This window comes from Oncorhynchus mykiss, chromosome 3 (assembly GCF_013265735.2).
Source record: "Oncorhynchus mykiss isolate Arlee chromosome 3, USDA_OmykA_1.1, whole genome shotgun sequence".
Classification (NCBI taxonomy): domain Eukaryota; kingdom Metazoa; phylum Chordata; class Actinopteri; order Salmoniformes; family Salmonidae; genus Oncorhynchus; species Oncorhynchus mykiss.
The window spans coordinates 77548821-77620909 of NC_048567.1; the positions used below are offsets into that span (position 1 = coordinate 77548821).

At 39.8% G+C, this 72089-nt stretch overlaps 2 protein-coding genes and 1 pseudogene across 2 annotated transcripts; 1 reads left to right on the forward strand and 2 right to left on the reverse strand.

Annotated features, from left to right (window-relative positions):
- The first annotated feature begins 1354 nt into the window (after positions 1-1354).
- LOC110504844 (endothelin receptor type B-like) lies at positions 1355-6653 on the forward strand. The gene is made up of 7 exons (XM_036965224.1): positions 1355-1741; positions 1858-1970; positions 3082-3286; positions 3486-3626; positions 3925-4058; positions 4140-4248; positions 4774-6653. The coding sequence occupies exons 1-7, from the start codon at positions 1355-1357 to the stop codon at positions 4906-4908; spliced, it is 1224 nt and encodes a 407-aa protein (XP_036821119.1). The 3' UTR covers positions 4909-6653.
- An 11882-nt stretch (positions 6654-18535) lies between these two features.
- Positions 18536-20372, reverse strand: LOC118944720 (annotated as a pseudogene).
- Positions 20373-24338: 3966 nt separating this feature from the next.
- Positions 24339-28184, reverse strand: LOC110520621 (protocadherin-8-like). Its single transcript, XM_021598023.2, has 3 exons — positions 25559-28184; positions 25270-25468; positions 24339-25040 (listed from the first exon to the last, which is right to left on the reverse strand). The coding sequence occupies exons 1-3, from the start codon at positions 27980-27982 to the stop codon at positions 24721-24723; spliced, it is 2943 nt and encodes a 980-aa protein (XP_021453698.1). The 5' UTR covers positions 27983-28184; the 3' UTR covers positions 24339-24720.
- Positions 28185-72089: the final 43905 nt, after the last annotated feature.

A 72089-nucleotide genomic window follows, 5' to 3' on the forward strand; every position in this document is an offset into this window, starting at 1 on the left:
CACCCCACTCATACTGACAGGGTTTTATGGGGTAAGTGGCACCCACACGAAAAGAAATAGCCCCTGATCAATGACAAATACTAATGAAATCATGTATAAATATTCGAGGCATCAATTGAATGACGTGGCATGGCAACAGCTTCCTGTGCATTTTATTATTACATCATATAAAATGTAGAACTCGGTGATGCCCTTTAGATCTAAGCATAGACATCCTGTTAAATTATTAGAGGGGCTATGTCATAAACCCTAAAAATTCCAGAATGGGGTGAAAATGTTAGTAGAGGCTTAATCCCGATTTTACTTTTGCAGGAAAATAAAAGTTGTCATATTGTCATATAATTATAAATGCCATTTTTCTGAATAAATAGACTCTAAAATATATGTACAAAGACCATAAATGTAAAACATTTTGTAGTGTATGGCTGTGGATTGACTGCATTATTTGAATGGAATGTTGGCAGTTAATTTGAACAATTAATGGAATCATCCTTCTAAAACAGGCTGGCTAGCTAGATAAAAGACAGTGCAGATAAATTCTCCTAATAAATTATTTTTCCTCAATATCTTATCACAGCACTGGTAAACCATGGTTGGCAACTCCCTGACCATAGCGGCTGCCTTTTATCCTATCATAAGAAGGTTCAGGTCCATATTATGTCTAGTATTAAAATTCATAATTACATAAGTCCCTATCCTCTCAAGATAGACACTTGTTTCAATGTCAAAGATCATAATAGGATTCACATTTGTCACAGATACAATTACTGGGTCGGAAGTGTCCCTGAAAGTCTTTTAATCATTGCTGTTTTTGTATTTATATGTACAATGGTAAGACAACCATTGGATTGAGAACAGAGCTCAGAGTCAGAACAGGTATAGAGTCATCTGCTGAGGACAAGACTTCAGTGAAGCCCTGTCATCCCAGAATGATGCACCAAGAGCAGTAATGTGGTGACAGATTGATGACTAACCATGCCAATAAAATCTCAGTCTATAAAAACCTTAATCTGCCTTAGCTAAGACACAGACTGTGTGTAGTAGACTACAATTGCAACTGCATTGTGGAGGAAAAAGTTGATGCTGGATCGATTGGCGTGTACAGTAGGTAAACTGACATTTTTCAACGTTATCTACAATTTCACAGACAATCATCAATGCTTCTTGTAATCAATAGACTTTATACCACCTTGATTCATTTTTTTTGGTATCACTCCAGGCTGTAATGTGTCCAGTAATGATTTCCATTCTCATTTGCAGACTACTTCCCGGGGGTAAATTGCAGGGCCTTTTGAGGAAATCATCTTCAATGGAAATTGTAGCTCTTGTTCTCTCTCTGCTGCTTACCAATGGAATGGTTTTAATCAGTGCAGCGACCAGTGATCAGACTCCACAACCAGCTCCTACTATTCAACTCTTTGCCACTGCCTCTTCAGATGCTGCAGAGTTTACAGAGGACCACAAATCCAATGGTTCTGTTCCCTTATTCAAAACAGCAGGACGAAGCCCCCGACCCCATCCCATGTGCTTAGTGTCGACTGGAATCAGAGACACTTTCAAATACATCAGTACTGTGGTGTCTACTCTTGTATTCATCGTTGGAATAGTTGGAAATTCAGTACTCTTGAGAATCATATATGAAAACAAATGTATGAGAAGTGGACCTAACATTCTCATTGCCAACCTTGCTTTGGGAGACCTGCTGCATATCGTGATAGATATTCCAGTCAATGCTTACAGGGTGAGTTATTAGCAATGTGGGGTGCAGTGATCTGTCTATCCTGATCTATCAAATCGGATTTGTATTTTTGAGTACAAATTTATTTGTAATATAATATTGACTTGTTATTTTTGCAGCTCATGGCTGAGGACTGGCCGTTTGGTTTGGCGCTCTGTAAACTAATCCCTTTCATCCAGAAAACCTCTGTTGGAATTACAGTGTTGAGTTTATGTGCCTTGAGCATTGACAGGTGAGAGGTATGACAGGTATGACAGGTGAGAGGTATGACAGGTGAGAGGTATGACAGGAATGACAGGTATGACAGATGAGAGGTATGACAGGTATGACAGGTGACAGGTATGACAGGTGAGAGGTATGACAGGTGAGAGGTATGACAGGAATGACAGGTATGACAGATGAGAGGTATGACAGGTATGACAGGTGACAGGTATGACAGGTGAGAGGTATGACAGGTATGACAGGTATGACAGGTGAGAGGTATGACAGGTGAGAGGTATGACAGGTATGACAGGTGAGAGGTATGACAGGTATGACAGGTGAGAGGTATGACAGGTATGGCAGGTGAGAGGTATGACAGGTGTGACAGGTGGGAGGTATGACAGGTGTGACAGGTGAGAGGTATGACAGGTGTGACAGGTGAGAGGTATGACAGGTATGACAGGTGAGAGGTATGACAGGTATGACAGGTGAGAGGTATGACAGGTATGACAGGTGAGAGGTATGACAGGTATGGCAGGTGAGAGGTATGACAGGTGTGACAGGTGGGAGGTATGACAGCTGTGACAGGTGAGAGGTATGACAGGTGTGACAGGTGAGAGGTATGACAGGTATGACAGGTGAGAGGTATGACAGGTATGACAGGTGAGAGGTATGACAGGTGACAGGTATGACAGGTGAGAGGTATGACAGGTGACAGGTATGACAGGTGAGAGGTATGACAGGTATGACAGGTGAGAGGTATGACAGGTGTGACAGGTGAGAGGTATGACAGGTGACAGGTATGACAGGTGAGAGGTATGACAGGTGAGAGGTATGACAGGTGAGAGGTATGACAGGTGAGAGGTATGACAGGTGAGAGGATTACACCTTCAGTTCACATTTCTGTTTCAAGATAGTTGGACATGACTGTATTACTTAGATTTTACAAGGCAAAACCAGAGAATAGAATACAAAAGGTTATAAGAAGGGTAACATGGTTAGAGTTGGCTGATGTCTCCATTTCAACAAATATATTTATTTGACGTAGGCCCTGAAATTCCCTTTCATTGCAATATGATTTTTGTTTTATTGTTATGAACAAAACGCTCCCCAGCCACATAATTTCCCTGTTGATTTTCTAGGTATCGAGCTGTTGCATCCTGGAATCGAATCAAAGGCATTGGGGTTTCAACGTGGACAGTAGTGGAAATAACTGTGATATGGGTGATATCAACACTCCTGGCTGTGCCTGAAGTTGTCGGCTTTGATATGATAACGATGGAGTATAAAGGGCAGCATCTGACAATATGTCTGCTTCACCCCATACAGACCAATCAGTTCATGCAGGTAATGTCAGTCCTGACAACATGCAGTAATATGGAAAAAATAAAAGGTCAATAATGTGTTTCATTTGGTTTTCTTTAGATAATAAATGAAAACGACAGATTGACGATATAATGCAGCCAGTGGGGTGTGCTTATCATCACATTCCAGTATGTATATAAAACCGGAAATCACAATACTAAACACTAGATTTTTCCATAAGTTTTATAAATCAGCAAAAGACTGGTGGCTCTTCGGTTTCTACTTCTGCGTGCCGCTGGCTTGCACGGCTGTCTTCTACACCCTGATGGCCCGGAAAATGTTGAGGAAGAATGAGAATACCCTGGGGAACTACACCGTTCAGGTGATTTCAGCTCTGGTACTAGAGAGGTATTACATGTACAGCCTTCTACTCCAGACCAGCAGTAAAACAGGCTGATTCAACTAATCATGCTCCAGCCCGAAGACAACGATATGTTGATTAATTTAAACAAATGGGTTAGTGCTGGGGTGGAATAAAAGCCTCCACATTCCAGTAGCTTTCCTGGACCGGACACGGAGGCCCATGGTGCAGTATAGACATTGTAGTTCTGTAATGCCGTTATTTTTTTATGCTGTCATTAAAATGTCTAAGATAAATCTCCTTATCTGTTTTCACCCAGAGACGAGAAGTGGCCAAGACGGTGTTTTGCTTAGTGCTTGTGTTTGCTCTCTGTTGGTTACCACTGTACCTGAGCAGAATCTTAAAACTCACCATTTATGATGAGAAGGATTCTAAAAGGTGTCAGCTACTGAGGTAAGAAAGGATAAATTAAACTGTCACTGCTGTTCTCAATTGTGGTATGTGTTACTGACCTGATCCTCTCATCCTTTTCAGTGTGTTTCTTGTCCTGGACTATATTGGCATTAATATGGCATCGCTGAACTCCTGCATCAACCCCATCGCTCTGTACATGGTCAGCAAACGATTCAAAACATGTTTCAAGGTAAGATTGAATATAATCTTCCTCATTGTTTATTATATCAGTTCTTACACACGCGAGAATCGAGGTGGGTAAAGGATGAAGTCTGACGATATGACACGTGCTGTATGGACTATATGTCATTTCTGACTCGTTGACTTTTAACAGTTAAACTTGTAAGGGCAATGACTTGAGGTGGGTAAAAAAAAAATGCAGTCCTTTGAAAACAGTAACCAGAGCTGAACTAGACACCAGACAGGTCATAGCTGAATCAGCAACACTCATAGCTAAGGTTTAATCTAAGGGCATTCACAGTGCTGCTAGTTTGCATTTTAATCTAAGAGCATTTACGGTGCTAGAATGCAACGTAAAACTTGGATATCTGAGCATATTGATAGTAATCTGACAGCCCAGAACCAAAATCTCTGGCCAACTATGTTACGCCTGTCCTCAACATATTCATTGATAGTTTTGTGTTTGACTGTATTTGAAAATGATGTATTGTCCTTTGGACTTCTCTAACTCATTGTCTTTTTGTCTGTCCCTTAGAAACGCCTATGTTGTTGGTGCATACATCCTGAACTATTGATGCTTGAAGAGGTACAGTCTATCTTGAAGTCAAATAAGCAGGACCAGGCCTCTATGCACAGTGACATTAGAGCTAATAAGCCCACCTCCACTTGAGTAAGAGGACACTTGACTGTTTAAACAATATATTACTATGACATATACATAGATGTATTTCTTTTTTTGCTCAGTTTTAGTGTGTCTATGGATGTTTCTCTGTAATGATTTCAAAGATGGCTTATTTAATGTTATGAATATTTAATTAATGTAATTTCAGTGTGAGGGTCTATACATAACCTCAAGTTTTGGGCTTTTCCTCAATGTCTTTATTGGTTCTGTAGACTCAGACAATGTAATGTACCGTCATTAGTGGTATAGAGTTGCTTAGCAACAAATCCTGTGGCATTGTCTGTTGTGAGCTTGTTATCAGTAGAACATCTGCTTATGATGTGACACACTCAGACAAAGAGAGTCAGACAGTTCTGACTCCGTTCCCTCGGGCCTTGACTCACTCATCTACGTGCGTCATGTTTCACCTATATCATACACACTGTAAGTTTATGTGCCCTGGCCGGTAACATGTTTACCTGGAAAACTCTGCCTCAAGGCACTTAGTCTTGACACATATCCAGCATTACACGCTCTTACCACCTGTAAAGAGATTACCCAATTACATAGAAATACTGCTTAGTTGTTGTTTTTTTAAGAAGAAATTTAATGAGAATTTTGAAAAAGCTTATAACCAAATTAGTTCTCCTATTCATTATCAAAACTGTGTCAGAGAGGGCATGACAAATTATTAGGACACAAATGTATATTTCCGTCTCTCTGAGAGAAAGCCGTCCTCTCACATCTTGCACCTTTAGTTCCTAAACCTATCGCTTCGGAGACACCAGTGGATTCTGCCTTCACCGCTGAACGACTGATTGATGGTGGCCTATTTGTAATGCATTGTTAGATGTGTAATGAACGGAGACACTTTTATAAAAGACCTGCGAGTGGAAAATAAGGAAACGGAGATGACAGAATGGGGTCAGAAGGAGGGGTGAGGGAAGAGCTGAGCACCTGATGGGTCCTGTCACAGGACAAGGCAAGCACAGATAGGAAGTATTTCTTCCATCCAATACCTTATCAATCTAGTGAACTATTTTAGGGAGGAATTATAATCCACCCTGTAACGTATAGAAGGAAGCCTTCTAGAGAGAGAAGCTGACTTTCAACCTGTTATGAAAATATCGTAATTCTTTGTCAGGGCCAGATCATTTTAATGGAATATAATAATGCTCTGTACGATAGTTTCTGTACTGTAACTCTACCTGACTGGATGTACAGTATGGGAATTATTTATAAGGATGTCAATTAATTGCATTTTCCTTTATTTTTTGGGCGATATGATGATTTATACCCAGACATATAAAACAGCATCCATGAATCAAATAATGGATAATACATTTGATTTATGTCAGAAACTGCTAGAAGTCACTCTTATGGTCCCATTCAGTTTCTTGTTTTTCGTTCTTTAGATCTTTAATGAATGTAAACGTCAAATACATTCCTATTTATACGTTACGTGCGGGTTTGTAATCACCGTTTTTTTCTTCTTCGTGAGTGTCAGAACACAACATAGTTTCCTCCTTTGCCTCTCGTCTCGTTTTCCACACATCAACCACTGACGGACTGAACTGAATCAATCTCAACGCAGGGACTTACAAAATCCCAGTTGAAATGGAAAACAGATCAATTCTCACCAAACATCAGTATGAGGCAAAGGAGGAAGGGTAGCCTAGTGGTTAGAGTGTTGGACTAGTAACCGGAAGGTCGCAAGTTCAAACCCCCGAGCTGACAAGGTACAAATCTGTCGTTCTGCCTCTGAACAGGCAGTTAACCCACTGTTCCTAGGCTGTCATTGAAAATAAGAATTTGTTCTTATCTGACTTGCCTAGTTAAATAAAGGTAAAATAAAAATTTTCAAAATCTCCTAAATGATATCATCATTATGCAATTACAGGCTCATTTGAACATCCTATTCAATCTATGCATTACATTCATGATTAGCATACTGTATGTTCCTAGTAGTGAATAAAGGGAAGAGGGGGGGGAAGCGTACCTTCCAAACCACACTGCTTTGATATCTGCTGTGTTAGACTCCTGCACTGCATCTTCTGTTGTCACGTTGGAGCTGCTGTAGTGCTTTGGCAGCCTGGAACACATGGTGATGCGGGTGCCCAGACACCGGGGTCATGGAAAACTCCTTTAGAACAGAACCAATGAGTGTTGTTTTGATCTCGGAGACGATCTGCAACTGATCTGATTTGAATATCACACAAAACATATAAAATAACCAGTTATACTTGGACATCTAAAATAATTGGCTATACTTGGACATCTGAAATAACTGGCTATACTTAGACATCTAAAATAATTGGCTATACTTGGACATTTGAAATAACTGGCTATACTTAGACATCTAAAATAACTGCCTATAATTAGACATCTAAAATAATTGGCTATACTTGGACATCTGAAATAACTGGCTATACTTAGACATCTAAAATAACTGCCTATAATTAGACATCTAAAATAATTGGCTATACTTGGACATTTGAAATAACTGGCTATACTTAGACATCTAAAATAACCAGTTATACTTAGACATCTAAAATAACCAGTTATACTTGGATATCTAAAATAACCAGTTATACTTAGACATCTAAAATAACCAGTTATACTTGGACATCTAAAATAACCAGTTATACTTAGACATCTAAAATAACCAGTTATACTTGGACATCTAAAATAACCAGTTATACTTAGACATCTAAAATAACCGGCTATACTTAGACATCTAAAATAACCAGTTATACTTGGACATCTAAAATAACCAGTTATACTTGGACATCTAAAATAACCAGTTATACTTAGACATCTAAAATAACCAGTTATACTTAGACATTTAAAATAACCAGTTATACTTAGACATCTAAAATAACTGGCTATACTTAGACATTTAAAATAACCGGCTATACTTAGACATCTAAAATAACTGGCTATACTTAGACATTTAAAATAACCGGCTATACTTAGACATCTAAAATAACTGGCTATAGTTATACATTTAAAATACCCGGCTATACTTAGACATCTAAAATAACCGGCTATACTTAGACATCTAAAATAATTGGCTATACTTGGACATCTGAAATAACTGGCTATACTTAGACATCTAAAATAACCGGCTATACTTAGACATCTAAAATAACCGGCTATACTTAGACATCTAAAATACCCCGCTATACTTGGACATCTAAAATAACTGCCTATAATTAGACATCTAAAATAATTGGATATACTTGGACATCTAAAATAACTGCCTATAATTAGACATCTAAAATAATTGGCTATACTTGGACATTTGAAATAACTGGCTATACTTAGACATCTAAAATAACCAGTTATACTTAGACATCTAAAATAACCAGTTATACTTGGATATCTAAAATAACCAGTTATACTTAGACATCTAAAATAACCAGTTATACTTGGACATCTAAAATAACCAGTTATACTTAGACATCTAAAATAACCAGTTATACTTGGACATCTAAAATAAACAGCTATACTTAGACATCTAAAATAACCAGTTATACTTGGACATCTAAAATAACCAGTTATACTTAGACATCTAAAATAACCAGTTATACTTAGACATCTAAAATAACCAGTTATACTTAGACATCTAAAATAACTGGCTATACTTAGACATTTAAAATAACCGGCTATACTTAGACATCTAAAATAACTGGCTATACTTAGACATTTAAAATAACCGGCTATACTTAGACATCTAAAATAACTGGCTATAGTTATACATTTAAAATACCCGGCTATACTTAGACATATAAAATAACCGGCTATACTTAGACATCTAAAATAATTGGCTATACTTGGACATCTGAAATAACTGTCTATACTTAGATATCTAAAATAATTGGCTATACTTGGACATCTGAAATAACTGGCTATACTTAGACATCTAAAATAATTGGCTATACTTAGACATCTAAAATAACCGGCTATACTTAGACATCTAAAATAATTGGCTATACTTGGACATCTGAAATAACTGGCTATACTTAGACATCTAAAATAACCGGCTATACTTAGACATCTAAAATAACCGGCTATACTTAGACATCTAAAATAACCGGCTATACTTGGACATCTAAAATAACCGGCTATACTTAGACATCTAAAATAAGTGGCCATACTTAGACATATAAAATAACCGGCTATACTTAGACATCTAAAATAATTGGCTATACTTAGACATCTAAAATAACCGGCTATACTTAGACATCTAAAATAACCGGCTATACTTGGACATCTAAAATAACCGGCTATACTTAGACATCTAAAATAAGTGGCCATACTTAGACATATAAAATAACCGGCTATACTTAGACATCTAAAATAATTGGCTATACTTAGACATCTAAAATAACTGGCTATACTTAGACATCTAAAATAACCGGCTATACTTAGACATCTAAAATAACTGGCTATACTTAGACATCTAAAATAACCGGCTATACTTAGACATCTAAAATACCCCGCTATACTTGGACATCTAAAATAACTGGCTATACTTAGACATCTAAAATAACCGGCTATACTTAGACATCTAAAATAACTGGCTATACTTAGACATCTAAAATACCCCGCTATACTTGGACATCTAAAATAACTGGCTATACTTAGACATCTAAAATAACCGGCTATACTTAGACATCTAAAATAACTGGCTATACTTAGACATCTAAAATAACCAGTTATACTTAGGCATTTAAAATAACCAGTTATACTTAGACATTTAAAATAACCGGCTATACTTAGACATCTAAAATAACTGGCTATACTTAGACATCTAAAATAACCAGTTATACTTAGGCATTTAAAATAACCAGTTATACTTAGACATCTAAAATAACTGGCTATACTTAGACATCTAAAATAACCGGCTATACTTAGACATCTAAAATAACTGGCTATACTTAGACATCTAAAATAACCAGTTATACTTAGGCATTTAAAATAACCAGTTATACTTAGACATCTAAAATAACCAGTTATACTTGGACATCTAAAATAACCAGTTATACTTAGACATTTAAAATAACCGGCTATACTTGGACAATGCACGGTGTGAAAGGGTTTTTCTTTCTATATACAGTATGTTTTATAATCATCTAGGGGTTATTTTGAAAATAAATTGGTTAATGTTGTATTTTGCATCAGATTCCCACTTTTCTCTCATATTCTCTTGTTGTCAATTATTGTTGGACCTTGTCCTGTCACAGTAAAATGGTGTGGTCCTGTCCTGTTCCCTGCAGTGTGTTGCCATGACTGGCAGATGACATTGAGACACATCATGGTCTTTCGTCCTCAGAGACGGTGACGTCAGTGTCAACTTCTGAGAGAGACAGAGAGAGCAGTTGTCTCAGACCTTCCCTAAGTAATATCTGTGCACACAAGACCCAGATATGGTTTCCCAGGGTGGCGCCGAGACTCCCCAGACTGTGGATTTAATTAACAGTGTGAAATTAATTAATCAGTTGGGTGGCAGGTAAAGGGGACATCTCCATGGAACTGCTTTCACAACCCAGACAAGCATTCTATGTGTGCTGACAGCTATTCATTTGCAGCATGTTTTATAATAGTGCTTGATTATATATAGAGATGCTGTGAAACGCAGAGGAGATTAAAAGCATCAAAATAACAGCTCCCCCCCAAAAAAATCAAAGTATGAACCTGTGTTTGATCTGTTCTATAAATTAATTACAAATTTCACTTCTGTATAATAATTTGGTGCAAATTAGATGGAAATTAGATAAAATATTCATTTTGTTATCTAGGGAATCTGACTGGAGGGCTTTTTAGTCTTCAGTCTGGCTCAAAATGCTGTCCATATGGTAATTATGTACAGTAGTGTTGCAGGAGTATTGGTCTGATGCCTACTGGCAGGCAGAGAGGAGTCTGTCTGTGACAAACTGCTGCTAGGACCTGATGTGAGTGGAAGGCGATAATGAGGCTGTTGTAAGACTTAAGTATAGCACCTGCCCCAGGGGTGGCATATCTAAGCACTCAGCCTCTCATTGTTGCACGTGCTGCACAGGATTAAAAACACATTCACTTTCTTCTTCATAAACTTTGTCAGTACTCCCAGCAACACTTTGGACAACTTGAGCTTTCATGTTGTAAGCCTCTTGATATTTGTGTGAATGAACTTCCTTCTAGCTTCACAGTTTGACATGTGAAGTCTTGATTTGTACCTTGAGATATCTATTGCTCTGCTAAAGTGTGTTTAGAACATGAGTACAAAACCAGTGGAAAGGTTTCTGCAAACACATTGGGAAAGCTTGAGAAACAACCCCATTGTATAATATCCACTGAGTGTACAAAACGTTAGACTGGCATAGACTGACCAGGTGAATCCAGGAGAAAGCTATGATCTGTTATTGATGTCACTTGTTAAAGTCACTTCAATTAGTGTAAATGAAGGGGATGAGACAGGTTAAAGAAGGATGTTTAAGCCCTGAGACAATTGAGACATGGATTGTGTATGTGTGCCATTCAGAGGGTGAATGGACAAGACAAAATATTTATTAAGTGTCTTTGAACAGGGTATGGTAGTAGATGCCAGGCGCACCGGTTTGTGTCAAGAACTGCAACGCTGCAGGATTTTTCACATTCAACAGTTTCTCGTGTGTATCAAGAATGGTCCACCACCCAAGGGACATCCAGCCAACTTGACACAACTGCGGAAAGAATTGGAGTCAACATGGGCCGGGGTTGGGGGGTGGTGTTTTTGTACTAACAAGGTACAAGTCCAGTAGGGGGACAGGAAGCAGGAAGTCCATTAGGGGAACAGGAAGCAGGAAGTGTCCGTCCTTAGGGGTGGTAAACCTTTCTCATATCAAGTCTATACAATCCCTCTGTCACACCCTGATCTGCTTCACCTGTATTGTGATTGTCTCCACCCCCCTCCAGGTGTCACCCATCTTCTCCATTATCCTCTGTGTATTTATACCTGTGTTCTCTGTTTTGTCTGTTGCCAGTTTGTTTTGTTTCATCAAGCCTACCAGTGGTTTTCCCTCTGTTCATGTCTCGTTATTGTTCCTGTTCTCTAGTTTTCCCGGTTTTGACCTTTTCAGCCTGCCCTGATCCTGAGCCTGCCGTCCTATACCTTTGCCCCACGTATCTGTATTATTGACCCCTGCCTACACTGACCCTGAGCCTGCCTGTCGTCCGGTACCTTTGCCCCACCTGTCTGGATTATTTACCCCTGCCTGTCCTTGACCTGTCTTTTGCCTGTCCCTGTTGGATGACTAAACTGTGGTTAATTCAACGTTGTCTGCATCTGGGTCTTACCTCAAACGTGATACCCTCACTCTCTGTAAAATAAAGAAAACACACCTCTGTAATCAGAAACTCTCACCAGACTTAACATCTCTCTTGTTGTCCCCAACAAAAAACAATCATACAGTCCTCTATAATAATCGGATTACACCAACACTCCACCTACACACAGGTGTAGACATTAAAGTAAAACAAGTACACTATAGATGCAACCTCATTCAATAAACATAGAGGTTGTTTATTATCTCCCTTTACCCCTACCTACATGTACATATTACCTCAATTACCTCAACTAACCTGTTTATTATCTATGCATAGTCACTTCACCCCTACCTACATGTACATATTACCTCAATTACCTCAACTAACCTGTTTATTATCTATGCATAGTCACTTTACCCCTACCTACATGTACATATTACCTCAATTACCTCAACTAACCTGTTTATTATCTATGCATAGTCACTTTACCCCTACCTACATGTACAAATTACCTCAATTACCTTGACTAACCTGTATCTCCGCACATACACTCGGTACTGTTACCCCCTGTATATAGCCTCAATTATTAACTTTTTTACTTTAGATTATTTAGTTTTAAATATTTTCTTAACTCTATTTCTTGAACTGCATTGTTGGTTAAAGGCTTGTAAGTAAGCATTTTACGGCAAGGGCTACACCTGTTGTATTTGGCACATGTGACAAATACAATTTGATTTGACAGAGAGAGGCTGGCACCTAGGAGCATGGCAAAATTGTCATTAAATTGTGTTTGTTTTTTGTTGGATGCGAGCAGATCTTGATAAGAAATATACAGTTTGAATGGACTGGAATTAACAAGGCAAGACTTCTTGTACAGAACCAGCAGGCATTTAATTAATAGGCATTTGGGCCTTGCATGCTAAAACAGTGAGAGGGAAGGCTGCCACTACAGCCTAATGCAGGAAAACTTCAGAGAGACCTGTAAACAGCAGGGAGAGCCAGATCACTAGGCAGAGCTGCTAGTGGTCACTCAACCGTGGGATTAAAAAGCTTTTAATCCATGTACCAAAACCAGGCTCATTCTCACCATACCAGACAAAATAAAAGTAACGTCTAGATGCTGATGTTGCCATGGCAAAAAAATTAAGTTGTGTTAGGGCACTTTTCTGAAAATGCCACTAACAATGAAAGCATTTCAGTGCTCTCTCGTGGGTAAACATAATGAGCAGATGTAAAAGGTTTTCTGTGTACTGGGTTAGGTGCAAAACGGACTGTCACTACCGTTTATTCTGTTCACGTCTGGATGTAATGGCAAGCATGCAATCAAATGCAGTGAATGCCTGCCAGAGTGGCTTGCGCTACTAATGTGTTAGACGCGACAACAACCCACTGGGCACAAACGTCAGTTCAACGTCTATTTCACGTTGGTTCAACGTAATTTCATCGAAACGTAGGAAGCCATGTCCAACAGATAAACCAAAATATATTCACTGATAATTCCCCGAAAGTGGAGAAGCTTGATAATTAAGACCACATGTATCAAATAAAATTGTTACTAGGCTAAAGTGTCTACATTATACTACATTGAGGTACAGTATATAGGTGTATGTGAATACCTGTGAACGAATGAAAAACAAAGAGACATTTTGGGTTTGCTGTCAGCCTGTCCTTGTTTTGATGGGCGATAACCAAAGTGCAGGTGGATGCAAGAAAAGCCTGGCACCCTTCGTCCCTGGGCTGCGGTGGACTCTGTGTCTATGGTTTCCATTAACATGGGAGGGGAGGTTTGCTGTCTGGCTGCTGGGCACAGTGGGTCAGTGTTCACAGAGGCCTGTTTGTTCCCTGGCCTGAAGGGCTCCCTGGGTAAGCATGGCTCCAGAGGGGAGACAACAACCAAAAAGGCCCCACTGTCTCAAACTGGGGCTGCTGCTCCTCCAACACATTCATCTCTTTCTCCTCTAGAGCAGTACATTTCTCTTCTAAGGGGGTGAAAGAAAACTCATTTCTTAGAATGCGGCCCGAGGATACCATAACTTCTGTTGTTCTGGGCAATGGATTTCTCTCAGGATAAATGCTTTTTTAAAAATGTTTCTTGTGGTAGTATTTCCTGTCTTCTTCTCTGGCTGTCTATGGAGTCAGAATGTTTTCCCTCGTGTCGTTTCATTAACAATGATATATCCACACTGTGCAAGGTTGCCAGTAGCAGCCTTCAGTGTACAGGATCTTCTTAATTGACCTTCAATGACGTAAGTTCCATATAGAGTCGGTCTGACAGAGTCTTTTACTAAAGTTCATATCATTCTGACATCCAACAGTGTCAAAATGATCAATTTATTATTTTATGGTAACCTCATATTCACACGCACTTTTCTGGCTGTGATTTCCAAGAGATGAAATAGCCGAGGCTAGTCTTGCTCCTTGGTGCTGTCAGGTCAGAGATTCAATAGTGTTCTGCAATCTGCAGTACAAGTATAGCTCCATTATTGAGGGGACTTTAAAATGGGAGCTATGTGACACACGGCGGGTTGATTTAGTTTAATGACCTTGGCAGTGACAGCACAGTGATGGAAATTGGACTCCCTCTGCAAATTTACATCACTTCAGGGTACTTGGGGCCTCTCTTAGAGGTTGCACTCCAGAACACGAGCCATCAGGAGGTCCTGGATATGTCATGCATGTCACCTTCCTTTAAGTGCATCTGCAGACGTGGGAGGGGGATTAATATTGTATAGCCTACGGAGGCGCAGGGGCACTGCAGATGTGATAAGCACCTCGGCCCCCCCCTGAAAAAAAGAAGGAAAAAAAAACAGGAAAGACCTCTGCACCAAGACAAGCATCTCTTTGTTTTCGTATTTACACTGCTACATGCTTTCAATGGGCGCTTTACAGACATATCTGATGGAATTTCACATCTGTTGCAATTTGACAGGCAGGGATCGTCCCGTGTGACATCGACTCGATCTCAGTGTGTTCCTTTTCAATTATCTAGGAAGGATAGGCTGATCTGATTTCCTTTAATTTCCAGATGGGGAAACATTTAAGATGTATTCCAATCTTGGTTGCGGTGGGGAAATGTTCTGGCCGGACGTTGTGATCACGTTATGTGGTTGCTTAACCTCCCTCCATGCCTTTCTCCTGTTGTTTCTACTGAAATGTCATTTTTACTCAAATGTCCTCGTGGTTGCCCTGACACCCATTTCACATTAGTTCACATCAACGAAGATGTCAACGTGCACAAATTACATTGCCTTCAACCTGGTGCTGAATTGTGATGGGAATTGTGGTAACCATTGCTGTCACATCAGTTTTAACTGCAGGGCCCCGTACTGCTGAGGAAACAGAACAGACATTGAATGGATAGATCGACATGAAAATCACTATGTACTGTACTAAGTACCAGGGGTAACATTACAGCATAACCGTATCAGTCATAGAAACTGTACATTATCTTCATTAAGAATTTATACAGATCACTGTATTCATTTCCATACATTCCATAAAATACAGCGTTGTGCAAATAAAAAGTATTGGTAGGCTTTGTTTACTGAAAAGATATGTTGAAAGGGGAAGAAAGAAACAAGGTATGTTTATTTCTAAATCAAAAGCTGCAAACTGCTGTGCTACATTTGTTTTTATGGGGGGGGGGTTTTCAATTATTGCCTGCAGAGAAGTAGTGCCGGCTGAGAAGTATTGCCTGCAGAGAAGTATTGCCTGCAGAGAAGTATTGCCGGCAGAGAAGTATTGCCTGCAGAGAAGTATTGCCGGCAGAGAAGTATTGCCTGCAGAGAAGTATTTCCTGCAGAGAAGTATTGCCAGCAGAGAAGTACAGTATTGCCTGCAGAGAAGTATTGCCGGCAGAGAAGTACAGTATTGCCTGCAGAGAAGTATTGCCGGCTGAGAAGTATTGCCTGCTGAGAAGGTATACGTGCTGTATATGTTAAACATCGCCTCAAGGGTCCAGGTGGAAATTTGTCTTAACTGGTGTTTTTCTTATTAAATCATGAGCTGTAGTTCCTGTTTCATCCTAACAAACATAACTCACCTGCCTCTATCCGGTATTCACAACCAAATACAAAGTTATACAATAAATATCTGCATATAAATGACATTGTTGCTTACAGAACATGACCTTTAAGACCGTTGGTGAATTAGGCTTGAGAAAGTGGGCGTGTACTACTGACACAACCCCTAATATGCACGCCACCCACCAGCGGCAAGGCAGAATATCTCGGTAAGATACCTGGCAGCCTCTGTAGTTGTAGCCCAAGGGTTCTCATATCCTCTGGCAGTGGATGTAGCTGTGTCGACACTCTGAGCAGAAAATCCCCTGGTGGTCTAGCATGGGGTCAAAGGTCATGGCACCCTCATCTCACCCCTGTTCGCGCTGTGGAGTGATAGGTAAATTATTTATGTTTCTGCTCAATGTTTTCACGTGAACTTGATATACAGCACCTCGTTTCTTTTCAGTTTTCCAACAATCCTCTTTTAGGCATAGCCCACGGTTTCTAACGAGCTGAATCATAGCCCACGGTTTCTAACGAGCTGAATCATAGCCCACGGTTCTAACGAGCTGAATCATAGCCCACGGTTCTAACGAGCTGAATCATAGCCCACGGTTCTAATGAGTTGAATCATAGCCCACGGTTCTAACGAGCTGAATCATAGCCCACGGTTCTAATGAGTTGAATCATAGCCCACGGTTCTAATGAGTGGAATCATATCCCACGGTTTCTAACGAGCTGAATCATAGCCCACAGTTCTAACGAGCTGAATCATAGCCCACGGTTTCTAACGAGCTGAATCATAGCCCACGGTTTCTAACGAGCTGAATCATAGCCCACGGTTCTAACGAGCTGAATCATAGCCCACGGTTTCTAACGAGCTGAATCATAGCCCACGGTTTCTAACGAGCTGAATCATAGCCCACGGTTCTAACGAGCTGAATCATAGCCCACGGTTCTAACGAGCTGAATCATAGCCCACGGTTTCTAACGAGCTGAATCATAGCCCAAGGTTTCTAATGAGTTGAATCATAGCCCACGGTTCTAACGAGCTGAATCATAGCCCACGGTTCTAATGAGTTGAATCATAGCCCACGGTTCTAACGAGCTGAATCATAGCCCAAGGTTTCTAATGAGTTGAATCATAGTCCACGGTTCTAATGAGTTGAATCATAGCCCACGGTTCTAATGAGTTGAATCATATCCCACGGTTTCTAACGAGCTGAATCATAGCCCACAGTTCTAACGAGCTGAATCATAGCCCACGGTTTCTAACGAGCTGAATCATAGCCCACAGTTCTAACGAGCTGAATCATAGCCCACGGTTTCAAACGAGCTGAATCATAGCCCACGGTTTCTAACGAGCTGAATCATAGCCCACGGTTCTAACGAGCTGAATCATAGCCCACGGTTCTAACGAGCTGAATCATAGCCCACGGTTCTAACGAGTTGAATCATAGTCCACGGTTTCTAACGAGCTGAATCATAGCCCACGGTTTCTAACGAGTTGAATTATAGTCCACAGCTCTAACGAGTTGAATCATAGCCCACAGTTCTAACAAGCTGAATCATAGTCCACAGCTCTAACGAGTTGAATCATAGCCCACGGTTCTAATGTGCCTTATTCAACGTGCAGTGGCTAAGGGGGTAATGATTTTCACTTCAGTTTGTGAAACACATGGCTAAGAACATGGGGTGTCTGTTATCACCTACTGCTAGTGAATTTAGATTACTGCTGTCAATCTAACACCTACACACCCAATTACAACAAATTGTGTGATCATTGAATGTGGGTTTGCACAGATCACTTACTGTAGCACACAGACATCCAAACTCACCATTCAGTGAAGTACTATGTCTTACAAAGAAAACCAGGGGGGGTAATCAAATCAAAGCTTGAAGAAAACAACTCCTCTTTAAAGTATACAATATTCTCACTATTACATAGTAGGGTTTTCTGGGTTGTAGGTGGAGCCAGTGGCTTATGAGCCCACAGACTCCTCCTCCTCCCCCTCCTCCTCCTCCCTCCTCCTCATCCCCCCCTCCTCCTCCTCCTCCTCCCTCTCCTCCTCCCCCTCCCCCTCCTCCTCTTCCCCCTCCTCCTCCTCCTCCTCCTCCTCCTCCTCCTCCCCCTCCTCCCCCTCCCCCTCCTCCTCCTCCTGCTCCCCCTCCTCCTCCTCCCCCTCCTCCTCACTCCCTCCTCCTCCCCCTCCTCCTCCTCCTGCTCCCCCTCCTCCTCCTCCCCCTCCTCCTCACTCCCTCCTCCTCCTCCCCCTCCTCCTCCTCCTCCTCCTCCTCCCCCTCCTCCTCACTCCCTCCTCCTCCTCCCCCTCCCCCTCCTCCCCCTACCCCTCCTCCCCCTCCTCCTCCGTGGAGGTGCTATTCTCTGCATGAATTACTGTGTTCTTCTCCTCAGCAGCTGCCTCAAACTCCTTCATATCAAACTGACGCTTGGCTCTCTGTGTGTCTCTCGTTCTCCTCTCTCCATCTGTTCCAGGCAGCCACAGGAGGCATGGGTATTGGGTCAACAACCACTAGAACCCACACATGTCCTCCGAGCACAATTCTACATACACTCAGTCTCGCTCAGTCGTGCTGAATAATTGAATTAGTTACAATGATATCAAGAATTCCTTGCATATTTCAAGATCATTATTATTTTTAAAATGTAAGACAGTAGGGGGCTTTTGTTTAAGTCTCCAAATACCTCGAGTGTGTTCAGGGTGTCTCACTAACTTTTGAAACACACATTGGAATGGTAAAAGCATGTAAATAATGTTTACAGCTCACTGACTGGTCTGTGTTTACTATTAGGTGGATAATCAGGACAGTTCTACTGTAAATGAGGATTCCCTGTTCTACAACACTCCCGTCACATCTCTATCACATCTCATTCTATAACAACTACAGGAAACTAGTTTACATTCTATCACATCTCATTCTATAAAAACGGAAACACCAACATAACGTTTCTTAATAGGGCATTGGGCCACCAGAACAGCTTCAATGCACCCTGCCATAGATTCTACAAGTGTCTAGAACTCTATTGGAGGGATGCGACATCATTTGTTGATAAGAAATTACATAATTTGGTATTTTGTTGATGGTGGTGTAAAACGCAGTTTCAGTCGCCGCTCCAGAATCTCTATAATCTCAGTTACATGGATATCTCCATCACAATCTATAATCTCAGTTACCTGAATGTCTATATCAAAATCTATAATCTCAGTTACCTGAACATCTATATCATAATCTATAATCTCAGTTACATGAATATCTATATCACAATCTATAATCTCAGATAAATGAATATCTCTATCACAATCTATAATCTCGTTATATAACAACTATATCTTTATCACATTCTAGAACAACAAACTCCTGTTCTACAGTACATCTCCTAACTTTGTGCTGGTTCTTATTCTATCACTGAGCCATGTGAATAGCAGGAGCCATGAGAGAGGGACCTTTATGATATGTGGGTTGGAGCCAGAAGATGGGCAGGTCTCCACAGAGGTCCAGGATCTTGGTGCTGAGGAAGCTGCTGTTCTTCAGGGGTCGGTCAGTAGCTACCCAGGTCAGAGACTTCTTGTCAAACTTCACTGGCATTATTTAGTCTTCCTGACTGGGCGAAATACACCTCATCAGGCCATTACTCCTACATTATGTCCACAGGCTTATCAATTGGCATTAAAATGTAATTCAATTTCAAAATTAATTAGTTTCTGTTAAGCCCAATCGACTACTGGATTATTGACATGTCCTTGAGTATCTAGAACATAAGGGGGTCTATACTTTTGCATAAAGTTAGTAATATGTTCAGTTATAACATTATGTGCTGTTTAGTAAAGCTCAAGGTACCAGGTCAAACATCAGTGACTCCTTGTTGAGTGTCTTGACCTCTGGAATGCTTTGATTTGAGATTTAATATAATGCTTCTTTCCTCCAGACAACTGAATTCCTGTAATTCCCTGAATCGGGAGTCACAGAGATTTACACTCACAACTTTGCCACACATGCCAACTCTCAGTTGGACTACTTCAAAGAGAATTAAGGACAACTTCACCGTATGAATGTCATGAATCTCCAACGCCTCGTCATTTCTACTCACTCCCAGTTTGGGAACCTTTCCAGATTATTATTGTAATTGATTTCCATGGACCCCTCCTCCACCTTTCCATTGACACACAATTATTATTATTTTTATTTTTTTTACAGTTACAAGGATATTCAAGGTTATGCATAATACATACAGTAAACACATCTAACTTGCCAGCTATCAACTACACATAGTCAAAACCCCTAGTTGTAGAACCCAAACCTTTACAATTACAATAGCTGGAGATATGGCAGGAGGCTTTCTAGCTCTAATATTCACTTCAAGGTCCTGCCATGACACGATACTTCAAACTGCCTCCCTCCTTGTGTTCTCCTGTGCAGCACTTAAAAGGCCGTATGATGTGTAGTCCAATCACATAGCTGATTTGAATAGAATGTCTCAGAGGGAGGGCAGCAGGGCCTTGACATGGATCTATCCTGAGATGTTTTGCCCTACAGGTAAGCCCATTATTACATAAATAAATATTCAAGCATCTCTAATGAGACAGTCACCAGCACCAGGCCTGAGTTAAATGCCCAAAATATTCACATCAAAGCTATGCGATTCTAATGTGAAATTCAATAGGTTGGTATAGAAATAATGTCATTATTTAACAGATGTTTAATAAGATTCCGACCAGCAAATCCAAAATGTAATTTCCAATGTCCAACACACCATCCACTGCCAGGCTAAATTAGAAAGTTATTTTGCGATGAATGATAGACATTATGCAGAGATTTGTTAACTAAGATGTCATATTTTTTTTTTGATTTTCTACTGTGCTTGACACTGAAAAAGGTGCAGAGACTGCAGCATACCACTTGGTCCCAGTGTACAGGTAGACCGTTGAAAATCTCCCACCTGACGTAAAGGTAGATTTACCCGTCTAGTCTGCATTTTAAATGGTGAATGGTAAATGACATAATAAAATGACCCATATTGAGTTGAAGAACAAATTCAGTTTTACATTTTTTTGTCACTGACTTTCCAAAAGTTAAAAGCTCCAATGGATACGCAAAGCATCAACACTTCCCCGGCGACAAGAGTCTCAACCCCAAATCTCAAGAGACGACCAACAGCAACAGGAGGCTTCGCAGCCGACGAACGAACTGTCTGTGTCACGCCCTGATCTTTTTCACCTGTTCCTGTGATTGTCTCCACCCCCTCCAGGTGTCGCTTGTTTTCCCCAGTGTATTTATCCCTGTGTTTCCTGTCTCTCTGTACCAGTGTATTTATCCCTGTGTTTCCTGTCTCTCTGTACCAGTGTATTTATCCCTGTGTTTCCTGTCTCTCTGTACCAGTGTATTTATCCCTGTGTTTCTACACCTGCATTGCTTGCTGTTTGGGGTTTTAGGCTGGATTTCTGTACAGCACTTTGAGATATCAGCTGATGTACGAAGGGCTATATAAAATAAATTTGATTTGATTTGATTTGATTTCCTGTCTCTCTGTACCAGTGTATTTATCCCTGTGTTTCCTGTCTCTCTGTACCAGTGTATTTATCCCTGTGTTTCCTGTCTCTCTGTACCAGTGTATTTATCCCTGTGTTTCCTGTCTCTCTGTGCCAGTGTATTTATCCCTGTGTTTCCTGTCTCTCTGTACCAGTGTATTTATCCCTGTGTTTCCTGTCTCTCTGTACCAGTGTATTTATCCCTGTGTTTCCTGTCTCTCTGTACCAGTGTATTTATCCCTGTGTTTCCTGTCTCTCTGTACCAGTGTATTTATCCCTGTGTTTCCTGTCTCTCTGTACCAGTGTATTTATCCCTGTGTTTCCTGTCTCTCTGTACCAGTTCGTCTTGTATGTTTAGTCAAGTCAACCAGGGTGTTTTTCCTGTTCTCCTTTTCTATTCTCTTTTTATAGTCTTCCCGGTTCTGACCCCTGCCTGACTCTGGACTACTTTCCTGCCTGCCTGATCATCCTGCCTGCCCTGACCTTGACTCTGCCTGCCCTGACCTTGATTCTGCCTGCCCTTCGGTACCTATAGGAGAAAATCTGTTTTTGACCTTTTTGCCTGTCCACGACCATTCTCTTGCCTACCCCTTTGGATTGATAAACATGGTAAAACTCCAACCATCTGCCTCCTGTGTCTGCATCTGGGTCCTGCCTTGTGCCTTGATATTGTATGCCTTTAGAAAGGTCAGAATGCTAAGTGAGCAGCAATGCACACAGTCAATATCAAAGCAAAGCCCCACGAGAAAATCAAACTCAAAATAATATAATAGACTACAGCGCTCGGGAAAATGTATTGGAATTATTGCATTTAGGCTACTTACAGGTGTCACAAACTGTCTCAAAGCCCGTAACAAAAAGTGAGACAACATGGCGATAAGGAATAACAAAAATATATTTAATTACTGAAGTAACCTATATACAATAAACAATGGTGTATGTAGTCAGTAGTGTAAGTGAGTGGTTGCATGCATAGATGTGATAATGATGGTGTTGAAAGGTGCCAAAGCAAACAAACAAAACGGACACAAAAATGCCACAACCCACATCCAACCTCGTGTCTGCATGGAGAGATGGCCGCCTCGCTTCGCCCTTCCTAGGAAACTCCAGGTAATCTTAGGTTATTACATACAGTCGGGAGGAACTACTGAATATAAGAGCAACTCAAGAGTCAACTCACCATCATTACGACCAGGAATACGACTTTCCCGAAGCGGATCCTGTGTTTAATCCACCACCCAGGACAATGGATCGGATCCCAGCCGGTGACCCTAAACAACGGCGCCGTAAAAGAGGCAGACGAAGCGCTCTTCTGGTCAGGCTCCAGAGACGGGCACATCGCGCACCACTCCCGAGCATACTACTCGCCAATGTCCAGTCTCTTGACCTCAAGGTTGATGAAATCCGAGCAAGGGTAGCATTCCAGAGAGACATCAGAGACTGTAACGTTCGATGTTGACCGCATTATCTACCAAGATAATTATCTTCGATTATAATCACAGCCACATATATTCCCCCCCAAGCAGACACATCGATGGCCCTGAAAAAACTTTCTTTGACTCTATGTAAACTGGAAACCACATATCCTGAGGCTGCATTCATTGTAGCTAGGGATTTTGACAAGGCTAATCTGAAAACAAGACTCCCTAAATTCTATCAGCATATCGATTGTGCTAATAGGGCTGGTAAAACCCTGGATCATTGCTATTCTAACTTCCGTGACGCATATAAGGCCCTCGCCCACCCTCCTTTCGGAAAATCTGACCACGACTCCATTTTGTTGCTTCCAGCCTATAGACAGAAAATAAAACAGGAAGCTCCTGTGCTCAGGTCTGTTCAATGCTGGTCCGACCAATCGGATTCCACGCTTCAAGATTGCTTCGATCACGTGGATTGGGATATGTTTCCGCATTGCGTTAAACAATAACATTGACGAATACGCTGATTCGTGAGCGAGTTAATTAGCAAGTGCATCAGCGATGTCGTACCCACAGCAACAATTAAAACCATTTTTAACAATGCCACTTTTATATGTTTACATACCCTACATTACTCATCTCATATGTTTATACTGTACTCGATACCATCTACTGCATCTTGCCTATGCCGTTCTGTACCATCACTCATTCATATATCTTTATGTACATATTTGTTATCCCTTTACACTTGTGTGTATAAGGTAGTAGTTTTGGAATTGTTAGGTTAGATTACTTGTTGGTTATTACTGCATTGTCGGAACTAGAAGCACAAGCATTTCGCTACACTCGCATTAACATCTGCTAACCATGTGTATGTGACAAATAAAATTTGATTTGATTTGATTTGCCTTTGAGACAAGGATCAACACCATACAGCCAACATGTAGTGTTGGTCATTTAGCTTTTCTAAGTTACATCCTCTGTTGAAATCATTCCTTATCTAATTTGGATGAAGTTAAGCAACGTAACGTAACAGTAATGTAACTTAACGTTGCTATCAGGCATTATATTGCCTGTCGTAGCCTACTGCATGAGCTGATTTCTCACTCAATGAAACTAAATGAATGTATGGAAGCACACTGTAGATTTAAGCTGTCTTTTTTTTACATACAGAACAATCATTCGGTTTCAAATGTTTATTTGTGCGACTTAGTGACAAAATTTACTACAAACATGTTCATATTTTGATATTGATTGTTTCCCACTTGACAAAGGGTCCTTTCAGCCTAAAGGTCCAATGGCCATGCTTTTAAATAGTAAAAGTTCAAACATGCTCTTCCAAATGTATAATACAATTGTAGTTTACATTGAATCATTATGAAAAAATATATTCTTAATTTATAAAATCTTGCATATGACACATTATACAATAAACAGTCATACAGTATATGGGAACAATCACACAAAACACTTACCGTAACACTAACATTGAAACAATAGGCTATACAGTATATAAAGATGCATATTACTCATTACATTAGCTTTGATTATTGTCCATTTAATTTAAGAGTGTCCATACTCCGGGAGGGATATCTCACCAGTCTCTAGTATCCTGGCTGGTGTTGGTGGACAAACCAGAATATAATCAAATTCTTGGTGCTGGACTTTTTCATAGACGCTTTGCAGACCGTTGGTCTTGGGTAGGTGAGCCTGTTGGTAGTAGGTGTCTCTTTGCAGGGTGTTCCGTGGCAACGAGGCTGTCTTGGAGAAGGTTGAGAGGTGTGGTCCGTGGGAGAGGCTGGTGTTGGGTCTAGAGGATGAGGGGCTCCAGCATCGGTCTGAGTGGCCTAGGATTTTACACTCACTGGTGCAGGCCCAGAGACCTGTGGAAACAACACAACAACCAAAACTGTTAGCCCTTGGTGAACCGTGCTGCATATGTTGGGGTATAATAGCCTGGATTTTATGATACACCATTATCATTTACTATCTGACCATTAAGAGCTTGAGAACATCACAGAGGGTGATGCCTTTTATGGATTTTTTTTAATAATGTGTCATTAATGTGTCTAAAATCACACGAACATCCTGTGATTGATTAGTAGTACTTACTGTTTATCGGTGGGGAGTCTTTTTTGTGTCCATCCCCACTGATGTCAGAGTCACTGTCATTAAAGTCACTGTCTCCTTTCCCACTGTCCTTCCCACTGAACTGAGGATCTCTGGCTGAGATGGTTGTGAATGAGTTGCCCTTCCATATGGTTATGGGTCGGAGGGTTTCTTTCCTATAGCCGGGCAGTGTTGAATAACCCTGTGAAGAGGCAAACACACATAAAAGTTTTGATGGGGAAAAATACTACAACAAAACAGCCAATCCATACAGTGAGTCACAACGTCTTACCTCTAATTTACTCTCCATTATCCTGTTGTCAAAGTCACACTCTTGTTCTTGTCTGCCATCACCTGGGGCTGTTTTTATTGTGTTGCTGGAGGCCAACAGTGCTTTCTCAGGAAAAGGGTGTACATCAAACGCATTGCTTTTGTGGTTGGTGATCAATGAATCAATATGGCTGCTCTCCCCCTTCTCCACATCTTGTATGTCTACTTTGTCATTGCATCCCGCCTCTCTCTTCTCCCGTTTGTGTCGACTGCAGGTGGTAGTGATCAGGATGATGCCTAGCAAGAGGAGGGAGCAGCTCCCTGCTAAGGCAATGATAATGGCAATGGACATGTCCCATTCAAAGACTTCCTCGCTGTCATTTTGGACCATAGCAGGAACACTGGGAGGGGTGCCTTCGATGAGAGTGAGGTGTATAGTGGCCGTGGAGGTCAGAGAAGGTGTTCCATTGTCGTTGACAGCCACGAGGATTCTCAGTGTTTCAGACAGGTCGTAGTTCAGCTCACAACTCACATGTAACTTCCCAGTAACCTTGTTAATGGAGAAACCCAAGTGTCCCCCCTCTGTGATATTGTAAGACAGCTGGGCATTTATGCCTTCATCAGCATCCATGGCCTTTATCTGGGTGACAACATAACCTGCAGGTGCATGTTTGGGCAGGAAAACCTCAGCAGATCCCTTATTAAGGATGGGCTCCATGATGGAAGGAGAGTTGTCATTCTGATCAACTATTTTTAGATTGATGATGGCACTGCTCTGAAGCTGGGGTGAGCCCCCATCACTTGCCTGGATGTGTACCTCCAGATGTTTCATGACTTCATAGTTGAAGCTTCTCAGTGCATATATTGAACCAGAGATTGCATTTAGAGATACAAACGTGTTGACAGGTGATCCCATTATAACACTGTCTAATAGTCTGTATGTAATTTTGCCATTAGTTCCCAAGTCTGCATCTCTGGCCTCAACGGTTGTAATATATGCCCCTGGTGCATTATTTTCTACAACAGAAACTTCATATACATGTTTAGTAAAGTGTGGGGCGTTGTCATTCTCGTCGCTTAGCCTTATGGTGTATTGTGTGATCTTTCTCAATGGTGGTGACCCGAAATCTTCAGCCATCACAGTTAAATTATACTCGCTTATCTTCTCCCTGTCCAGGGCTGCTGCGGTGACAATCATGTAGCTGTCCTCATATGCCTGTTTAAGTTTGAAATGGTCGTGCCCATATAAGGTGCAATGGACCTGGCTGTTAACGCCCGAGTCCCTGTCCGCGGTGCTGATCAGCGCCACCAGGCTGTCCTTGTCTGCGGTCTCGCTGATATAAGCAATGCCTGTTGAGATGGAGGTCATTGGCGTAATACTTATTTCTGGGGCATTGTCATTAACGTCTTTGACATTAATTATTATTTTACAGATAGCGGGGATCGGGTTGGCTCCAAGATCAGTCGCCTGCACGTCTAACTCATATGTTTTCTTGGTCTCAAAATCCACTGGGTTCTTGAGCGTTAGGCGCCCGGATTTACTGTACACTTCGAAAAGTGCTCGGATCTCCGCAGAAACCTGTTTTCCGAATCCATAGACCACCTCTCCGTTTAAACCCTCATCTGGATCAACTGCATTTAAGTCCAATAAAACGAATCCAACCGGTGCGTCCTCGGGCAAAGTGACCGAGAAATTATTCTGGTCAAAAACAGGACGGTTGTCATTGAAGTCTGTCACTGTTATGGTTATTTTTGTTGAACCCGAGTTAAATGGGTTTCCTCCGTCGGTGGCAATAAGCTGCATCACATAAGATGACTGAGTCTCCCTGTCTAACTCTTTCATTAGCACCAACTCCGCATATTTAACCCCATCCGCTCTCAAAAGCACATCAATGGAAAAATGACTGTTGACAGAAATTTGATAGCTTTGGATGTAGTTTGATCCGACGTCTGCGTCCTCGGCTGGGTCCAAAGGAATACGGAACCCCACATCAGAATTTTCAGAGATCTCCACTGTAGATTCCTTTTTTGGAAACTCCGGAGAGTTATCATTAATGTCTTTTACCTCCACCTCGACATGAATCAAATTGTACCTCTCTTTTGAAAAACTGACAACATCAAAAGTGATGAGACACTGTAAAGTGTGCCTGCAGATTCTCTCTCTGTCAATCCTTTCCCCGACAGTAAGCTCCCCATCGGTTTCTCTCACCCTGATAAAAGAATTGTTGAATTGTTTCATCATTCTAAAATTAGTCTTGGAGCTAAAAGAGCGACTCAAGGACATGTCCTTGGCCAGGTTTCCGATCACTGTTCCTGGACTTCCCTCCTCGTTGGTCTGGTATTTCAGAGTATTTCCCTCAGACTCAGCCAGGGAGACAAATAACATTTCTAGTGTTATGAATCCAAAAATCCAACGATGCCAACCTGTTAAAATGCCACGCATCATTTTCAAAGCCCGCAGGTTAGTTGGTTAGTTTAACAGAGCCAAGCGCTTCACTTTTACAGATTAGATCACCTCAAAATGGTGAAAATGCCTCCTCTCAACAGCAACAACATCAGCTTCTCTGAACTGTGCTGAAAGTCAAGCAGGCGCGCTTGTTGCCTCCCGCTTTCCTTCCACACAGCTCCACATCCTGCCGTGGCGGAAGAGTTATAACCCACAGCTTCCATGCTAATGAGACGAAGTGTGACCAATCCCACCGCTTTAGAATTAAAAATAGGCCGGCAGTATGAAAGACCTCTAAGCCTGTTTTCAATGTGCATAGAGCTCAAGCTGCAAAATAAAAAGATTTGGATTGCTTGGAGTCAAGTTTTGAACTGGCTTTGTATGCACAGGCACAGCCGGGAGAAGTAAGGTGCTGGTAAAAACGGGTAAAAAAAAAAACGTTATACAGTACCAGTCAAACGTTTGGACACACATACTCATTCAAGGGTTTTTCTTTCTTTTTACTATTTTCTATATTGTACTATATGGAATCATGTAGTAACAAAAAAAAAGTGTTAAACAAATCAAAATAGTTTTTATATTTGAGATTCTTCAAAGTAGCCACCCTTTGCCTTGATGACAGCTTTACACACTCTTGACATTCTATCAACCTGCTTCATGAGGAACGTTTTTCCAACAGTCTTGAAGGCGTTCCCACATATACTGAACACTTGTTGGCGGCTTTTCCTTCACTCTGCAGTCCAACTCATCCCAAAACATCTCAATTGGGTTGAGGTCGGGTGATTGTGGAGACCAGGTCATTTGATGTAGCACTCCATCACTCTCCTTCTTGGTCAAATAGTCCTTACACAGCCTGGAGGTGTGTTGGGTTATTGTCCTGTTGAAAAACAAATGATAGTCCCACTAAGCGCAAACCAGATGGGATGGCATATCGTTGCAGAATGCTGTGGTAGCCATGCTGGTTATGTGTGCTTTGAATTCTAAATCAATCACTGACAGTGTCACCAGCAAATCACCCCCACACCATCACACCTCCTCCTCCATGCATCACGGTGGAAATTACACATGCAGAGATCATTCGTTCACCTACTCTGCGTCTCACAGAGACACGACGGTTGAAACCAAAAATGTCAAATTTGGACTCCAGACCAAAGGACAGATTTCCACCAGTCTAATGTCCGAGTCTCTTCTTATTGGTGTCCTTTTGTAGTGGTATCTTTGCAGCAATTTGACCATGAAGGCCTTATTCATACAGTTTCTGAGGCTAGAAAACTCTAATGAACTTATCCTCTGCAGCAGAGGTAACTCTTTGTCTTCCTTTCCTGTGGCGGTCCTCATGAGAGCCAGTTTCATCATAGCGCCAAATGGTTTTTGCAACTGCACTTGAAGAAACATTTCCAGATTGACTGACCTTCATGTCTTAAAGTAATGATGGACTGTCGTTTCTTTTTGCTTATTTGAGCTGTTCTTGCCATAATATGTACTTGGTCTTTTACCAAATAGGGCTATCTTCTGTACCCCTACCTTGTCTACCTTGTCACAACATAACCGATTAGCTCAAGAAGGAAGGAAAGAAATTCCACAAATTAACTTTAAAGAAGGCACACGTGTTAATTGAAATGCATTCCAGGTGACAACCTCATGAAGCTGGTTGACAGAATGCCAAGAGTGTGCAAAGCTGTCATCAAGGCAAAAGGTGTCTCCTTTGAAAGAATCTAAAATGTGAAATACATTTATATACACGTTTTTGGTTACTACATGATTCCTTATGTGTTATTTCATAGTTTTGATGTCTTCACTATTATTCTGCAATGTAAAATAATATCAAATAATATTTTTGCAGGAATCTCCTTGCGAATGATTTTGCCGAAGATTGTATCACCGACGGGCTGGGCAACCTGAGCTTTTGCTAGAAAATAGTAAAAAGAAAGAAAAACCCTTGAATGAGTAGGTGTGTCCAAACGTTTGACTGGAACTGTATAACATTTATTTTTACCAGTTTTTACCAGCACCCTACTTCTCCCGGCTGTGCCTGTGCATACAAAGCCAGTGCAAAACTTGACTCCAAGCAATCCAAATCTTTTTATTTTGCTGCTTGAGCTCTATGTACAGTTGAAGTCGGAAGTTTACATACACCTTAGCCAAATACATTTAAACTCAGTTTTTCACAATTCCTGACATTTAATCTTAGTAAAAATTCCCTTTCTTAGATCAGTTAGGATCATCACTTTATTTTAAGAATGTGAAATCTCAGAATAATAGTAGAGAGAATTATTTATTTCAGCTTCTATTTCTTTCATCACATTCCCAGTGGGTCAGAAGTTTACATACACCCAATTAGTATTTGGTAGCATTGCCTTTAAATTGTTTAATTTATGTCTAACATTTGGGGTAGCCTTCCACAAGCTTCCCACAACAAGTTGGGAGAATTTAGGCCCCTTCCTCCTGACAGAGCTGGTGTAACTGAGTCAGGTTGGTAGTCCTCCTTGTTTGTACGCACTTTTTCAGTTCTGCCCACAAATTTTCTATAGGATTGAGGTCATGGCTTTGTGATGGCCACTCCAATACCTTGACTTTGTTGTCCTTATTATTTTAAGCCATTTTGCAACAACTTTGAAAGTATGCTTGGAGTCATTGTCCATTTGGAAGACCCGTTTGCGACCTTTGATGTCTTGAGATGTTGCTTAAATATATCCACATAATTTTCAATCCAAAAATGTTCTCTCCTCATGATGCCATCTATTTTGTGAAGTGCACCAGTCCCTCCTGCAGCAAAGCACCCCCACAACAATATACTACCACCCCCGGGCTTCACGGTTGGGATGGTGTTCTTCGGCTTGCAAGCATCCCCCTTTTTCCTCCAAATATAACGATGGTCATCATGGCCAAAAAGTACGATCTTTGTCCCCATGTGCAGTTGCAAACCGTAGTCTGGCTTTTTTATGTCGGTTTTGGAGCAGTGGCTTCTCCTTGCTGAGCGGCCTTTCAGGTTATGTCGATATGGTACTCGTTTTACTGTGGATATAGATACTTTTGTACCCATAGTACGTTCATCTCTAGGAGAAGGAACGTGTCTCCTTCCTGAGTGGTATGTCGGCTGCTTGGTCCCATGGTGTTTATACTTGCATACTATTGTTTGTACAGATGAATGCGGTACCTTCAAGGGTTTGGAAATTTCTCCCAAGGATGAACCAGACTTGTGGAGGTTTACAATTTATTGGATTTATTCAGATTTTTCTATGATGTCAAGCAAAGAGACACTGAGTTTGGAGGTAGGCCTTTAAATACATCCTCAGGTAGACCTCAAATTGACTCAAATTATGTCAGAAGCTTCTAAAGCCATGACATATTTTTCTGGCATTTTCCAAGCTGTTTAAAGGCACAGTCAACTTAGTGTATGTAAACTTCTGACCCACTGGAATTCTGATACAGTGAATTATAAGTGAAATAATCTGTCTGTAAACAATTGTTGGAAAAACTACTTGTGTCATTAACAAAGTAAATGTCCTAACCGACTGGCCAAAACTATAGATTGTTAACAAGAAATTTGTGGAGTGGTTGAAAAACTAGTTTTAATGACTCCAACTTAAGTGTATGTAAACTTCTGACTTCAACTGTACAATCAATATAAACCTACTACTTAATATAGACCTAATCAATATAGGCCTAATCAATATAGACCTAATCAATATAGACCTAATTAATATAGACCTAATCAATGGCAATCGGCAAATGTCATTTGGCATAATTCTTGGTCATTTTGGTCATTTGTGTGGTATTAAAACATATTCTGCAAACATGATGATAGATTCAAGCAATGTTTTTACTATGAAGGAGATCTTTGCACCCCGACTGTTGTTCCCAGTGTCCAACTTGCTGACTGCTCATAATTTGGAGATGATTGTTGACACATCAACCAGGATTAAGGGGCAGGGCAATCTGGGACTGTTGTTTTTTTCATAATCAGTAGCTGTATTGGGGGGTGAGAGGTTTCTTCTCTCCTAGGCAATCAGCAAGGTGTGGTGGAGGCAGTGGTGTGAAGTGCTTACAGTGGCTTGCAAAAGTTTTCACAACCATTCACACCCCCCACCCCCAAAGGCAATACTTTGTAGAGCCACCTTTTGCAGCAATTAAAGCTGAAAGTTGGGGTATGTCTCTATAAGCTTGGCACATCTAGCCACTGGGATTTTTGCACATTCTTCAAGGCAGTACTGCTCCAGCTCCTTCAAGTTGTATGGGTTCTGATGGTGTACAGCAATCTTTAAGTCAAACCACAGAATCTCAATTGGATTGAGGTCTGGGCTTTGACTAGGCCATTCCAAGACATTTAAATGTTTCCCCTTAAACCACTTGAGTGTTGCTTTAGCAGTATGCTTAGGGTCATTGTCCTGCTGGAAGGTGAACCTCCGTCCCAGTCTCAAATCTCTGGAGGACTGAAACAGGTTTCCCTCAAGAAATTCCCTGTATTTAGCGCCATCCATCATTCCTTAAATTCTGACCAGTTTCCCAGTCCCTGCCAATGAAAAACATCCGCACAGCATGATGCTGCTACCACCATGCTTCACTGTGGGGATGGTATTCTCGGGGTGATGAGAGGTGTTGGGTTTGCGCCACACAGGGCGTTTTTCTTGATGGCCAAAAAGCTCAATTTTAGTCTCATCTGACCAGAGTACCTACTTCCATAGGTTTGGGGAGTCTCCCACATGCCTTTTGGTGAACACCAAACATGTTTGCTTATTTTTTTCTGGCCACTCTTCCGTAAAGCCCAGCTCTGTAGAGTGTATGGCTTAAAGTGGTCCTATGGACAGATACTCCAATCTCTGCTGTAGAGCTTTGCAGCTCCTTCAAGGTTATCTTTGGTCTCTTTGTTGCCTCTCTGATTAATGCCCTCCTTGCCTGATCCGTGAGTTTTGGTGGGAGGCCCTCTCCTGGCAGGTTTGTTGTGGTGCCATATTCTTTCAATTTTTTAATAATGGATGTAATGGTGCTCCGTGGGATGTTCAAAGTTTCGGATATTTAAAAAAACAACAACCCTGATCTGTACTTCTCCACAACTTGGTCCCTGACCTGTTTGGAGAGCTCCTTGGTCTTCATGGTACCACTTGCTTGGTGGTGCCCCTTGCTTAGTGGTGTTGCAGACTCTGGGGCCATTCAGAACAGTTGTATATATACTGAGATCATGTGACAGATCATATGACAATTAGATTGCACACAGGTGGACTTTATTTAACTAATTATGTCACTTCTGAAGGTAACTGGTTGCTCCATATCATATTTAGGGGCTTCAGAACCTTTTGAGTTTTTGTCTGGAGGAAGTGCTCGCACCTCATAAAGATGGATTACTGGGCTGAACACGTTAACAACAAGTGGCTAAATGATGGGCTTTATGGAACTTTATGGAACAAATCAGTCATTTATTGTCGAACTGGGATTCCTGGGAGTGCCTTCTGATGAAGATCATCAAAGGTAAGTGAATATTTATAGTGTTTTTTCTAGTTTCTGTTGACCCCAAAATGGCTGATACTCCTCTGGCTGTTTAGGGTTCTGAGCGCCGTTCTCAGATTATGCTTTTTCCATCTGACACAGCGGTTTCAAAGAGGATAAGTCTATCTTTAATTCTGTGAATAACATCTTTTATCAATGTTTATGAGTATTTCTGCAAAATCACCGGATGTTTGGAATCAAAACATTACTGCACGTAACGCACCAATGTAAACTGAGATTTTTGGATATAAATATGCACATTATTGAACAAAACATACATGTATTGTGAAACATGATGTCCTATGAGTGTCATCTGATGAAGATCATCAAAGGTTAGTGATTCATTTTATCCATATTTCTGCTTTTTGTGACTGCTATCTTTGGCTGGAAAATGGCTGTGTGTGTTTTTGTGACTTGACTCTGACCTAACATAATCATAAGTTTTGCTTTCGCTGTAAAGCATTTTTTAAATCGGAAATTATGTGTAGATTAACAAGATGTTTATCTTTCATTTGCTGTATTGGACTTGTTAATGTGTGAAAGTTACATATTTCTAAAAAATATTTTTGAATTTCACGCGCTGCCTTTTCAGCGGAATGTTGTTGAGGTGTTCCGCTAGCGGAATTCCTGCCCTAGAAAGGTTAAAGTACTACTTCAGTTATTTTTTGTCGTATCTGTACTTTACTATCTATATTTTTGACAACTTTTACTTTTACTCCACTACATTCCTAAAGAAGATAATGTACTTTTTACTCCATACATTTTACCTGATACCTAAATGTACTTAAAAATGCTCAGCCAGGACAGAATTAGGGCACCTATCAATATAACACTTTGTCATCCCTACAGCCTCTGATCTGGCAGATTCATGAAACACAAAAACTGTGTTTGTAAATGATGTCTGAGTGTTGGAGTGTGCCCCTGTCTGTCCGTAATTAAAAATAATTTGAAAACCGTGCCGTCTGGTTTGCTTAATATCAGGAATTTGATGTATAGCATTTACTTTTACTCAGGTATGACGATTGAGTACTGTTTCTACCACTGTACGTAAGTACATTTAAAACCAGATACTTTTAGACTTTTACTCAAGTAGTATTTTACTGGGTAACGTTACATTTTACTTGAGTCATTTTTACTAAAGAATGACATTTGAGTACTTTTTCCACCACTGCCGGGAGGTGTGCTCTTCACCTTTGCAAGGCATTGTCATCAGCAGCTGTAATCTGCGGTCGTGTCAGTGGGGGTCTTGTCGCAAAACTAAGACTGTCGCCGAAAACAAAGACGGTTCTTTTGAGGTTTTCTGCCGAGTTGTTCAAGGGAGGAAGGAGAGGAAGATTAGACTCTGTCACTTGATTATCTTACCTAGTTCTTTTCATATGATCTCATTTTGTTATTTTGTAGCTTGGCAAATATGTGTGTTTTCTATACCTGTTTGCTTCTCTCCCTGTAGGCTTTACAAACACTCCCAACCCTTGCCTACAATCCTTCTAATTTAGTGTACCTGCACACACAACCCATGTGGTCCTCCTGGTCTCTGTAATAATAATAATACTAATCCCTCCCCTTGAAAGAAATTAAAAAGCATGACCCTCCCCCATTTTCCTCCAGGTACCAATTCAGTATCCATCCCTCATAGGTCAATCAGATTATATGGGTCAGGTTGGATTGATTGATTTTATCTGACAGTAAAAAAAACACATAGAAACAAACATATATATATATATATATATATATATATATATATATATATATATATATATATATATACAGTGCCTTGCGAAAGTATTCGGCCCCCTTGAACTTTGTGACCTTTTGCCACATTTCAGGCTTCAAACATAAAGATATAAAACTGTATTTTTTTGTGAAGAATCAACAACAAGTGGGACACAATCATGAAGTGGAACGACATTTATTGGATATTTCAAACTTTTTTAACAAATCAAAAACTGAAAAATTGTGCGTGCAAAATTATTCAGCCCCCTTAAGTTAATACTTTGTAGCGCCATCTTTTGCTGTGATTACATCTGTAAGTCGCTTGGGGTATGTCTATCGGTTTTGCACATCGAGAGACTGACATTTTTTCCCATTCCTCCTTGCAAAACAGCTCGAGCTCAGTGAGGTTGGATGGAGAGCATTTGTGAACAGCAGTTTTCAGTTCTTTCCACAGATTCTCGATTGGATTCAGGTCTGGACTTTGACTTGGCCATTCTAACACCTGGATATGTTTATTTTTGAACCATTCCATTGTAGATTTTGCTTTATGTTTTGGATCATTGTCTTGTTGGAAGACAAATCTCCGTCCCAGTCTCAGGTCTTTTGCAGACTCCATCAGGTTTTCTTCCAGAATGGTCCTGTATTTGGCTCCATCCATCTTCCCATCAATTTTAACCATCTTCCCTGTCCCTGCTGAAGAAAAGCAGGCCCAAACCATGATGCTGCCACCACCATGTTTGACAGTGGGGATGGTGTGTTCAGCTGTGTTGCTTTTACGCCAAACATAACGTTTTGCATTGTTGCCAAAAAGTTCAATTTTGGTTTCATCTGACCAGAGCACCTTCTTCCACATGTTTGGTGTGTCTCCCAGGTGGCTTGTGGCAAACTTTAAACTACACTTTTTATGGATATCTTTAAGAAATGGCTTTCTTGCCACTCTTCCATAAAGGCCAGATTTGTGCAATATACGACTGATTGTTGTCCTATGGACAGAGTCTCCCACCTCAGCTGTAGATCTCTGCAGTTCATCCAGAGTGATCATGGGCCTCTTGGCTGCATCTCTGATCAGTCTTCTCCTTGTATGAGCTGAAAGTTTAGAGGGACGGCCAGGTCTTGGTAGATTTGCAGTGGTCTGATACTCCTTCCATTTCAATATTATCGCTTGCACAGTGCTCCTTGGGATGTTTAAAGCTTGGGAAATATTTTTGTATCCAAATCCAGCTTTAAACTTCTTCACAACAGTATCTCGGACCTGCCTGGTGTGTTCCTTGTTCTTCATGATGCTCTCTGCGCTTTTAACGGACCTCTGAGACTATCACAGTGCAGGTGCATTTATACGGAGACTTGATTACACACAGGTGGATTGTATTTATCATCATTAGTCATTTAGGTCAACATTGGATCATTCAGAGATCCTCACTGAACTTCTGGAGAGAGTTTGCTGCACTGAAAGTAAAGGGGCTGAATAATTTTGCACGCCCAATTTTTCAGTTTTTGATTTGTTAAAAAAGTTTGAAATATCCAATAAATGTCGTTCCACTTCATGATTGTGTCCCACTTGTTGTTGATTATTCACAAAAAATACAGTTTTATATCTTTATGTTTGAAGCCTGAGATGTGGCAAAAGGTCGCAAAGTTCAAGGGGGCCGAATACTTTCGCAAGGCACTGTATATACACACACACAGTAGATATATATATACACAGTAGATATATATATATATATACACAGTAGATATATATATATATACACACAGTAGATATATATATACACAGTAGATATATATATATACACAGTAGATATATATATATATATACACAGTAGAGATATATATACACAGTAGACAAAAATGTCAGATTTACTTTTGTTGTGGTCCCTAATATCCACGGTGCAAAAACTTTACAACATCAGGCTACACTACACTGTAAAATACAAAATCCTGTTGTTTTTACAGTAATTTACTGGCAGCCAGTTACCTGTAGGTTTCCGTAAAAAAAAGTACAGTATGTTACCGTAAATTCCAAAGGCTCTTTGGTTTAACTGTTAAACCAAAGTTTCTTTGGAATTTACGGTTACATACTGGAAAGTGTCCTTGGAGTTGCTGTGGTAGTTTGTTCCACTCAACACTCAAAGGTGTTCTTACCACATAGACTCTTAGATGTAAAACAAGCAATATCAGAGACTATGGCTCTCTCTGGTGTTGTATTGGTGGACATCACTAATATAAGTCTAATATTTGAATAGGTACCTGGGGGCCTAGTCAGTATTAAGTAATAGGCTCTGTGGTGTGTGTGTGTGTGTTTTCTAAGCGAAACAGTAACAGATTCTTGTTTTTGTGGTGAATGGAAACTTGGTGAATTCCATCCCTCTTATGACACCGGCATTGTCCTGTTCACTTGCAACTTTTATCTCTAGCGAATGATAAACAGAGAGAACAGGGGGTGAAAACAAAGAATGTATAAAGACTATGAGAGAAATTCAACTTTTATCTCTAGCGAATGATAAACAGAGAGAACAGGGGGTGAAAACAAAGAATGTATAAAGACTATGAGAGAAATTCAACTTTTATCTCTAGCGAATGATAAACAGAGAGAACAGGGGGTGAAAACAAAGAATGTATAAAGACTATGAGAGAAATTCAACTTTTATCTCTAGCGAATGATAAACAGAGAGAACAGGGGGTGAAAACAAAGAATGTATAAAGACTATGAGAGAAATTCAACTTTTATCTCTAGCGAATGATAAACAGAGAGAACAGGGGGTGAAAACAAAGAATGTATAAAGACTATGAGAGAAATTCAACTTTTATCTCTAGCGAATGATAAACAGAGAGAACAGGGGGTGAAAACAAAGAATGTATAAAGACTATGAGAGAAATTCAACTTTTATCTCTAGCGAATGATAAACAGAGAGAACAGGGGGTGAAAACAAAGAATGTATAAAGACTATGAGAGAAATTCAACTTTTATCTCTAGCGAATGATAAACAGAGAGAACAGGGGGTGAAAACAAAGAATGTATAAAGACTATGAGAGAAATTCAACTTTTATCTCTAGCGAATGATAAACAGAGAGAACAGGGGGTGAAAACAAAGAATGTATAAAGACTATGAGAGAAATTCAACTTTTACTCAAAACATTTTTTTTTTTTGTCATCATAATATTTTGTATCATCTTGGAAGCTGTGTTCCTTATCCAACTTCACTTCTCAGTCAGCTTAAGATTTTAACGTTGGAACTCTCTGCCGTCCACTGCAGGACGTTTACCATAAAAGTACGGACCAGATTTTCTGAATTCTGATATAACGGCATGGCTCCATCAGCCCATAATAACATTTTATGCTGTGATTTATATGTACGAAAGTGTTATTTCTGTGAAAGTTTGCGGGCAAATCGTTCATGGCTTTGAATGGATGGAAGACAGAGAAAAGAGACCAGGCAGAAGAGGAAAATGCATGAGAACTGTTTCAGGGAAGATAGGGATTTCACATTTACCGTTGGCCCACAGACACAATTCCATTTTTAATGGGATTGTAAATGCATTGAGTTTCAGGGGATGCCTTTCCATTTTAAATTCTCTAATCACTTCGGTCCATAACATGCCTGAAGAAATTCCATGATAGTCTGCATTTTGTGGAGCGCACTTAGCTTCTCATTCTTTTAAAAAGATTAGAAATCACACGGTTTTGGAGCTCAACTGGACTGATTCAGTCTTCAATGGGAGATCACTTCTTGCTTTTAAGAATTCAGAATAAATAATTTCTTTAGACTTTTTAAAGCAAGAATTTCGACACAATGACTCCTTAACCATGTCGTATTTTGTTCACTGGCTCTGCACCCACCATGTCAGAGCCTCATCCCATGCCCTGCCATGTGACTGCCCTGCCTCTGCACCCACCATGTCAGAGCCTCATCCCATGCCCTGCCATGTGACTGCCCTGGCTCTGCAACCACCATGTCAGAGCCTCATCCCATGCCCTGCCATGTGACTGCCCTGCCTCTGCACCCACCATGTCAGAGCCTCATCCCATGCCCTGCCATGTGACTGCCCTGGCTCTGCACCCACCATGTCAGAGCCTCACCCCATGCCCTGCCATGTGACTGCCCTGCCTCTGCACCCACCATGTCAGAGCCTCATCCCATGCCCTGCCATGTGACTGCCCTGGCTCTGCACCCACCATGTCAGAGCCTCATCCCATGCCCTGCCATGTGACTGCCCTTCCTCTGCACCCACCATGTCAGAGCCTCATCCCATGCCCTGCCATGTGACTGCCCTGCCTCTGCACCCACCATGTCAGAGCCTCATCCCATGCCCTGCCATGTGACTGCCCTGGCTCTGCACCCACCATGTCAGAGCCTCATCCCATGCCCTGCCATGTGACTGCCCTGCCTCTGCACCCACCATGTCAGAGCCTCATCCCATGCCCTGCCATGTGACTGCCCTGCCTCTGCACCCACCATGTCAGAGCCTCATCCCATGCCCTGCCATGTGACTGCCCTTCCTCTGCACCCACCATGTCAGAGCCTCATCCCATGCCCTGCCTCTGCACCCACCATGTCAGAGCCTCATCCCATGCCCTGCCATGTGACTGCCCTGCCTCTGCACCCACCATGTCAGAGCCTCATCCCATGCCCTGCCATGTGACTGCCCTGCCTCTGCACCCACCATGTCAGAGCCTCATCCCATGCCCTGCCATGTGACTGTCCTGCCTCTGCACCCACCATGTCAGAGCCTCATCCCATGCCCTGCCATGTGACTGCCCTACCTCTGCACCCACCATGTCAGAGCCTCATCCCATGCCCTGCCATGTGATTGCCCTGCCTCTGCACCCACCATGTCAGAGCCCCATCCCATGCCCTGCCATGTGACTGCCCTGCCTCTGCACCCACCATGTCAGAGCCTCATCCCATGTCCTGCCATGTGACTGCCCTGGCTCTGCACCCACCATGTCAGAGCCTCATCCCATGCCCTGCCATGTGATTGCCCTGGCTCTGCACCCACCATGTCAGAGCCTCATCCCATGCCCTGCCATGTGACTGCCCTGGCTCTGCACCCACCATGTCAGAGCCTCATCCCATGCCCTGCCATGTGACTGCCCTTCCTCTGCACCCACCATGTCAGAGCCTCATCCCATGCCCTGCCATGTGACTGCCCTGCCTCTGCACCCACCATGTCAGAGCCTCATCCCATGCCCTGCCATGTGACTGCCCTGGCTCTGCACCCACCATGTCAGAGCCTCATCCCATGCCCTGCCATGTGACTGCCCTGCCTCTGCACCCACCATGTCAGAGCCTCATCCCATGCCCTGCCATGTGACTGCCCTGCCTCTGCACCCACCATGTCAGAGCCTCATCCCATGCCCTGCCATGTGACTGCCCTTCCTCTGCACCCACCATGTCAGAGCCTCATCCCATGCCCTGCCTCTGCACCCACCATGTCAGAGCCTCATCCCATGCCCTGCCATGTGACTGCCCTGCCTCTGCACCCACCATGTCAGAGCCTCATCCCATGCCCTGCCATGTGACTGCCCTGCCTCTGCACCCACCATGTCAGAGCCTCATCCCATGCCCTGCCATGTGACTGTCCTGCCTCTGCACCCACCATGTCAGAGCCTCATCCCATGCCCTGCCATGTGACTGCCCTACCTCTGCACCCACCATTTCAGAGCCTCATCCCATGCCCTGCCATGTGATTGCCCTGCCTCTGCACCCACCATGTCAGAGCCCCATCCCATGCCCTGCCATGTGACTGCCCTGCCTCTGCACCCACCATGTCAGAGCCTCATCCCATGTCCTGCCATGTGACTGCCCTGGCTCTGCACCCACCATGTCAGAGCCTCATCCCATGCCCTGCCATGTGATTGCCCTGGCTCTGCACCCACCATGTCAGAGCCTCATCCCATGCCCTGCCATGTGACTGCCCTGGCTCTGCACCCACCATGTCAGAGCCTCACCCCATGCCCTGCCATGTGACTGCCCTGCCTCTGCACCCACCATGTCAGAGCCTCACCCCATGCCCTGCCATGTGACTGCCCTGCCTCTGCACCCACCATGTCAGAGCCTCACCCCATGCCCTGCCATGTGACTGCCCTGACTCTGCCTCTACTAGCGTAGCCATCTGGGTGCTCTTTTAGCCTTTCACTGACACCAACGATTAATCTTTCATTTTCCAGATGTTCTGTATTTGCATTGATGTAAATATATGTCACAGCTGTCCGTGTAGCCATACTTGTTCTTCAGAATATTGCAGCAATTATTCTTATGTTGCTCTTTTGGCAACACACCTTACATAGATGATAGCCGTCTACTTTATATTAACAACGTTATAGTAGGGAAGGTAGGGATGGATGGAATCCCCGAGCTGACAAGGTAAAATCTGTCGTTCTGCGCCTGAGCAAGGCAGTTAACCCACTGTTCCCAGGGGCGCCAAACACATGGATGTCGATTAAGGCAGCCCCCCTGCACCTCTCTGATTCAGAGACATTTCAGTTGATTACATTCAGGTGGACAACTGACTAGGTATCCCCCTTTTCCTTGGCTTAATAGTATTCCGCTGTTTAATCTCAGATGAAGTAGGGCCCATTGGGGATCTTTATGCTCTTTTTGAAACATTGTGACGATGGGGTCACTCTAGTCTTCCTCTCGGCTGTGTCCTTAGTTTTCCCCAAGTCACCATCAACATCTGTCGATCCGTCTGCATAATTGCCTTGTCGTCATCATTCTGGTAGCGTCATCATTCTGGTAGTTCAGATACATTTCTAAGAGGGGTTTTAACCATTGGGTTATTGTTATGGTTTTAAACGTGTGTACTTAAAAAACAATTTTTTTTTTACCTTTATTTAACTAGGCAAGTCAGTTAAGAACAAATTCTTATTTTCAATGACGGCCTAGGAACAGTGGGTTAACTGCCTGTTCAGGGGCAGAATGTCAAATTTGTACCTTGTCAGCTCGGGGATTTGAACTTGCAACCTTTCAGTTACTAGTAATGTTAATGTTGTAGTGTTTTAGTTTTTGGTGGGACATTTAATTCCGCGGCACACCTATAATGTCCCTTATGTCTCGATAATGACCTCTGTCTCATCTGATCCATACTGCAGACCATCTATTTTCCCTCAACAAACATTTTTTTATAGATTAAATAAGATTTGTTTTAAATACAGTGCCTTGCGAAAGTATTCGGCCCCCTTGAACTTTGCGACCTTTTGCCACATTTCAGGCTTCAAACATAAAGATATAAAACTGTATTTTTTTGTGAAGAATCAACAACAAGTGGGACACAATCATGAAGTGGAACGACATTTATTGGATATTTCAAACTTTTTTAACAAATCAAAAACTGAAAAATTGGGCGTGCAAAATTATTCAGCCCCTTTACTTTCAGTGCAGCAAACTCTCTCCAGAAGTTCAGTGAGGATCTCTGAATGATCCAATGTTGACCTAAATGACTAATGATGATAAATACAATCCACCTGTGTGTAATCAAGTCTCCGTATAAATGCACCTGCACTGTGATAGTCTCAGAGGTCCGTTAAAAGCGCAGAGAGCATCATGAAGAACAAGGAACACACCAGGCAGGTCCGAGATACTGTTGTGAAGAAGTTTAAAGCCGGATTTGGATACGAAAAGATTTCCCAAGCTTTAAACATCCCAAGGAGCACTGTGCAAGCGATAATATTGAAATGGGAGGAGTATCAGACCACTGCAAATCTACCAAGACCTGGCCGTCCCTCTAAACGTTCAGCTCATACAAGGAGAAGACTGATCAGAGATGCAGCCAAGAGGCCCATGATCACTCTGGATGAACTGCAGAGATCTACAGCTGAGGTGGGAGACTCTGTCCATAGGACAACAATCAGTCGTATATTGCACAAATCTGGCCTTTATGGAAGAGTGGCAAGAAGAAAGCCATTTCTTAAAGATATCCATAAAAAGTGTTGTTTAAAGTTTGCCACAAGCCACCTGGGAGACACACCAAACATGTGGAAGAAGGTGCTCTGGTCAGATGAAACCAAAATTGAACTTTTTGGCAACAATGCAAAACGTTATGTTTGGCGTAAAAGCAACACAGCTGAACACACCATCCCCACTGTCAAACATAGTGGTGGCAGCATCATGGTTTGGGCCTGCTTTTCTTCAGCAGGGACAGGGAAGATGGTTAAAATTGATGGGAAGATGGATGGAGCCAAATACAGGACCATTCTGGAAGAAAACCTGATGGAGTCTGCAAAAGACCTGAGACTGGGACGGAGATTTGTCTTCCAACAAGACAATGATCCAAAACATAAAGCAAAATCTACAATGGAATGGTTCAAAAATAAACATATCCAGGTGTTAGAATGGCCAAGTCAAAGTCCAGACCTGAATCCAATCGAGAATCTGTGGAAAGAACTGAAAACTGCTGTTCACAAATGCTCTCCATCCAACCTCACTGAGCTCGAGCTGTTTTGCAAGGAGGAATGGGAAAAAATGTCAGTCTCTCGATGTGCAAAACTGATAGAGACATACCCCAAGCAACTTACAGCTGTAATCACAGCAAAAGGTGGCGCTACAAAGTATTAACTTAAGGGGGCTGAATAATTTTGCACGCCCAATTTTTCAGTTTTTGATTTGTTAAAAAAGTTTGAAATATCCAATAAATGTCGTTCCACTTCATGATTGTGTCCCACTTGTTGTTGATTCTTCACAAAAAAATACAGTTTTATATCTTTATGTTTGAAGCCTGAAATGTGGCAAAAGGTCGCAAAGTTCAAGGGTGCCGAATACTTTCGCAAGGCACTGTATTTTCATCGTTTTGATAGTTCCTTACTCATGATGGTTCATTTGTGTGTAACCCTTTATGCGCGTCTCGCGAATCTGTGCCCCAAATGTAACAATAGCCTGAGCACACTGGACTTGAAACAACCATACACATGTAGCCGTTTGCCTCTTAATGTGTTATCTGACCCCCACTAATGTTCCCAAATCAAAATTCCATGCACATTCCACAGATCACAGTTATAAGTGAGTGTTTAAAAATAATCTAGATTAGGAAAGGTTTGCAGGACACCTGAGAGTTCCTCAGGGCACACGGGAGTGAAGCAGCACACCTGAGAGTTCCTCAGGGCACACGGGTGTGAAGCAGCACACCTGAGAGTTCCTCAGGGCGCATGGCTGTGAAGAAGCACACCAGTTGAAAACCAGTGCTCTACAGCAGGGATGGGAAACCCATTTTTTTTGCCTCGCAGACCGATATCCAAAAACTAAATTTTTTAAATAATTATTATAATACTGTTGAGAGTTAGAATAGTAGAATACACAAGGTGCAATTTAGACATTTCATTGTGCATCAAATTTATTTTTCTTGTCATGTCACTCACTCAATTAGCCATGTCAGCTAACGGCTGGTAAATGAGTCTAGCCAGCTATCTTAACCTGTAGTAATCATGATCGAATTACCAACCGGTAGGGCCCCCATTGATTTTGTTTGTCACTCTCACTCGGATATCATATTAAAAAATGGCAAACATTTTTCTTCCGAATGGCAAAATGTGTAGAATTGCAGCAAACTTACTATAAAACTCCAACATTTTCTCTACGTCCCATGGCAAAATAGAATTGTGGGAAATTAACTCTAAAACTACAAAAATGTCTCTCCCCTGTCAAGAGGAGGATGGCTGTGTACGTAGATCTGCGAGCCACTGCTGCTCCTCAAGATGAGTTCAACGTTTATGTGCCCATCCCTGCTCTATGCGGTGAGATTTATCTAATGAGAATATGTGGTAGAACAATACAGTGCGAATCAGCTGGGTTTTGTACTTCATATATATAAGAAGGTCCCTAGATTGTTTGTTTCGAGTCTCTATGAGCTTATTATGGCTGTTGAAACGCATTCATCAAAAACAGGCTTTTTAAACACTCGTATGACCGCCGATCCCAAAGGCCACATCGGTACTTTTTTTGTTCAGAAGAAGCTCTCAACTGATTAATTCAAAGATCAAAATGGAACTCTGGTGGTGTTTTTTTTTTCTTGTTGTGTTCTGTGCGATAATAGAGGGTTGTGACGCCACGAGGGGCTCAAACCTCCTCAGAAACCATCAATTCAGATCGGAGCACATATGATGTTTTATTGATTCTTCTCTTAGAGCCCGGAGACAATGAAGTGCTTGAATATCGAATGTATTTTTTTTACGCTTGTACTGAGAGCTACGAATCTTCCAATGTTCAAGGTGTCTGTTAGAGGCGTCCCTCAGCCGAGATAAACAAAGTGATTATTATAGATGAGTAAGACGACGATACAGAGGGAAATCCAAAGTGTTAGAGCTGTGAGGGAACTCTCTGATCATGACGTATTTCCACTGAGGATTTATCCCAGTATTTTCCCCTAAAGGCTCAGACATTTCTGTTTCTATCTACGCGGGCCCCCACCCGTGTCTCACTGGGCCCATGGCTCCGGCAGACCTGCTCTCACTTGGAGTCATGGCATGGCCCTGGGCACTTTTCAACTGGCATTATTAACATAACAATGGCTGACTGTGAACTTTAACACCTTCTCACAAAGCAACTATCTTGCATGATGCAGAGGTTATTGATTCTGCTCGCCACAAGTCTTTAGTGTCAAATTCCTAGTGGAAAACAAAATAACACTAGATGCTATATGAACGTAAAACACAATAATACTAGATGTTATATAAACATGAAATACAATAACACTAGATGGTATATGAACATAAAACACAATAACACTAGATGGTATATGAACATATAACACAACAACACTAGATGGTATATGAACATAAAACACAATAACACTAGATGGTATATGAACATAAAACACAACAACACTAGATGGTATATGAACATAAAACACAACAACACTAGATGGTATATGAACATAAAACACAACAACACTAGATGGTAAATGGTATATGAACATAAAACACAATAACACTAGATGGTATATGAACATAAAACACAATAACACTAGATGGTATATGAACATAAAACACAACAACACTAGATGGTATATGAACATAAAACACAACAACACTAGATGGTATATGAACATAAAACACAATAACACTAGATGGTATATGAACATATAACACAACAACACTAGATGGTATATGAACATAAAACACAATAACACTAGATGGTATATGAACATAAAACACAACAACACTAGATGGTATATGAACATAAAACACAACAACACTAGATGGTATATGAACATAAAACACAACAACACTAGATGGTAAATGGTATATGAACATAAAACACAATAACACTAGATGGTATATGAACATAAAACACAATAACACTAGATGGTATATGAACATAAAACACAACAACACTAGATGGTATATTAACATAAAACACAACAACACTAGATGGTATATGAACATAAAACACAATAACACTAGATGGTATATGAACATATAACACAATAACACTAGATGGTATATGAACATATAACACAACAACACTAGATGGTATATGAACATAAAACACAACAACACTAGATGGTATATGAACATAAAACACAACAACACTAGATGGTATATGGTATATGAACATAAAACACAACAACACTAGATGGTATATGAACATAAAACACAATAACACTAGATGGTATATGAACATAAAACACAACAACACTAGATGGTATATGAACATAAAACACAACAACACTAGATGGTATATGAACATAAAACACAACAACACTAGATGGTATATGGTATATGAACATAAAACACAACAACACTAGATGGTATATGAACATAAAACACAATAACACTAGATGGTATATGAACATAAAACACAACAACACTAGATGGTATATGAACATAAAACACAACAACACTAGATGGTATATGGTATATGAACATAAAACACAACAACACTAGATGGTAAATGGTATATGAACATAAAACAAAATAACACTAGATGGTATATGAACATAAAACACAATAACACTAGATGGTATATGAACATATAACACAACAACACTAGATGGTATATGAACATAAAACACAACAACACTAGATGGTATATGAACATAAAACACAATAACACTAGATGGTATATGAACATAAAACACAATAACACTAGATGGTATGTTAACATGAAACACAACAACACTAGATGGTATATGAACATAAAACACAACAACACTAGATGGTATATGAACATAAAACACAATAACACTAGATGGTATATGAACATAAAACACAACAACACTAGATGGTAAATGGTATATGAACATAAAACACAACAACACTAGATGGTAAATGGTATATGAACATAAAACACAATAACACTAGATGGTAAATGGTATATGAACATAAAACACAACAACACTAGATGGTAAATGGTATATGAACATAAAACACAATAACACAAGATGGTAAATGGTATATGAACATAAAACACAATAACACTAGATGGTATATGAACATAAAACACAACAACACTAGATGGTATATGAACATAAAACACAATAACACTAGATGGTATATGAACATAAAACACAACAACACTAGATGGTATATGAACATAAAACACAACAACACTAGATGGTATATGAACATAAAACACAACAACACTAGATGGTATATGGTATATGAACATAAAACACAACAACACTAGATGGTATATGAACATAAAACACAATAACACTAGATGGTATATGAACATAAAACACAACAACACTAGATGGTATATGAACATAAAACACAACAACACTAGATGGTATATGGTATATGAACATAAAACACAACAACACTAGATGGTAAATGGTATATGAACATAAAACACAACAACACTAGATGGTATATGAACATAAAACACAACAACACTAGATGGTATATGGTATATGAACATATAACACAACAACACTAGATGGTATATGAACATAAAACACAACAACACTAGATGGTATATGAACATAAAACACAATAACACTAGATGGTATATGAACATAAAACACAATAACACTAGATGGTATGTTAACATAAAACACAACAACACTAGATGGTATATGAACATAAAACACAACAACACTAGATGGTATATGAACATAAAACACAATAACACTAGATGGTATATGAACATAAAACACAATAACACTAGATGGTAAATGGTATATGAACATAAAACACAACAACACTAGATGGTAAATGGTATATGAACATAAAACACAATAACACTAGATGGTAAATGGTATATGAACATAAAACACAACAACACTAGATGGTAAATGGTATATGAACATAAAACACAATAACACTAGATGGTAAAGGGTATATGAACATAAAACACAATAACACTAGATGGTATATGAACATAAAACACAACAACACTAGATGGTATATGAACATAAAACACAATAACACTAGATGGTATATGAACATAAAACACAACAACACTAGATGGTATATGAACATAAAACACAACAACACTAGATGGTATATGAACATAAAACACAACAACACTAGATGGTATATGGTATATGAACATAAAACACAACAACACTAGATGGTATATGAACATAAAACACAATAACACTAGATGGTATATGAACATAAAACACAACAACACTAGATGGTATATGAACATAAAACACAACAACACTAGATGGTATATGGTATATGAACATAAAACACAACAACACTAGATGGTAAATGGTATATGAACATAAAACAAAATAACACTAGATGGTATATGAACATAAAACACAATAACACTAGATGGTATATGAACATATAACACAACAACACTAGATGGTATATGAACATAAAACACAACAACACTAGATGGTATATGAGCATAAAACACAATAACACTAGATGGTATATGAACATAAAACACAATAACACTAGATGGTATGTTAACATAAAACACAACAACACTAGATGGTATATGAACATAAAACACAACAACACTAGATGGTATATGAACATAAAACACAATAACACTAGATGGTATATGAACATAAAACACAACAACACTAGATGGTAAATGGTATATGAACATAAAACACAACAACACTAGATGGTAAATGGTATATGAACATAAAACACAATAACACTAGATGGTAAATGGTATATGAACATAAAACACAACAACACTAGATGGTAAATGGTATATGAACATAAAACACAATAACACTAGATGGTAAATGGTATATGAACATAAAACACAATAACACTAGATGGTATATGAACATAAAACACAACAACACTAGATGGTATATGAACATAAAACACAATAACACTAGATGGTATATGAACATAAAACACAATAACACTAGATGGTATGTTAACATAAAACACAACAACAACATAGATGGTATATGAACATAAAACACAACAACACTAGATGGTATATGAACATAAAACACAATAACACTAGATGGTATATGAACATAAAACACAACAACACTAGATGGTAAATGGTATATGAACATAAAACACAATAACACTAGATGGTAAAGGGTATATGAACATAAAACACAACAACACTAGATGGTAAATGGTATATGAACATAAAACACAATAACACTAGATGGTAAATGGTATATGAACATAAAACACAATAACACTAGATGGTATATGAACATAAAACACAACAACACTAGATGGTATATGAACATAAAACACAATAACACTAGATGGTATATGAACATAAAACACAACAACACTAGATGGTATATGAACATAAAACACAACAACACTAGATGGTATATGAACATAAAACACAACAACACTAGATGGTATATGGTATATGAACATAAAACACAACAACACTAGATGGTATATGAACATAAAACACAATAACACCAGATGGTATATGAACATAAAACACAACAACACTAGATGGTATATGAACATAAAACACAACAACACTAGATGGTATATGGTATAAGAACATAAAACACAACAACACTAGATGGTAAATGGTATATGAACATAAAACAAAATAACACTAGATGGTATATGAACATAAAACACAATAACACTAGATGGTATATGAACATATAACACAACAACACTAGATGGTATATGAACATAAAACACAACAACACTAGATGGTATATGAACATAAAACACAATAACACTAGATGGTATATGAACATAAAACACAATAACACTAGATGGTATGTTAACATAAAACACAACAACACTAGATGGTATATGAACATAAAACACAACAACACTAGATGGTATATGAACATAAAACACAATAACACTAGATGGTATATGAACATAAAACACAATAACACTAGATGGTATGTTAACATAAAACACAACAACACTAGATGGTATATGAACATAAAACACAACAACACTAGATGGTATATGAACATAAAACACAATAACACTAGATGGTATATGAACATAAAACACAACAACACTAGATGGTAAATGGTATATGAACATAAAACACAACAACACTAGATGGTAAATGGTATATGAACATAAAACACAATAACACTAGATGGTAAATGGTATATGAACATAAAACACAACAACACTAGATGGTAAATGGTATATGAACATAAAACACAATAACACTAGATGGTAAATGGTATATGAACATAAAACACAATAACACTAGATGGTATATGAACATAAAACACAACAACACTAGATGGTATATGAACATAAAACACAATAACACTAGATGGTATATGAACATAAAACACAACAACACTAGATGGTATATGAACATAAAACACAACAACACTAGATGGTATATGAACATAAAACACAACAACACTAGATGGTATATGGTATATGAACATAAAACACAACAACACTAGATGGTATATGAACATAAAACACAATAACACTAGATGGTATATGAACATAAAACACAACAACACTAGATGGTATATGAACATAAAACACAACAACACTAGATGGTATATGGTATATGAACATAAAACACAACAACACTAGATGGTAAATGGTATATGAACATAAAACACAACAACACTAGATGGTATATGAACATAAAACACAACAACACTAGATGGTATATGGTATATGAACATATAACACAACAACACTAGATGGTATATGAACATAAAACACAACAACACTAGATGGTATATGAACATAAAACACAATAACACTAGATGGTATATGAACATAAAACACAATAACACTAGATGGTATGTTAACATAAAACACAACAACACTAGATGGTATATGAACATAAAACACAATAACACTAGATGGTATATGAACATAAAACACAACAACACTAGATGGTAAATGGTATATGAACATAAAACACAACAACACTAGATGGTAAATGGTATATGAACATAAAACACAATAACACTAGATGGTAAATGGTATATGAACATAAAACACAACAACACTAGATGGTAAATGGTATATGAACATAAAACACAATAACACTAGATGGTAAATGGTATATGAACATAAAACACAATAACACTAGATGGTATATGAACATAAAACACAACAACACTAGATGGTATATGAACATAAAACACAATAACACTAGATGGTATATGAACATAAAACACAATAACACTAGATGGTATGTTAACATAAAACACAACAACAACATAGATGGTATATGAACATAAAACACAACAACACTAGATGGTATATGGTATATGAACATAAAACACAACAACACTAGATGGTATATGAACATAAAACACAATAACACTAGATGGTATATGAACATAAAACACAATAACACTAGATGGTATATGAACATAAAACACAATAACACTAGATGGTAAATGGTATATGAACATAAAACACAACAACACTAGATGGTAAATGGTATATGAACATAAAACACAATAACACTAGATGGTAAAGGGTATATGAACATAAAACACAACAACACTAGATGGTAAATGGTATATGAACATAAAACACAATAACACTAGATGGTAAATGGTATATGAACATAAAACACAATAACACTAGATGGTATATGAACATAAAACACAACAACACTAGATGGTATATGAACATAAAACACAATAACACTAGATGGTATATGAACATAAAACACAACAACACTAGATGGTATATGAACATAAAACACAACAACACTAGATGGTATATGAACATAAAACACAACAACACTAGATGGTATATGGTATATGAACATAAAACACAACAACACTAGATGGTATATGAACATAAAACACAATAACACTAGATGGTATATGAACATAAAACACAACAACACTAGATGGTATATGAACATAAAACACAACAACACTAGATGGTATATGGTATATGAACATAAAACACAACAACACTAGATGGTAAATGGTATATGAACATAAAACAAAATAACACTAGATGGTATATGAACATAAAACACAATAACACTAGATGGTATATGAACATATAACACAACAACACTAGATGGTATATGAACATAAAACACAACAACACTAGATGGTATATGAACATAAAACACAATAACACTAGATGGTATATGAACATAAAACACAATACCACTAGATGGTATGTTAACATAAAACACAACAACACTAGATGGTATATGAACATAAAACACAACAACACTAGATGGTATATGAACATAAAACACAATAACACTAGATGGTATATGAACATAAAACACAACAACACTAGATGGTAAATGGTATATGAACATAAAACACAACAACACTAGATGGTAAATGGTATATGAACATAAAACACAATAACACTAGATGGTAAATGGTATATGAACATAAAACATAACAACACTAGATGGTAAATGGTATATGAACATAAAACACAATAACACTAGATGGTAAATGGTATATGAACATAAAACACAATAACACTAGATGGTATATGAACATAAAACACAACAACACTAGATGGTATATGAACATAAAACACAACAACACTAGATGGTATATGGTATATGAACATAAAACACAATAACACTAGATGGTAAATGGTATATGAACATAAAACACAACAACACTAGATGGTATATGAACATAAAACACAACAACACTAGATGGTATATGGTATATGAACATAAAACACAACAACACTAGATGGTATATGAACATAAAACACAACAACACTAGATGGTAAATGGTATATGAACATAAAACACAACAACACTAGATGGTATATGGTATATGAACATAAAACACAATAACACTAGATGGTAAATGGTATATGAACATAAAACACAACAACACTAGATGGTAAATGGTATATGAACATAAAACACAATAACACTAGATGGTAAAGGGTATATGAACATAAAACACAACAACACTAGATGGTAAATGGTATATGAACATAAAACACAATAACACTAGATGGTAAATGGTATATGAACATAAAACACAATAACACTAGATGGTATATGAACATAAAACACAACAACACTAGATGGTATATGAACATAAAACACAATAACACTAGATGGTATATGAACATAAAACACAACAACACTAGATGGTATATGAACATAAAACACAACAACACTAGATGGTATATGAACATAAAACACAACAACACTAGATGGTATATGGTATATGAACATAAAACACAACAACACTAGATGGTATATGAACATAAAACACAATAACACTAGATGGTATATGAACATAAAACACAACAACACTAGATGGTATATGAACATAAAACACAACAACACTAGATGGTATATGGTATATGAACATAAAACACAACAACACTAGATGGTAAATGGTATATGAACATAAAACAAAATAACACTAGATGGTATATGAACATAAAACACAATAACACTAGATGGTATATGAACATATAACACAACAACACTAGATGGTATATGAACATAAAACACAACAACACTAGATGGTATATGAACATAAAACACAATAACACTAGATGGTATATGAACATAAAACACAATAACACTAGATGGTATGTTAACATAAAACACAACAACACTAGATGGTATATGAACATAAAACACAACAACACTAGATGGTATATGAACATAAAACACAATAACACTAGATGGTATATGAACATAAAACACAACAACACTAGATGGTAAATGGTATATGAACATAAAACACAAAAACACTAGATGGTAAATGGTATATGAACATAAAACACAATAACACTAGATGGTAAATGGTATATGAACATAAAACATAACAACACTAGATGGTAAATGGTATATGAACATAAAACACAATAACACTAGATGGTAAATGGTATATGAACATAAAACACAATAACACTAGATGGTATATGAACATAAAACACAACAACACTAGATGGTATATGAACATAAAACACAACAACACTAGATGGTATATGGTATATGAACATAAAACACAATAACACTAGATGGTAAATGGTATATGAACATAAAACACAACAACACTAGATGGTATATGAACATAAAACACAACAACACTAGATGGTATATGGTATATGAACATAAAACACAACAACACTAGATGGTATATGAACATAAAACACAACAACACTAGATGGTAAATGGTATATGAACATAAAACACAACAACACTAGATGGTATATGGTATATGAACATAAAACACAATAACACTAGATGGTAAATGGTATATGAACATAAAACACAACAACACTAGATGGTATATGAACATAAAACACAACAACACTAGATGGTATATGGTATATGAACATAAAACACAACAACACTAGATGGTAAATGGTATATGAACATAAAACACAATAACACTAGATGGTATATGAACATAAAACACAATAACACTAGATGGTATATGAACATAAAACACAATAACACTAGATGGTATATGAACATAAAACACAATAACACTAGATGGTATATGAACATAAAACACAACAACACTAGATGGTATATGAACATAAAACACAACAACACTAGATGGTATATGAACATAAAACACAATAACACTAGATGGTATATGAACATAAAACACAACAACACTAGATGGTAAATGGTATATGAACATAAAACACAACAACACTAGATGGTAAATGGTATATGAACATAAAACACAACAACACTAGATGGTAAATGGTATATGAACATAAAACACAATAACACTAGATGGTAAATGGTATATGAACATAAAACACAACAACACTAGATGGTAAATGGTAAATGAACATAAAACACAATAACACTAGATGGTATATGAACATAAAACACAACAACACTAGATGGTAAATGGCTTATGAACATAAAACACAATAACACTAGATGGTATATGAACATAAAACACAACAACACTAGATGGTATATGAACATAAAACACAATAACACTAGATGGTATATGAACATAAAACACAACAACACTAGATGGTATATGAACATAAAACACAATAACACTAGATGGTAAATGGTATATGAACATAAAACACAACAACACTAGATGGTATATGAACATAAAAGACAACAACACTAGATGGTATATGAACATAAAACACAACAACACTAGATGGTATATGAACATAAAACACAACAACACTAGATGGTAAATGGTATATGAACATAAAACACAATAACACTAGATGGTATATGAACATAAAACACAACAACACTAGATGGTATATGAACATAAAACACAACAACACTAGATGGTATATGAACATAAAACACTGGCGACACACTGGTGTAAGTCTCAATAGAAAAGTATCTCCTGGACCTGACAGCACATTCTGACAGGACAGTTATAACTGTCTGTTATCACTCATTAGGCTGTCTGGTTCCTTGGAGAATATTGTTGTTTTTGTACTTCCAATGTTACTTTGGAGAATACAGTCGACAGGCCTACTACTGTCGTGTCGTCAGCAAACTTGATGATGGAGTTGGAAATGTGCGTCACCTCGCAGTCATGGGTATGCAGGGAATACATGAGGGGACTGAGGATGCTCCCTTGTGGGGCCCCTGTGTTGAGGATCAGTGTGGAGGAGGTAATGTTGCCTAACTTCACCACCTGGGGGGCGGCCCGCCAGGACGTCCAGGACCCAGTTGCATAGGGAAGAGTTCATACCCAAAGACAAAGACCTATGAGCTTTGTAATGAGCTTATGGGACACTATGGTAATGAAGGAATGAACAGCATTCTCACATATGCATTCCTTTTGTCCAGGTGGGTACGGGCAGTGTGCAGTGTAATGGCGATTGCGTCGTCCGTGGATCTGTCAAGGCGGTGGGCGAATTGGAGAGGGTCGAGTGTGTCGATGAGGAAGGAGGTGATATGGTTTTTGACTGGCCTCTCAAAGCACTTCATGATGACGGAAGTGAGTGCTACTGGTCTTTAGTCTTTCAGAATCAGTTAGTTTCCCTTTCTTGGGCGCGGGGATGATAGTGGACATCTTGAAGCAGGTGGGTTAGGAGGCCTGAGCTAGGGAGAGATTGGAAATATCAGAGAACACAACAGCCAGCTGCTCTGCACATACTCTGAACCAGAATTAGCTGATATTTTGATAAGAACTAAAGCAACATACCCATTATTTGAATAATATGTGATCCACAATAATTTTTTAGGCATACTTCCCTCTTAGTGAAGCTTGGAGAAAAAAAATGGTACAGATGGGAGAAATGCTCACATCACGAATACTTCTTTATTTTGCCACAGCGGTTAAAGATGTGGCTATTTCCCTCCTTTTTTCTCACTAGAAGCAACACTGTATGAGAGGCAGTAGCATCAGAAGGCAGGAAGAGGTATAATTATTCAAACGTGTCCCAAAAAATATTCAGTAATAGCTCATGTGGAATGAAGATGTCAACAAGGTGTTCACAATCACTGGCAGAATTGGTTAATTACACATGACACCATTTCTTCCCCAACACATGGCAGTATACAGTCTCACACTGAGCTGAACATACAGGAGAGGGTATTTACATTAACAGACTCCAGAATTGGAAGATTATCTGCTCTGAAAATAAAAGCTTCCCACTGGGCACAGATGTAAGTTAAAGGTCTAGTTTTGATTTACATTTCACTCTGTCATTGGACTTAGCTGAAAAGTCGGGAGAAATAAAAAATGATGAAATTCCCTTAACCTTAAGTTGATTACTTTTTGTAAATCCAATCAGTTTTCAGAATCAGTTTTCATTTAATTGACGTGGAATTGACGTGGAAACTGATTGAATCAGCCCGGAATCAAAATGAATGACTGCCCAGAATCAAAATGAATGACTGCCCAGTTTCCGTCTACCTAAATTCAGCAGACTCTGCTGGCATCTTACCAGAAGCGGACCGATGCAAATTTAAAAAATATATACAAAATTACCCAATTTAGTCATTTTAAATATTACTATTATACATTATTATTATTATTATACCCATCCACCACAAAGAAATGGTTGGAGGAAACATCGTACACCTGTTGACTGTGTCAGCGTGCATGCGCCTGGCCCGCCACAGGAGTCGCTACAGTGCGATGGGACAAGTACATCCCGTCCGGCCAAACCCTCCCCTCACTCGGACGATGCTGGGCCAATTGTGCGTCGTCTCCCGTTCACGGCCGGCACGGGTATCGAACTAGCATCGGAGTTTGACTTGCAAAGTGTCAAAATACTAAAATACTACTTATTAAACAAGACTCTCAAACAATTTAATTTAAATGTTAATTGTATTTTTTGATCACAGAGACAACGACAAAATATGGAAAAATAAATAAATAATGAAATGTTAATTATATAAAGCCTGTGTAATCATCTGCCAGAGAGCAGCCCCAATCGGCCCGAGACCCAAGTAATACATTTGGGCCAGATAACTCTCATCGGAATCGGCCCGAGCTCAATCCCTGCATCCTAGCCATAAGTAATACTGCCTAAGGCGGCCCAGACTCGGGCCATATGCCGTCTGCCGAGTCTGACTCTCAGCCGAGTGTCCCGACTCTCAGCCGGAATCGGCCCAGATCCACTGTGCTAGCTGAGTAATGGCCATGGAGAACATACAGGAGAACAAGTGTTTTGGTTTGGGGTCTCTAGTAATAGCCAGTGCATGTGAAACAGGGCTGAGTACTAAGACGATTAATGGGCATGAGACAAAGTGCTTGGAGAGCTTGTGAGCGACACATGAACTTTAGCGAAATGGGGGGGGGGGGGGGGGGGGGGGGGGTCCATACGTATTTTTTCCTCTTCCTGCGTTTGCCTCAGATGAATGGGCTTTTCAGATTTAAGAAAGTACATGGCTGAAATACAAAGAGAGGCTCATCTATCAGAGCTGAATAGTGAGAGAAAATCCTATGGCTGTGTGGAAGTGAGGGGGGAGGGGAGGGGGGAGGGGGGGGGGGGAGCTGTTGGTCTCTGATTAGACCCAGGGCCAGTTACGCTCAGGGTTTGCAGCGCAAACATCAATCCTCTATTCTCCCCCTCCAAAGCCTTTGAACCACAGGAGACACTTTCTTCATGGCAAGCTCTGTTTTAATAAAGATTCTCTCAGAAACTAGCTAACACATGTTATTGAACATTTAATGCAACTCGGTTGTTTTTTTCCTTCGTGGCAGATGTGATCAGATGAAAAACAAACGTTCAACATCACCAATGTCAGTTTGACAACATTAAGGCAGGCTGCAGATCCATCGCTCAAACGTGAGCTGTCAACAGAAGTGTCAGACAGTGAGTGACGATGTGGATTGGGCTGAGAGGGGGGAAAAACACATTGAAAACAGTCCTCTTTAGAGAGAAAATCACTCTCAACATATCGTGTAGAAAATAGTGATGAATTTTCAGATTAAGTTTGGGTCTGCTAAACACATAGTTGAAAAGAATGTAATCAATTAAACACTGAGAGAGAGAGAGAGACATGGAAAGCTTTTATAATGGTTTTGAAGGCACCAGGATCTTCTTAATTTTTTATGCGGTTTTATGTGCATCCAAAGTATAAATTGGCCTCCAGTTTTCTGTGGTGACAAGAGGTAAACACCAAATTCCAATAACTGTCAGTCGAACATTAAATCAAACTGACATCTCACTAAAAAGCCCGGGCCATGAAAAATTAACAGGCAGATTTTGAGGAGCCTTGGAAGTGAGTTGTTTTCTTCTCACCTCTATGTAGTGCACCGCCTGGGTAGGCACCACTATGTAGTGCACCGCCTGGGTAGGCACCACTATGTAGTGCACCGCCTGGGTAGGCACCACTATGTAGTGCACCGCCTGGGTAGGCACCTCTATGTAGTGCACCGCCTGGGTAGGCACCACTATGTAGTGCACCGCCTGGGTAGGCACCACTATGTAGTGCACCGCCTGGGTAGGCACCTCTATGTAGTGCACCGCCTGGGTAGGCACCTCTATGTGTAGCTGGTGGGATTCACATGCAGTGCATTATTTTGGCTTGTATTAGACTACTGGGTTTTGGGTTGTATTAGACTACTGGGTTTTGGTTGTATTAGACTACTGGGTTTTGGTTTGTATTAGACTACTGGGTTTTGGTTTGTATTAGACTACTGGGTTTTGGGTTGTATTAGACTACTGGGTTTTGGTTGTATTAGACTACTGGGTTTTGGGTTGTATTAGACTACTGGGTTTTGGGTTGTATTAGACTACTGGGTTTTGGGTTGTATTAGACTACTGGGTTTTGGTTGTATTAGACTACTGGGTTTTGGGTTGTATTAGACTACTGGGTTTTGGTTGTATTAGACTACTGGGTTTTGGTTTATATTAGACTACTGGGTTTTGGGTTGTATTAGACTACTGGGTTTTGGGTGGTACTAGACTACTGGGTTTTGGGTTGTATTAGACTACTGGGTTTTGGTTGTATTAGACTACTGGGTTTTGGTTGTATTAGACTACTGGGTTCTGGTTTATATTAGACTACTGGGTTTTGGGTTGTATTAGACTACTGGGTTTTGGTTTACATTAGACTACTGGGTTTTGGTTTATATTAGACTACTGGGTTTTGGTTGTATTAGACTACTGGGTTTTGGTTGTATTAGACTACTGGGTTTTGGTTGTATTAGACTACTGGGTTTTGGTTTGTTTTAGACTACTGGGTTTTGGTTTGTATTAGACTACTGGGTTTTGGGTTGTATTAGACTACTGGGTTTTGGTTGTATTAGACTACTGGGTTTTGGTTGTATTAGACTACTGGGTTTTGGTTTATATTAGACTACTGGGTTTTGGTTGTATTAGACTACTGGGTTTTGGGTTGTATTATACTACTGGGTTTTGGTTTATATTAGACTACTGGGTTTGGGTTGTATTAGACTACTGGGTTTTGGTTGTATTAGACTACTGGGTTTGGGTTGTATTAGACTACTGGGTTTTGGTTGTATTAGACTACTGGGTTTTGGTTGTATTAGACTACTGGGTTTTGGTTGTATTAGACTACTGGGTTTTGGTTGTATTAGACTACTGGGTTTTGGTTGTATTAGACTACTGGGTTTTGGTTGTATTAGACTACTGGGTTTTGGTTGTATTAGACTACTGGGTTTTGGGTTGTATTATACTACTGGGTTTTGGTTTATATTAGACTACTGGGTTTGGGTTGTATTAGACTACTGGGTTTTGGTTGTATTAGACTACTGGGTTTTGGTTTATATTAGACTACTGGGTTTGGGTTGTATTAGACTACTGGGTTTTGGTTGTATTAGACTACTGGGTTTTGGGTTGTATTAGACTACTGGGTTTTGGTTGTATTAGACTACTGGGTTTTGGGTTGTATTAGACTACTGGGTTTTGGTTGTATTAGACTACTGGGTTTTGGGTTGTATTATACTACTGGGTTTTGGGTTGTATTAGACTACTGGGTTTTGGTTTATATTAGACTACTGGGTTTGGGTTGTATTAGACTACTGGGTTTTGGTTTATATTAGACTACTGGGTTTTGGTTGTATTAGACTACTGGGTTTTGGTTGTATTAGACTACTGGGTTTTGGTTGTTTTAGACTACTGGGTTTTGGTTTATATTAGACTACTGGGTTTTGGTTGTATTAGACTACTGGGTTTTGGTTGTATTAGACTACTGGGTTTTGGTTTGTACTAGACTACTGGGTTTTGGGTGGTACTAGACTACTGGGTTTTGGGTTGTATTAGACTACTGGGTTTTGGTTGTATTAGACTACTGGGTTTTGGTTGTATTAGACTACTGGGTTTTGGTTGTACTAGACTACTGGGTTTTGGGTGGTACTAGACTACTGGGTTTTGGGTTGTATTAGACTACTGGGTTTTGGTTGTATTAGACTACTGGGTTTTGGTTGTATTAGACTACTGGGTTTTGGTTGTATTAGACTACTGGGTTTTGGTTGTATTAGACTACTGGGTTTTGGTTGTATTAGACTACTGGGTTTTGGTTGTATTAGACTACTGGGTTTTGGTTGTATTAGACTACTGGGTTTTGGTTTGTATTAGACTACTGGGTTTTGGTTGTATTAGACTACTGGGTTTTGGTTGTATTAGACTACTGGGTTTTGGTTGTATTAGACTACTGGGTTTTGGTTGTATTAGACTACTGGGTTTTGGTTGTTTTAGACTACTGGGTTTTGGTTTATATTAGACTACTGGGTTTTGGTTGTATTAGACTACTGGGTTTTGGTTGTATTAGACTACTGGGTTTTGGTTTGTATTAGACTACTGGGTTTTGGTTGTATTAGACTACTGGGTTTTGGTTGTATTAGACTACTGGGTTTTGGTTTGTATTAGACTACTGGGGTTTGGTTGTTTTAGACTACTGGGTTCTGGTTTATATTAGACTACTGGGTTTTGGTTTACATTAGACTACTGGGTTTTGGTTGTATTAGACTACTGGGTTTGGGTTGTATTAGACTACTGGGTTTTGGTTGTATTAGACTACTGGGTTTTGGTTTGTATTAGACTACTGGGTTTTGGTTGTATTAGACTACTGGGTTTTGGTTGTATTAGACTACTGGGTTTTGGTTGTATTAGACTACTGGGTTTTGGTTTGTATTAGACTACTGGGTTTTGGTTGTATTGGACTACTGGGTTTTGGTTTATATTAGACTACTGGGTTTTGGTTTACATTAGACTACTGGGTTTTGGTTGTATTAGACTACTGGGTTTGGGTTGTATTAGACTACTGGGTTTTGGTTGTATTAGACTACTGGGTTTTGGTTGTATTAGACTACTGGGTTCTGGTTTATATTAGACTACTGGGTTTTGGTTGTATTAGACTACTGGGTTTTGGTTGTATTAGACTACTGGGTTTTGGTTGTATTAGACTACTGGGTTTTGGTTGTATTAGACTACTGGGTTTTGGTTTGTATTAGACTACTGGGGTTTGGTTGTATTAGACTACTGGGTTTTGGTTTATATTAGATTACTGGGTTTTGGGTTGTATTAGACTACTGGGTTTTGGGTTGTATTAGACTACTGGGTTTTGGGTGGTACTAGACTACTGGGTTTTGGGTTGTATTAGACTACTGGGTTTTGGTTGTATTAGACTACTGGGTTTTGGGTTGTATTAGACTACTGGGTTTTGGTTTATATTAGACTACTGGGTTTTGGGTTGTATTAGACTACTGGGTTTTGGCTTGTATTAGACTACTGGGTTTTGGTTGTATTAGACTACTGGGTTTTGGTTTATATTAGACTACTGGGTTTTGGTTGTATTAGACTACTGGGTTTTGGTTGTATTAGACTACTGGGTTTTGGTTTGTTTTAGACTACTGGGTTTTGGTTTGTTTTAGACTACTGGGTTTTGGTTGTATTAGACTACTGGGTTTTGGTTTATATTAGACTACTGGGTTCTGGTTTATATTAGACTACTGGGTTTTGGTTGTATTAGACTACTGGGTTTTGGTTTATATTAGACTACTGGGTTTTGGTTGTATTAGACTACTGGGTTTTGGTTTATATTAGACTACTGGGTTTTGGTTGTATTAGACTACTGGGTTTTGGGTTGTATTAGACTACTGGGTTTTGGTTGTATTAGACTACTGGGTTTTGGTTTGTTTTAGACTACTGGGTTTTGGTTTATATTAGACTACTGGGTTTTGGTTTATATTAGACTACTGGTTTTGCTTTGTTCCAAGAATGATTTACTTGTATTTATTTTCTGTCGTGGACTTAATCAATCCACCCTGAGATGCTGTCCTTGACTTTCACCCTTGTCTCTGGAGGAGACTACACGTTGTCTATTCTGTGATCCACAAAAGAGGGTTATAGTGTTTCTGTGGGCTCAGTGGGTCACAAAAAAAGTATTGGGCTCATATAAAGAGCAGGGTTCAGAGGGAGCAGAGTAGAAATCTAGAGAAGAGGAGAAAACGAGAAGAGAAGCAGAGATAATATCTTACAATTAAAGTCTTAAGTATCCTTGTGGTTCTGTTCTGGGTCTGTCTATACATCTACACTCTTAGAAGTAAAGGAGCCTGGGAGAACCTTTTGGGGTTCTAAAAATTGCCACACGGGGTAACCTTTTCAGTTCAAAAAAGGTTTTCCCTCTCAAAAGGGTATTCGGGGAACCCCGGTGTAAACATTCAAATTGTAAAATGGTTGTGATAGAGGGGTTCGATTTTGACTATTTTTATAATATATTGTGGAGGTTTTAGCCTATCAGATGGCTTATTAGAGGCATAGCTTATTAGAGTGAATGTCATTCCTTTTAATCATGTTAAGTTTGTGCACTACAAATAAAACTATTCTTGAATATTTATGCATATTACATATTCTAATATAATACTAAAGAATGGCTGCCCCTAAAAAGCAACTTCTTGTTTTAAAAATGGCCTGTGGCTTCGATATGAATCCGAACATTTATTATAGTGTCAAAATTTACTACAAAGTGTAAATAGGAGATTTGCAAGACATTAGGAAAAAATGGTATGTCACGGAATGAAGGGAACCATAACAGTTTTCTGTTGGTTGGGTTTATTTTAATCCTACCCACGCACCCACAGCTGGCAGCACCCAATTAATCATTAATTTGGTGGTAATACTTATGGTAAATTTGGTTTGACATGTGATATCCTTATTGGGCTAGTACATGGGACAATATTTTGAAAGGTCAATAGCTACAAATTTCAATTACTTAAAAACCTCAAACCAACATACAAATGATTTAATGAGAGAACTAAAAGATGTGCAACATGAAAATATTGTCCCATTTACATCGTGTAATTAATTGACGGTCCCTAACTATCCCCAGAGATGGGCTATCCAAAGTCAAACCAATTTTGTCAAGGTTGCACACCAGCCAGGTAAAGCTAATTGGCTAAATAATTTGGCTAACTCTTCCCACCTTGCGAAAACACACAAGAGACACCTACATCTAACTACACCCTGAAAGCAACTCACGTTTGAATTAATTCAAGGACGCTTGCATTTTATAATAAACCAAATCTAAAAAGAGTCTAAATCAGGAAGTGCAGTTACACTTTAACATTGCTGATTACATACAGTGCCTGTAGAAAGTATTCATACCCCTTGACTTTTCTACATGTTGTTGTGTCACAGACTGAATTTAAAAAATGATCTACACACCATACACTCGAAGTGAAAACATGTTTTTAGAAATGTTAGCAAATCAATTGAAAATTAAATACAGAAATATCTAATTTACATAAGTATTCACAACCATGAGTCAATACTTTGTAGAGGCATCTTTGGCAGTGATTGCAGAGTCTTTCTGGGTAAGTCTCTAAGAGCTTTCCACAACTGGATTATGCATACTTGACCGTTATGATTTTTTTAATTCTTCAAGCTCTGTAAAATTAGTTATTGATTATTGCTGGACACCAATTTTCAGGTCTTGCAATAGATTTTCAAGTAGACCAAAACAGTATCTCGGCCATTGAGGAACATTCACTGTCTTCTTGGTAAGCAAATCCAGTGTAAATTTGGCCTTGTGTTTTAGGTTATTGTGTTTTAGGTTATTGTTTTAGGTTATTGGTATTAATCTTCCAGTGTCTGGTGGAAAGCAGACTGATGCAGGTTTTCCTCTAGGATTTTGCCTGTGCTAAGCTCCATTTCATTTATTTTTTATCCTGAAAAACTCCCCAGTCCTTAATGATTACATTTATACCCATAACATGATGCAGCCACCACTATGCTTGAAAATATTGGAGAGTAGTACTCAGTAATGTGATGTCTTGGATTTGCCCCAAACATAACACTTTGTATTCAGGACATGAAGTTATTTTCTTTGCCACATTTTTAGCAGTATTAATTTAGTGCCTTGTTGCAAACAGGATGCATGTTTTGGAATATTTTTATTCTGCATAGTCTTCCTTCTTTTCACTCTGTCAATTAGGTTATGCAACTGATCGGCATCAGACCGTAAGGTGCTACAAAGAGTAGTGCATACAGCCTAGTACATCACCGGGGCCAAGCTTCCTGCCATCCAGGACCTATATACTAGGCGGTGTCAGAGGAAGGCCCAAAAAATTGTCAAAGTATCCAGTCACCCAAGTCATAGACTATTCTCTCTTCTACCGCTTGGCAAGCGGTACCGGAGCACCAAGTCTAGGTCCAAAAGGCTCCTTAACAAGGCATTGGCATTGGAAAACCACTCTGGTCTTTGTGGTTGAATCTGTGTTTGAAATTCACTGCTTGACTCTGGGACCTTACAGATAATTGTATGTGTGGGGTACAGACATGAGGAGTCATAGAAAAATCTTTTTAAAGACAAGTATTCAAAAATTAAAGGAGAGTCACACACTCTAGGAGCTCAGATGCAATAATTGAATAAGCTAATATCCAACGTTTCGACAGACAAGCTGTCTTCAGATGAACACTGATCTGAGATGAAGACAGCCTGTCTGTCGAAACGTTGGATATTAGCTTATTCAATTATTGCATCTGAGCTCCTAGAGTGTGTGGCTCTCCTTTAATTTTTCAAGTGTTCTACTCCGCTGGCCAGCACCTCGACTAAATAGGTGTGCATTTATTTCGCCTCTAAACACATGTATTGCGAACAGAGTGAGTCCATGCAACTTATTATGTGACTTTTTTTTACTCCTGAACTTATTTAGGCTTGCCATAACAAATGGGTTGAATAGTTTTAAATTTGAATTAATTTGTAAAAAAATAAACCTAATTCCACTTTGACATTATGGGGTATTGTGTGTAGGTCAGTGACCAAAAATGGAAATGTAATCCATTTTAAATTCAGGCTGTAACACAACAACATGTGGAAAAAGACAAGGGGTGTGAACTGTATAGAAATAATGTGGTAAAGCTTTCAACTTGGAGATTTGCAGAGGATCTTGATGAACTCATACACCTCTGTAAGCATCAATGAGACTACAAAACTGTCAGTGTTCAACCTTAACATTTGATGACAATACAACAGAACACAAATTACATTTACTCGAACTGGTGGCCTAAAAATCTATCTATCTGAAAGCCACGTCCCTCCCAAGACATGCCTCCAGTCCAGGAATCCTTTACTACAGTACATTGAAACATTAAAGGTTCCTCCAAGAATCTCTCATCTAAAAAAAGGTGCAATAATGAACCATCCATTGACTCATAGTGGTTCTTTGAGGAACTCCAGGGGTTCCTTGGGAATCTCCAGGGGTTCCTTGAGAATCTCCAGGGGTTCCTTGAGAATCTCCAGGGGTTCGTTGAGAATCTCCAGGGGTTCCTTGAGAATCTCCAGGGGTTCCAAGAGAATCTCCAGGGGTTCCAAGATAATCTCCAGGAGTTCCTTGAGGGTATCCAGGGTTCTTTGAGGAACTGCAGGGGTTCCTCAAGAAATCTACATGGTTCCTTGAGGGTCTCCAGGGTTCCTCAAGGATCTCCAAGGTTCCTTGAGTCACTACTAATTCTTAGACTGTACATGCTGGTAGAGAGGAGTGCAAGCAATAGAAGAGCAGCATCAGACATCTCAAGAGAATGTTTTAGAATTGTCTGATCAACTCATCACAATATTAACACTTCAAAGTTAGAACATCGGTGCTTCAATCATTGGTCTTGCTTAAACCAATGTCCATAACATAATCGTTTGCCAGGGAAAAATAATTCCAGGGTATGGTGAATCTTAACATGTCATGCAGTTTTAGACATGTGAAGCAGCATAGTGCATCAACAGTGCTGGCGGCCCATGGCTCCGGGCCTTTGGCTGTCTGAAGGAGGAATTCACAGTTCAGAGAACTCTCCCGGAGATGGGAGCTGGAGAAATCCTTGATGCCCCGCACAATGAGGCCATTTCAGAGTGGATCACGGCAGTGTCTTACCGGGATATGGGAGAGGGAAGGCATTATGACAGGCCGATGAAGAATTTATTTGAAATGTCTCTGGGTGTTGAGAAGATTTATGAGCTCCCTGAGAAGCTACGAGGAGAACGTTAGAGTGCAGCGCACAAAGAACAGAAGACTTTCATACAAAACCCTCCCCCAAATAGAACAAAGTGACTATGAAATTAAATGTATAGATAAGTTACTGTAGTAATCTATTATACGCTAGTGGTGGGTGTCTATTACAAGGACTGTTCTACATAAATTTACTTTAAAAAGTAATCGTACTAAATCAAGTGTTTCTGATGTTTATTTTTTATAACGGTGCCTAATCACAGTGTTTGATCAGATTAGCAAGATTAGCAATGTCCTCAGCAGTTTGGAGTGAATGTCTGGAGATATTGAGAAAAAAAAAGAGGGAAGAGTGAGAAACATGAGGGGAGTGTAGGACAAAGGAGTAATGTGGCCTGACAGAAAAGCCCGTACTAAGTTTGCTGTTGACAGCCTGAACTATGGTGACACCAGCTCCCAGCGACGACAGACTTAGAGAGGAACCACAGTCTCTTTCTACAAAAAAAATCCCTATTTGTGGGCTCTCTAGAAACAGCTCTCAGCTAGTCTCTAAAGCTCATGAGAATAAATGAAGTAACATTGCTCTAAATTAGTAAGTGTTTGGCTTCACTGCTTTAAAAATGGGCTGGAGATATGCATAATACCTCAGAAAAAAAAAGCACTGCCTGCTTTGGGTAGACTAAATTACTCTGGATTGTAACCGTTAGAAACAGAGAAAGAGTTGTAGACGTCCCAGACTTTTATTTAGTGCGATACGCGCCGTTGTCTTTGTACATCAGAGACTTAATCCTTCTTATGTACTGAAAGGATAACCCTTTAATAATTGAAAGAGAACGCTTGAATGTAATATGTGAACCAATCAATATCCTTCTCCCGCCTCCTCTATGTCCACCCAATTAATTATCTGATTTAGACCGGGAACAGATCCACCCTACAGGGGACCATTGCCCTGTTGGTTGAGATAAGAAGAAAAGTATCTCAAACTGACACACTCATACTGGGCAGTGGATTTGTAGAGTGTGGGTTTATATAATAAACTACATTTCGTTCAGTGCTCCAAACATAAAACAGATGTCCCACTGTTGCCCGTCTCAGTGTGTTGTTAAATATATTCATACAGCCAGGCTGACTGATAGGGAGTGCATACGCTTATAGCAGGTGCATAAACAATCCAGAGTTTATAAATGATAGATTGAGGTAGGGGGAATTGTTCGGGTTCCCCATAGCCCGAGATGAATAGAGTCAGGTCTTACACTGATAACGCTTCTCGTCTTCATATAGATATTGTTAGGACTGCGTCTACGGTCAAGGACGACGCATTCAGGGACAGTCTATTCTTCAACTTGAATTAAATATTCATTGTCTTTGCGAGAAGGGTCATTTCAATTTTATTCCTCCAGGCTTTCACAGTCATCACATAACTCACAATGGAAAGGCCAGCAACAGTTCATTCATTGTTCCGCTCCTCAAGCACCAAAATGTACTCTGTCGTTGGTTGGGTTTGAAAATTAAGGTTTTCATTGACCCCTACCTTCTGCATCAGGGTATGATGTTACCTTCGACAAATAGTCAGTTCATCACAAGTGCATTTCACATCGGTATTCAATAGACGAGGAATGAATGGTTCTGGGCAGCAATACCATTCTGTAGGATGTGATAAAAAGCACTTTAGCTGAATTGTATTGCACCCCTGCACTGCAGAATGTATGGCATCACGCTCTTTCTCTTCACTGCAGAATGTGTGTTATCACGCTCTTTCTCTTCACTGCAGAATGTATGGCATCACGCTCTTTCTCTTCACTGCAGAATGTATGGCATCACGCTCTTGCTCTTCACTGCAGAATGTATGGCATCGCGCTCTTTCTCTTCACTGCAGAATGTATGGCATCACGATCTTTCTCTTCACTGCAGAATGTATGGCATCATCATTTCTCTTCACTGCAGAATGTATGGCATCATCATTTCTCTTCACTGCAGAATGTATGGCATCACGCTCTTTCTCTTCACTGCAGAATGTGTGTTATCACGCTCTTTCTCTTCACTGCAGAATGTATGGCATCATAATTTCTCTTCACTGCAGAATGTATGGCATCATCATTTCTCTTCACTGCAGAATGTATGGCATCATCATTTCTCTTCACTGCAGAATGTATGGCATCACGCTCTTTCTCTTCACTGCAGAATGTGTGTTATCACGCTCTTTCTCTTCACTGCAGAATGTGTGTTATCACGCTCTTTCTCTTCACTGCAGAATGTATGGCATCACGCTCTTTCTCTTCACTGCAGAATGTATGGCATCACGCTCTTTCTCTGTTACTGTAGTTTGAAGTGTTGTTAGACAGTGTAGTTTGAAGTGTTGTTAGACAGTGTAGTTTGAAGTGTTGTTAGACAGTGTAGTTTGAAGTGTTGTTAGACAGTGTAGTTTGAAGTTTTGTTAGACAGTGTTGTTTAACAGTGTAGTTTGAAGTGTTGTTAGACAGTGTTGTTTGACAGTGTAGTTTGAAGTGTTGTTAGACAGTGTAGTTTGAAGTGTTGTTAGACAGTGTAGTTTGAAGTGTTGTTAGACAGTGTAGTTTGAAGTGTTGTTAGACAGTGTAGTTTGAAGTGTTGTTAGACAGTGTAGTTTGAAGTGTTGTTAGACAGTGTAGTTTGAAGTGTTGTTAGACAGTGTATTTTTGCTCCACAGTGAAGATGTAAATTAGTCCCTAGGAGAGAAGTCTGCAATTTTGTTGCAGCTTTCTAATTTCTCTTTCTAACACAGAGGCACGTTCACACAGCCATACACAGAAAAACACTCAAAACCTCTGTTTGCATAATTTGTTGACTGTCTGTTCCTATGAGACTAAGAAACGTGTATGTGTGTGTGTGTGTGTGTGTGTGTGTGTGTGTGTGTGTGTGTGTGTGTGTGTGTGTGTGTGTGTGTGTGTGTGTGTGTGTGTTTCAGATGAAGCAAATCTAATATTTTCCATGTCTGCTTTGTTTACTGTCAAAGGGCAGCCGAACTTAATAGAGTTTTTAAGTAAGGAATTAATTTCACATAGAGGTTTAATGAAATGGTTCACAACACTAACCCTGTTTCCTCAGTCACACTTGTGCCTGTGTGTGTGTCTATGTGTGTGTGTGTGTGTGTGTGTGTGTGTGTGTGTGTGTGTGTGTGTGTGTGTCTACTCCTGGGTAGGGGTTGGTAGTTGCTGCCGTCAGTGTGGTATGACCATGATCGCTCTGACAATTGAACAGGAGAAGAAAAAAAACCCACCTTCTGCCCGACTGTTTTCCCCATCCTGTTATGGAAATGAGATTTTCCATCTCACTTCATCTTCAGTGGTTAAATACCTCTCATCAGTGAGGAGGAATGTCTGTTAACAAATATCCTCCCTTGTAAGCATCCTGTTGTTTTCCGAGCTTAAGCAAATTTCAGCTTCTGCTACCTTGGAAAAACAGATTATCGGGAATACAGTGCAAATTGCAATGTGCTGTGCAAGGAATGTCACTTTACCGTCTGAATCAGATTTACTTCAATGTGGCTGAAAATTACTGCTTAAACCAAATGAAGCCAGACTCTTGAATTTAGCTCAACAGCAGCATGAATTATCTCCCACACTTTAATTTCTTATTACTGTGCACAGACTTGGATTGGGACTCATTATGGCAATCTCAACTGTCAGAGAGAAAATATACAGTCTGTACAAATTCCAACCTTTTGGAGGAGTGTGACGGAGAAAATAATGTTAGTACTGTGACCAGTTTGAAAAATCCCATTTCATTAAACCTCTATGTGAAATTAATTCCGTATTTTAAATATCAATTAAGTTTGGCTGTCCTTGACAGCAAACAAAGCAGACATGGAAAATAGTAACAGCAGAGGTTTTTTGAAGCAAATTTCTTAATCTGAGAGAATTAATAAGCGAGGTTCCATGAATCACTGGCTGGGTTGTGTTCTGGAGGACTGGCTGTGTTGTGTTCTGGAGGACTGGCTGAGTTATGTTCTGGAGGACTGGCTGAGTTGTGTTCTGGAGGACTGGTTGGGTTGTGTTCTGGAGGACTGGTTGGGTTGTGTTCTGGAGGACTGGCTGTGTTGTGTTCTGGAAGACTGGCTGGGTTGTGTTCTGGAGGACTGACTGGGTTGTGTTCTGGAGGACTGACTGGGTTGTGTTCTGGAGGACTGGCTGGGTTGTGTTCTGGAGGACTGGCTGGGTTGTGTTCTGGAGGACTGGCTGGGTTGTGTTCTCTGCTTAGCCTTTCTGATTAGCCTCTCTGCTTAGCCTCTCTGATTAGCCTCTCTGATTAGCCTCTCTGCTTAGCCTCTCTGATTACCCTCTCTGATTAGCCTCTCTGATTAGCCTCTCTGATTAGCCTCTCTGATTAGCCTCTCTGCTTAGCCTTTCCGATTAGCCTCTCTGCTTAGCCTTTCTGATTAGCCTCTCTGCTTAGCCTCTCTGCTTAGCCTCTCTGATTAGCCTCTCTGCTTAGCCTTTCTGATTAGCCTCTCTGATTAGCCTCTCTGCATAGCCTCTCTGCTTAGCCTCTCTGCTTACCGGCACAATGGCAGGCTAGCCAGAGACTCAGCCCCTTAATGGAGTCCGCTATCACCAAGCACACTCCAAACATTCCCCGCACCGCAGGCCTCGTTCAGATTGGAATCCCTTAACTCCTCTCTGCACAGTGTGCACCGTAGGGAGACTGCTGATGGGAGCTGCTGATGCCCCTCAAAATATAATCT

Coding starts and splice junctions, on each gene's coding strand:
- LOC110504844 (XM_036965224.1), top strand. CDS start 1,355: ATGGTTTTAATCAGTGCAGCGACCAGTGATCAGACTCCACAACCAGCT. Junction 1,742..1,857: donor TTCCAGTCAATGCTTACAGG/GTGAGTTATTAG, acceptor TTATTTTTGCAG/CTCATGGCTGAGGACTGGCC. Junction 3,627..3,924: donor TGGGGAACTACACCGTTCAG/GTGATTTCAGCT, acceptor GTTTTCACCCAG/AGACGAGAAGTGGCCAAGAC.
- LOC110520621 (XM_021598023.2), bottom strand. CDS start 27,982: ATGATGCGTGGCATTTTAACAGGTTGGCATCGTTGGATTTTTGGATTC. Junction 25,469..25,558: donor TAATGGAGAGTAAATTAGAG/GTAAGACGTTGT, acceptor GCCTCTTCACAG/GGTTATTCAACACTGCCCGG. Junction 25,041..25,269: donor AGACTCCCCACCGATAAACA/GTAAGTACTACT, acceptor TTGTTTCCACAG/GTCTCTGGGCCTGCACCAGT.